At 38.1% G+C, this 72,089-nt stretch overlaps 2 pseudogenes; both read left to right on the top strand.

The window, feature by feature from the left end:
• Nucleotides 1-9,420: 9,420 nt before the first annotated feature.
• On the top strand, nt 9,421-9,966 carry LOC129501859 (ferritin heavy chain-like; annotated as a pseudogene).
• Nucleotides 9,967-29,038: 19,072 nt separating this feature from the next.
• LOC129501748 (importin subunit alpha-1-like) lies at nt 29,039-61,975 on the top strand (annotated as a pseudogene).
• The last annotated feature ends 10,114 nt before the right edge of the window (nt 61,976-72,089 follow it).

Here is a 72,089-nt window from a genome sequence, read left to right as displayed (position 1 = left end):
ACCAACATACAGAATAACACCCAGTGCTCATCCCGTCAAGTGTACCCCTCAGTGCCCATCACCCATTCACCCCCACCCCCCGCCCTCCTCCCCCTCCACCACCCCTAGTTCATTTCCCAGAGTTAGAAGTCTTTATGTTCTGTCTCCCTTTCTGATATTTCTCACACATTTCTTCTCCCTTCCCTTATGTTCCCTTTCACTATTATTCATATTCCCCAAATGAATGAGAACATACACTGTTTGTCCTTCTCCGGTTACTGTGGCCAAGTTCAAAAAGGGTGTTGCCTGAGTTCTCCTCTGGGATTTTGATGGAATCTTGTCTCACATTTAGATCTTTCATCTATTTTGAGTTTATCTTTGTGTATGGTGCAAGAGAGTGGTCCAGTTTCATTCTTCTGCATGTGGATGTCCAATTTTCCCAGCACCATTTATTGAAGAGACTGTCTTTCTTCCAGTGGATCGTCTTTCCTCCTTTATCGTATATTAGTTGACCATAAAGTTCAGGGTCCACTTCTGGGTTCTCTGTTCTGTTCCGTTGATCTATATGTCTGTTTTTGTGCCAGTACCACACTGTCTTGATGAACACAGCTTTGTAGTACAACCTGAAATCTGGCATTGTGATGCCCCCAGATATGGTTTTCTTTTTTAAAATTCCCCTGGCTGTTTGGGGTCTTTTCTGATTCCACACAAATCTTAAAATAATTTGTTCTAAGTCTCTGAAGAAAGTCCATGGTATTTTGATAGGGATTGCATTAAACGTGTAAATTGCCCTGGGTAACATTGACATTTTCACAATATTAATTCTGCCAATCCATGAGCATGGAATATTTTTCCATCTCTTTGTGTCTTCCTCAATTTCTTTCAGAAGTGTTCTATAGTTTTTAGGGTATATTTTGAGAACCATTTGAATGGTAGATGGTTCTCCAACCTTTTATTTTCAGGTTGTAGGTGTCCTTCTGTCTAAAATGAGTCTCTTGTAGACAGCAAATAGATGGGTCCTGCTTTTTTATCCAGTCTGAAACCCTGCGCCTTTTGATGGGGTCATTAAGCCCATTCACGTTCAGAGTTACTATTGACAGATATGAGTTTAGTGTCATCATGATATCTATTTAGTCCTTGTTTTTGTGGATTGTTCCACTGAACTTCTTCTTAAAGGGGATTTTAAGAGTCCCCCTTAAAATTTCTTGCAGAGCTGGTTTGGAGGTCACATATTCTTTCAGTTCCTGCCTGTCTTGGAAGCTCTTTATCTCTCCTTCCATTTTGAATGAGAGCCTTGCTGGATAAAGTATTCTTGGTTGCATGTTCTTCTCATTTAGGACCCTGAATATATCCTGCCAGCCCTTTCTGGCCTGCCAGGTCTCTGTGGAGAGGTCTGCTGTTACCCTAATATTCCTCCCCATGAAAGTCAGGGACTTCTTGTCTCTTGCTGCTTTAAGGATCTTCTCTTTATCTTTGGAATTTGCAAGCTTCACTATTAAATGTCGAGGTGTTGAACGGTTTTTATTGATTTTAGGGGGGGATCTCTCTATTTCCTGGATCTGAATGCCTGTTTCCCTTCCCAGATTGGGAAAGTTTTCAGCTAGGATTTGTTCAAATACATATTCTGGCCCTCTGGCCCTTTCGGCGCCCTCGGGAACCCCAATTAAACGTAGGTTTTTCTTCCTTAGACTGTCATTTATTTGCCTTAATCTGTCTTCATGGTCCCTTAATTGACTGTCTCTTTTTTCCTCAGTTTCCCTCTTTGCCATTAACTTGTCTTCTATGTCATTCACTCGTTCTTCCACCTCGTTAACCCTTGTCGTTAGGACTTCTAGTTTGGATTGCATCTCATTCAACTGATATTTAATTTCTGCCTGATTGGATCTAAATTCTGCAGTCATGAAGTCTCGTGAGTCCTTAATGCTTTTTTCTAGAGCCACCAGTAGCTGTAGAATAGTGCTTCTGAATTGGCTTTCTGACATTGAAGTGTAATCCAGATTTTGTAACTCTGTGGGAGAGAGGGCTGTTTCTGATTCTTTCTTTTGAGGTGAGGTTTTCCTTCTAGTCATTTTGCTCAGTGCAGAGTGGCCAAAAACAAGTTGTATTGGAACACGGGGGAGTATCACTGGTCCGTCCAGCTGGTCTTCTGGGGGAGGGGCCTGCTGTGCTGATTTTCAGGTGTCAGCACTTGGGGGAGCTGCTCTGCCCCTGCCTGCTGCAGGGCTCAGCGGGGGTTGTTTACCCCGTGGGGCCCCAGGAGGAACAGCAGCAGTTGCTATGGCAACTCTGGAAGCCTGGATTTAGCCTCCGCAGGAACTACGGGGCTCGGCCTCTCGGTTCTCTGTCCGCAGGGCCTGGAGGCTCCGGGCGGGGCCGCTGATCTGCTCAGCTCGGGGCAGGAGCGTCCTCGCTGTCCTGGGCCCTCCCGGCCTCTGCCTGTCCCGGGGGAGGCCGGATCCTGGGCTGTGTCCCGGCGCCCTGTGCTCCGGGGCCTGCGCTGGTGGATTCGCGCTCCCGCCCCGCAGCCCCCTCCGCGGAGCCGCCGCCCGAGCCCCTCCGAGCTGCTCCGGTCGGTCCCGCCGTGCGCGCTGCAGCCCTTAGGGAGCTCGGCGCACTCTCCCGGGGCGCAGGTGTCTGTTAGTGTCCCCGGGAGCCCGAGGGCATCCCCGCCCTCCTGGGTCCTGCTCCACCTCCCTGCGGGCCCCTTTCCGCCCGCCCGGGAAGGTTGGTGCAGCTCCTGCTCCTCCGGGACGGGGCTCTCCTGTCCTGGGGACACTCGCCCCGGCCTCAGCCCGGCTCCTCGCGGGGCCCCTCCCCCTCGGAGGCCTTTTGTTCCTTTATTTCTTTTTCCCCGTCTTCCTACCTTGATAGAAGCGCGGACTCTTCTCACTGTAGCGTTCCAGCTGGTCTCTCTTTACATCTCAGGCCGAATTCGTAAATTTTCAGGATGGTTTGAAGGTTATCTAGGTAATTTGGTGGGGACAGGCGATTTGGGGACCCTGCTCTTCCGCCATCTTGCCCCTCCCCCCAGAAGTCACTCTTGTGGGACTCAAAACTAAGAAAAGATTGAAATTGGTTTTTAAAAATTATTATTATTTTTTTAGTTTAGCTACTTGAAGAGAAGACTTACCCTAAGTGATGGTCTTTATGTTATTGAAACATTGGGAATAAGTAGTTCCATTTAAGGAAACCTTTAAAACTGCACCAGGACATACTCATACATACACAAAAACAAACGCACTTAATAAAAAGAAACAAACCAAAACCTCAAAGCTAATAGAGCAGTTCATAACTAGGCTATCTATCCACAGGATTGTGCTAATTTACCATTTTGTCTATGTCCAGGAAGAAATGAGTTACAGTTTAAAAACATGCTAGTATTTTACCAATAATCAAGGAAAACTATTCTTGACCAGTAGATATATGCTTCAGGTTCCTTGACAAGAATGATTCTTGCAGCAAAATATCAACATTTCAGATTCTAGATTACCAATAAGTATTCAGTAACTGTAGATAGCATAGAAACAATATATTATAAATTCTCAATGAACTGGAAAAATTGAAATTTTGCTCCTGTAAAGCTAAAGACCAAATGCAGACCAATGGTTATTAAAGTATTTTCTTTCCTATTGTTGCAGGATTGCAGGGCTCTTGTCTCACAGAGTCAAAGAATGAATCTTGCAGACACAAAAGGATGAAGTGGAGTGGAAGTTTATTAAGTGAAGGTGAGAGCAGAAAGGAAAGGAAAAAACTCTCTAGAGTGAGATGGGTCCCAAATGGGTTGTCACTGAGGACTCTCAATGGCACTCGTGTATTGAGAACTGAACAGGAAACTTGGGGCTTTGAGACTCATGCCATCTTGATTTGTTCCCTTATCTCTTATTTCCCTCTGTCTCAGAGTCTCTACCTTCCAGGAATAGTTTCAGAGCCCAGTCAGGGGAGTCAGGGGCCTCCTCTCTCTCATGTCTACACCTTACCCCCTTCCCTACTCACAGGACATGACCTGTGGGCAGAAAGAGTCATCCTGTATTGTGAGGAGTGACTGACTGTATACTTTTTAATGAGTTGGGGTGAGGGATAGTGCAAGTTTCCAAGGAATCAGGAAAGAAGGCTTTCAGGACATCGAGGGGCCAGCTGCTGCCAAGATAAGGTTACTTTTCAACATGAAGGCACTAAGGCAGCCCTGAGTTCCTTGAGGAAGGTCACGCTCTGCATGTTTCAGTGACCTCTCAGTGTGTTGCCAGATGTAAGATTTTAATTTAAGCTACATTTCTTTTGCCTTTGTTTACCACATCACTGTGAGCAGAAGTGATATTCAAAATATCCAGCATAAAACAAAACAAAACAAAACAAAACAAAATATCCCCCATATGGATGTATAGACCATTAGGAATGAAGTCACGATTCATTCAGAGTCCTAGGCAGTAATGACCAACACAGCCTGGACTGGGAAGATCTCAACAATTCATGAGCATTGACATCAAGCTGGCCTTTCTTAACATCTGATCTTTTTAAAGCACAGTGATCTTTTTTCAGCATATGTAAGATTGACAAACTCCAAAACTGCAAGTTCTGACTCCAATAAGTAGCTACCACAGAGGTATGCACCCTATTGTCTTGAATATTCCTAGTTTATGTCAAACAAAATAAAACTTTAAGGAATAATAACCTGTGAAAATGGACAGTGACTAGAAACTGTAAAATTAAAATAAGATAATAAATTCCTTGTGAGAAAGGGTTATATACCAATAATTTTATTACTTTTTTCCTCTTTTGAATTCTGTTATGAAATTTGATAATTGAATTTTAGGACATTTACTTTGGGGACGTTACTGTTAGTTCATAAATTTTTAAACTACCAAATCTCTACTGAATGTTATTATGCACCAGGTTTTCTCTTTTTCTCTTTCTGCTTCTATATGCCATGTAACTCACACAACACTACATTATGAATAAAACTGAATTTTGAAAACAAAGGAAATAGGGTATAGTACTTTACATAGTATATACTATATACTACACTAATACTTTTATTGTGAAAATTCTATTTCATATTGTTATACTTCCAAATTGCTCTTTTATGCTTCTGGAATGTAATTTTACTAAAAATCTATAGCTAAATATGACTGGATATGGAAAAGTTATTTTGTTACCTTGGAGGAGGGAGGGTCTTTCTAAGTATGATTCATTATTTAGACTCCTAAAAGATTTTGAAAATTAACTGCATAAAAATAAATATGTATGGCATAACACCATTGGCAGAACCAAAAGCTAAATGTTGGAATGAAAGAAAGAAAAACATTTGTAATTCATATTATAGAATATGAATTTCCTTAATATATACAGAACTCATAGAAATAGATAAGACAAAAAAATCTAGTAAAAATGGGAAAAAAATTAAAGACAGCGTTTATAGGAAAATAAATGCAGGTAGCTTTTAAGAATATGAAAATATGGTCAACTTTGTCTACTCATAATAAGAGAAATACAAATTAAACCAGAATGATAGCATTTCCCACTTATTAGATTGTTACAAATCTTTTTTTTAATATTTTATTTATTCATGGGAGACACAGAGGGAGAGGCAGAGACACAGGCAGAGGGAGAAGCAGGCTCCAAGCAGGGAGCCCGACGTGGGACTCGACCCTGGGTCTCCAGGATGAGGTCCTGGGCTGAAGGTGGCGTTAAACCGCTGAGCTACCAGGGCTGCCCAGATTGTTACAAATCTTAAAAAAAAAAAAAAAAATACAGATCTGAAAGTTTGATGGCACAGTGTGTACATTGATGTAGGGCAACTTGGAGATTGTATCTAAATTGCAAACATAATCATTTGACCCAGGGATTGTACATCTAGCACTATAAATTTCACATATATTGGCACACTTTAAAAAAGATATACAAAATTATTCATCACATTGTGTTTGGAAAAGCAAGATTGGGAGTAGCTTAAATGTCCATCACCAAAACACTGGTTAAATTAATTATGGTAACTCATATAATACAACGTATAAATCTTCAACAGAGGACGCTCAAGTCTTTTAAGTGTTGAAAAGGTCTTGAAGGTAAGGTCCAGAGTATTGTGTATTGTATGCTATTTTTTGTATAAAAAGGTAGACCTTTGAGTATATGTTTGTATTTTCTTTTTTTTAATTTTTATTTATTTATGATAGTCAGAGAGAGAGAGAGAGAGAGAGAGAGAGGCAGAGACATAGGCAGAAGGAGAAGCAGGCTCCATGCACCGGGAGCCTGATGTGGGATTCGATCCCGGGTCTCCAGGATCGCGCCCTGGGCCAAAGGCAGGCGCTAAACCACTGCGCCACCCAGGGATCCCCTGTATTTTCTTATTTACACATAAAGAAGATCTGAAAGTATAAACATTCAACTATTTACAGGGGTGGTTAATTGGGTTGCTGAGGGCAAGGTAGAGAGGGAAATTTTTCACTGTTTATTATGTATAACATAATTTTAAAAATATATGTATATAATCCAAAAGTTAATCCAAGGTTTTCTTGATTTCTAAATTAATCTTACTGCAAGATATATTCTTTACCTGAATCATCTAGAGTCTGTGCAATCAAATAGGACAGGAGTAATAGTGTAAATATCCAGTGAGAAGTACCAAGATAACTATGGAAACGCCCATGGAAAATATCACTATTTATCAATTCTACTTCTCAGACTCATTTCCTGAGTTTAGCAGGAAGAACCTTTGATTTAAAAATCTACAGGCTTAAAAAATTGAGCTGCATCTCCCATGTTGACAAAGAAGCTAGAAGTTGCCAGGGGAGTGTAAATGATGGTCATGTCCATGATACTAGAAAGTCACAATTATATTTTACTTTGACATTTCACAGGAAACTAGGGTTAGAACTCTGTCCTCAAGCCTTCAGGTCTGAATTTTTTCGCTTGCCACATTTACTATTAAATTTAGGTACAATACAATTGAAAAGAATTTGAAATAACCCTAGAAACAGCAAAATTGCTTCCTTTTTATAACAGAACATATATTAAAAAAATGGGCCAGAAAATCAGCTTTTGTTACCTTCAGAAGTCTAATAACACATTTTGGAGTGATGTAGTGACACCGAATACACACTTTCTCTTCCTGGTGCCTTTGTCTCATCTAGAAAGTTGTCCAGTAGAAACTCTGATAAAACAAGTCCACTCTCAAACAGATGGTTTTGAACTGCTCTCTTGTCTTGAAACTGGCAATTATTTTGTCCCTGTGTGCTTGACGCTTGGATGGGAATGATTTTTTTTTTTTTTTTTTTACAACTATCAAGGACAACATGAATGGAGGCCTTCATTTACTGGAAATAGCAAGAGTGGAAAGCTCTGTTGCACACATTGCAATGTTGCCATATAAAGCAGTGTTTCTTTTTATCAGCAAGTGGTTTATAAATGCCCACAGCCCCCAAAAACAAACAGCCTGGTTTACAACAACATATTTGGTGGTGTTTTCAGTTAGTAATATTCTGTGCCCTGCTTAAAGTATTATGCTCCTGCTTTAAGCAACTGTTTAATTAAAACCTCAATAATGGGGAATACCTGGGTGGCTCAGTGGTTTAGTCCCTGCATTCTTTGTAAAAAGAGTGGCTAATATTTTGAAAAGTACAGTCTTTTGATCTTTTTCAGAGTACTTTTCTTCAACTTTTTTTCAAAGGGAAGCTGTCACTATTGATTATTTTGTCGTTTTCAACAAATCTAGATGTTTTAGTATGGTAAATTACCATTTTATCCCATTCCAATATAGAATATAAATGTATTCAATGAAATAGAAAAGCCAAAAGTTCTTCCTACAAGTCAAGACACTGTAACGTACAAGTATATAATTCAAAAATTCAGTTTTGTACACCCTATGAGATCATATAATTTGATCTATTCAGTAACACTCTTGCTTCTGTAGAGCTTAATTTTAAAGTTTTTCTGTTTGTAAATTTTGTAGTTAATAATTGTATCAGTAAACCTTAAAAACTGAGGAATTTTTGGTACTCCATTTTGAAACACTTAATATTTAAGTTTTCTGAATGCATTAGAAAAAAGACTCAAACAAAATATGGAGGACTAATTCATTAAAAAGTTAAATACCACTGTAGAGCATTTAAGTTGATTTACAAAATAATTATTCAAAGACCTAAACTTCTCTAACATTTGACTGATGACATACAGTGAAGAGAAAAAGCACATACCACTATGATAAATTTACATACATGTGTAATATATGTGTAATGTATATCAGCTATCAGCTCCCTTACAAAATATTATAGTTCTGTTACTCTAACTATATATATATATACAAATATTTGGAAGCTATAATAAGTACACATTCTCTTCACATTTGGAAAATACTGGATGTTGTTTGGAATTGTGAATTATGTATGCACCACAACTAAATTCAAGTACATTTAAATTTCATTTTTAAACTTATTTTAGTAAAAACATTGTTCTACCATGATCTTTTGTTCTACCAAAATTTGCACTTCTAATTGTAAAATAAATTACTGTTATCTTCAATACCGAGTTTTAATTGAGTTTGTGACATTTACAGTAATATCAAATGTCACATTAACTTTCTTTTTTTAAGTTTTTATTTAAATTTCGATTAGTTAACAGACTGCAGTATTAGTTTCAGGTGTACAGTACAGTGCTTTAACACTTCCATACATCATGCAGCGCTCATCACAAATGTGCTCCTTAATCCTTATCACCAATCAACCCATCCCCCACCCAATTCCCTTCTCAAATGTCACATTAACTTTCTAGAACTTTACTTAGACTCCAAGAACTGGAAAGAAAAATGATCCTGGGGTCCCGGGATCAAGTCCCGCATCGGGATCCCTGCATGGAGCCTGCTTCTCCCTCTGCCTGTGTCTCTGCCTCTCTCCCTGTGTGTCTTTCATGAATAAATAAATAAAATCTTAAAAAAGCACCTCAATAATGATCTCTAAAGCCTTAATAGCGACAGTCTCCGGGGAGAGTTCCTGCGGTTTCCCGCTCGTTTCCTCCACCCGGCCGCCGCTCAGGGCTAGCCCTCTGCCATCTCCGCGCAGCGCTCCCGGGCCGCTCCTCAGCCGCCGCTCCATGGCCGCCGCCGCCCCGCTCCTCGGCCGCCGCCGCCGGGCTCCTCGGGCCGCTGCTCCAAGGCCGCCGCTCCTCGGCCGCCGCTGCCGGGCTCCTCGGGCCCTGCTCCAAGGCCGCTGCTGCCCGGCTCCTTAGGCCGCCGCTCCAAGGCTGCCGCCGCCCCGCTCCTCGGCCGTCGCCGGGCTCTTCAAGCTGCTGCTCCTCGGCCGCCGCCGCCTGGCTCCTCAGGCGCCTCTCCAAGGCCGCCGCCGCCCGGCTCCTCGGCCGCCGCTGCCGGGATCCTCGGGCCCTGCTCCAAGGCCGCCGCTCCTCGGCCGCCGCCGGGCTCCTCAGCTGCCGCCGCCCGGCTCCTCGGCCGCCGCCATGACGACCGCGTCCCCCTGGCAGGCGCGCCCCAACTACCACCAGGACCCAGAGGCCGCCGTCAACCGCCAGATCAGCCTGGAGCTCTACGCGACCTACGTCTACTTGTCCATGTCTTACTACTTTGATCACGACGACGTGGCTTTGAAGAACTTTGCCAGATATTTTCTTCACCAGTCTCACGAGGAGAGGGAACATGCTGAGAAACTGATGAAGCTGCAGAACCAACGAGGCGGTCGAATGTTCCTTCAGGATATTAAGAAACCGGCCCGTGACACCTGGGAGACGGGCCGAATGCAATGGAGTGTGCGTTACACCCGGAAAAGAGCGTGAATCAGTCGCTACTGGAACTGCACAAACTGATAAAAATGCCCCCCACTGTGTGACTTCGTGGAGACTCATTACCTGAGCGAGCAGGTGAAATCCATCAAAGAATTGGGTGGGCACATAACCAACCTGCGCGAGGTGGGGGCCCCCCGAATCTAGCCTGGCGGGGATCTCTTTGACAAGCACACCTTGGGAAACGGTGAAAGTGAGAGCTAAGCCTTAGGCTGTCTTCCCATAGCCACGAGGGTGACTTCCCAGATCACCGAGGCAGGGCATGCATGTTGGCGTTACCTTTACCCCAACTATAAGGGTAAGTTGTACCAAAACATCTACTTCTTTCATTTGTACCATTCCTTCAAATAAAGTAATCTGGTACCCCCCAAAAACAAACAAACAAACAAACAAACAAACAAACAAAGCTTTAATAGCAAAGCATTACATTGGATAGCAAGGTAATGAATTTTTAATGAATTAATTAAGTATGGCCTCTTTCTGCCCAATAAATAAAAATATGTGAAATCTTGCCTGATATGATCAATCTTGCCTTCTGAAAATCTTGTGTAAACACTAACCTAAAAACATGTTTTATGAACCATACTTAATTATGTATTCAACAACATAGAACCCTCAGGGCCCAGTCCATGGTAGAAGCTGGTAAATCCTACTTGTGCTTTCTTCTCTTCTGGCAGGAGCACATTAGCACTTGGCAGACACACCTCGTCAGGTATGATAAGAAGCCAAGAGACTTGGCAAAGAAAACAGAGTGCCTAAATGGAGCAAGTGACTTTACTTCAGCTTCTGTAGGTTCTTTCCTTTTATTTAGTTTTATTTGTTTAAGTAATCTCAACACTCAACGTGGGGCTTGAACTCATGATCAAGAGTTCAGGCTCTTCCTACTGAGCCAATAAGGCTCCTCGCTTCTGGAATTTTTGTGGCAGATTTGCTACATTAGCCAAGTCTAAAAGGCTAGAAAGAGTAATATTTTAAGAAACAGCAAAGCCTTTAGTGCCCATGGCTCTTGAAGCCACTGTGGGATAGCTACATAATGCCAAGATGAGTAACTATTTTACCTGGTTCTTCAATTTGATCATCTTATTCAACGAATTGTGAAATTTCACTGACTCATATTTTAATTTCTCTCCTCTGCAAGAGGGTATTGCTATGTGAAGAAGGATGCATTTTACTATTAAATCACTGTGTATAGTCCTAACAGGTTATTTAACTACTTTCTGCTTAAGGAAGACCTGTGTTCTGCAGTGAAAAGCTGGAATCAAAGCATTTTATATTTGAATCTTATTCCCCCACATATTACCTGTGAACAAAGACAGATTGTGAACAACCTGTGAGCAAAGACAGATTGTGAATCTTCATTTTTCATTTATAAAATGGGCTACCCACCTCATCATGTTATGAGGATGAAATGAGATATGTGTAAACTGTCAGCTCATTGATTTTGGCATGTTAAATACTTAAGGAAGCAGGGTGTTATTATTCTGAAGTATTCCAGACATTAGTTTTAGTCAAAATTTCCAGTCGTTGGCTATTCTTTGCCAATGCTTTAGCTCTATACTATAGCAAGAAGACCATCTGGTGAGTATTATGTGCTAGTTCTGAAAGGTGAAGGAGTGGTGCTTTTAAAATAAAAATTATAGGTGCAGGAGAAAAGACCCATCTTATATATGATTGATCTTGATAGAATTGACATAACAAAGGGGCACTTATCTCTAGCTTATCTAAATAGACAAATTCAATTTCCAGACCATTCCAAGGTCAAGTTCAGAAAGTCAGCAGTGGGAGGTTGAGATTGGAAGCTACATGTGAACATCAAGAATAAATCAAGTGCGCTCACCTTTCTGAAAACAGGGAGAGAAAGTACAAGAGGCCTTTGTTAGTCAGACAGGAAAATCATAGCCTGAAAATGCTGACAATGACATTTCAAAAGTCTCGATTCCTTAGTAATAGGCAAGAACATGTGAAGAAGGAGAAAAAAAAAATCCCTGAAGTTATAAAAAGAAAACAAAAGGATCAAATATCTATTAGATGTGAGAACTTTATCTTGCAAGGTTACTTCAGTTCACATTTCCTAAACGGGGACACCTCTGCAGAGGGAACACGAGGCCCCACTTGTGAGGCACTGTGCTGGTAATTTGTGACTCTGACAAATGCCATCTGATTGACGGCCCCGCCCATCCCACTTAAGGCACATACAGAAGACAGAGTCCTCTAAATCCAAGTTCATTTGTAAAATACCCCTCATGCCCTCCAAGTCCCTTCCCACTCTGGTTCTCTAAGAGGCTAGAGACTCAGGGAGACAAACCCAGTGATGAGAAATTGAGGGGACCAGCAAGCATCCCAGGTATATCCCAGACACAGAAGCAAAGAGGTTCTTTAGCCTCAAGTAGAGGCAAGATGCCCTCCATCCCTACCCCCGCCTTCCCCTTGAGCAACCAATTCCTTCATCTATTCTCTTTTCCACCTATCACCATCTATCAGTGAGACTTCTGGAGGCTTTACTAACTGAGCTTTTTGCCTAAGAAATTCCTCCTGTTTCTCCAGCCTCCCTTTCTCCCAACCTCACTCCTTCCATCTGGAATCTGAACCACAAATAATCTGTCTGTCAGTGTGAAATTGGGATTCAAATTGTGAATTGCCACCTAAGTTCTAACTATGATTTCCCAAGTTATAAACATAAACTCTGCTGTTCCAGTCATAATAAACCAAACTGCCATGAAGGAAGCACTGGTCTATATTCTTAGATTTTAAGAAAGAAAATCAGGTAAGTGAACATGTAGTTACCATGGGAGAAATCAGTGTCTCCTTGTTACAGCTGCCTTGTATGGGTCATTGTGGTTTCCCATTTTTGTTTACTGCTGATTAGAAAGGTAGGATTAGAGAAATCTCCAGGATGAGCAAAGGAACAGGCTGCTTCCCGCATCCACTCTCCCCATCCACGCAAGAACACTGGGTCAAGGTACAGAAGAACATGGCAGTTGGCCCAGAAATGACTGGGAACAGGGCGGCAACAACCTTAGAGTCACAAAGGCTATAGAGAGGAAGTGGAGTTGAGAGGTATGTGGGGAAAGGGCACAGGAATGAACATGGGTCTCACAATGAGTGGAAAAGAAGGGCGATTGTCTCAAGGTAGATCTTTTCCTTTTGTTGAATTAAAAATCACAATGAAAAGCTTGGAGGATTTATAGACTTTGTTTAAGGAGCATATCTTTTTTTTCTTCAATAAAACAACATCTTAAAAGATGAATAGGACTGCAAATGAATTTTTTTTTAAATCCAGAAGGATACATTAAAAAGCAGGAAATCGTGTAAACATAAGTTCTTTTTTTCTAGTCATTGAAAATGTTTCAGCAAGCATGAATAAAGTGACCTTTAAGCTACCATAATACAGCCCAAACAGATCATTTCAGCAAAGGAGGGAGTCTAAGTATCTTAGAAGTAGATACAGTTGTATCCATTTAAACTACAAATTACTGTATGAATTGAGATGCAGCATGCCCAAAAAGTGCCATGGGATTCTACAACAAAGCTTGAGCTTGGATGGTTCTAGCTGTATATTTCCATGATTTTGAGAGAGTTCTTGAGCCTCTCTGGGCCTCGGATCCTCATCAATTAAAGGATGAGTCTGGCTTAGATTGTGTCAAGGTCTGTTCTGCTCTCTAATTACTACACTATCCAGACTTATAGAGAGAATATTGTAAAAACACAATCAGCCAAAAGTCTGGGCATTTTTTCCTATCCCTTATACTTCATTAAGGGGTTCATTGTCCTCCTTCTTAATGATTAATTGCAAAACTCCTTAGCGAATTTATTACTTCGTAGGCTTTGGATGCAGTTAGACCTGGGCTAGGTTTCATCTCTGTCACTCATGGGCAATGTGACAATGAACAAAGGACTGTGCCTTTCTGAATCTTTTTCTTCATCAGTTAAGTGTAGTACTTGTCTCATAGGTTTGATAAAAATAAAATGGCATCAATATCATAAAGAGTTTAGTACAGCACCTGACACCTAGGGAGCATACAACAAGTGTTAGAAACTGTATGGTGGGGATCCCTGGGTGGCGCAGCGGTTTGGCACCTGCCTTTGGCCCAGGGCGCGATCCTGGAGACCCGGGATCGAGTCCCACGTCGGGCTCCCGGTGCATGGAGCCTGCTTCTCCCTCTGCCTGTGTCTCTGCCTCTCTCTCTCTGTGTGTGTGTGACTATGTGACTATCATAAATTAAAAAAAAATTTAAAGAAACTGTATGGTGCATCTATAATATGCAAAGTGTAGGAGAGAGTCAGCATAACATTACTGGTGAGTACATGGGCTCTGGACTGTGAAGCCAGATTTCTTAGGTTTGAATTCTCCTCTGTCGTTTCTTATGTGGACTTCAGCAGATTACTTAAATTCTCAATTTTCTCACTTGTAAATTGGGGATCATGATAGCAGTATTTACCAATTGGGTTGTTGTGAGGTATAAATGAATTAATATGAACACTCTTAGAACAGTGTCTAACTCAGGGGAGATGTTATTAACTAAAATACTCAGATTGCCTTTTGATTAAAGGCTGATGCCCAGAATATAGGTAAATACTTTTTTTTAAGATTTTATTTATTTATTCATGAGAGACAGAGAGAGAGAGAGAGAGAGAGAGGCAGAGACACAGGCAGAGGGAGAAGCAGGCTCCATGCAGGGAGCCTGATGCCAGACTCGATCCCGGGACTCCAGGATCATGCTCTGGGCCAAAGGCAGGTGCTAAACCGCTGAGCCACCCAGGGATCCCCAGTTAAACACTTTTTTTAAAGTTAGCAGTTTAAAGTGTAATTAATGGATTTACTCTGGGCATCTCCTGTTTAAAATCTTTCAGATAAGTATTTGTCTTTTTCCCTCTTGCATCTCTTCAGAGATGCTCTTGATTTTCCATTGACCTGAAAACACACTTGACTCACACAAGCCAACAGAGCTCTAAACGTCATTATCTGATCCTGTTTTATGGTTGAGTTAGAACAGTAAGTCAGCTCTATTTAGTACAAGGTAAAACATTGAGGGAAAAACATTAAATTCAAGTATCACTGATGAGTGAAATAATTTTAACAGCTGTGATTTCAGGAGATGGAGATTCATAACATGGATTAAAAAGCCAAAAGTCTTTTTGATAAACTTATTTGAATGCACTCATCTAAAGTTATAGAAAATAGGGATGCTTGGGTGGCTCACCAGTTGAGTGTCTGCCTTGGGCTCAGGGTGTGATTCCAGTCCAGGGATCGAGTCCCACATTGGGCTCCCTGCAAGAAGCCTGCTTCTCTCTTTGCCTCTCTCTTTGTGTCTCTCATGAATACATAAAATATTTTAAAAAACTAAAGTTGTAGAAAATAATGTCAGTCTTGAGCAAAATAGTTTACAGTTAATGGGCTGTTATGAGGCATTATTTCTCAAATTACAGAAATATCCTAAAAACTTCTGCTTTGTGCCCCAGAAAGCGACTTTACTCTGATGGTAATAAATGTGTGAAAATTCAACTTGCTAATGTATACTCTCCATATGTTTTCAGAAGGGAAAAATGTTAATCATAGTTAATTACTTTGATCTCGAAGGTCCCTTTCATCTGTATGATTCCAACTCAGATTTGTTGAACACCCACACTGTGTAAGGCCCTTTACCCAACGTTGGCTTTTATACCAAATGTTGGAACAGGCCCCAGAATCTCCTCAGAGCTCTTCTTTCACTCAAGAGTGCATACTTTTTCCAATCACAGTAGTGTTCTCCAAGTAACCCATTGCATCTTCAAAGACAGATGACTATTATGAAGTTGCTACTGAAATAAAAATTTATTGCAATACTTCCTTCAGGGGATCCCTGGGTGGCTCAGCAGTTTAGCGCCTACCTTTGGCCTGGGGCATGATCCTGGAGTCCAGGGATAGAGTCCTGCATCGGGCTCCCTCTGCCTGTGTCTCTGCCTCTCTCTCTCTCTCTCTTTCTTTGTCTCTCATGAATAAATAATAAAATCTTAAAAAAAAGAAACTTAATTAAAAAAAAAGAAAGAAATACTTCCTGCCAATCCTTTTAACATTCACCAATCTTGGAAAAATCTTATTTGCTATATCTTGTATCCACTTTATCATCAACCATCTAAAAATTAAGAGGGTCTTGACATCATGTAAACTACCAAATACAGGAAGTAGCTTGATGATTATTTTCAGAAATATGAAAAGCATCATGCTTGGTACTCAGTAGTTGTTCACTGAATAGTATTTGAATAAGTAAGGAGTAAATTAAAGTTTTGTAGATCTAAAGAATATATTTAGATGTAATAAAAGAAAAAATTACTGGAGTAAGTCAAAGTGCCGTTCAAGATACTACAGGAGGAACATTCATAGATAACAGTTGCCAGGAAAGAAACTCTTCAAACTTAGCACATTTTAATGAAAAGACTGTAATTAATGTACCTAATTCTGCATAAGTAGACAGAGGGTGTCAAAAGTTAAAGTAGTTGCTTTTGCTTTATGGATAAAATAAATGGGAGATTTTCATATTAATTTTGTATCTTTCACATATAAATCTTTGGATTCAATATTTTTTAAAAGAAACATACATCTGTTTTATCCTTACAGAAAAACTTAATCTTTTACTCATATGAAATGCCCATGATGCTGTACTTTCTGGGATTCAAGGTGCATTGACTGTATTTGAATGGTGCTCAATGGAGGATAAAATTCTCAGAATACTTCAAGAACCTTTTCTTTTCTATTGATCAGCTATCTGAATGAAAAAGATAAACACGAAAATAGAAATTCCAGTATTGTTCTCCTAGGCTCTCACAGCAGTCCTGTGTCTATAATGCTGTTCTGAGGACACAGTGTGGCCTAGGGGAAAGAATAGGAGCTTTGGCAGCAGACATAATGCCTGGAATTCTTGCCAAGCCATTTTCTTTTTCTTTTTTTTTTTTTCCAAGCCATTTTCAAGCAGGCCTTAGACATGTTACTTAACCATCTTGGGCCTGCATTTCTGTATTTGTGAAATGAGAATAGTTTTTATGTCATTTGGTACACACATTGCCTAAAATATGGACATATACTTTTTAATTGAAGTATAGTGTACACACAATGTTAGCTTGATGTCAGGTGTACAACGCAGTGACTTGACAAATTTATACATTTTGCTATGCTCACCACAATTGTAGCTACCATCTGTCACCATACAATGTTATTAAAATGCCATTGATTCTATTTCCTAAGGCATATAGACTTTTAAAATTTTTTATTTTAAAGTAATTTAGACTTTTAGAGAAGTTGCAAAGTAGTACAAAATGTTATTATGTAAGTAGGTTTTTAACAAGTTTAATTTCCTTCTTTTCACATGCCATGTAAATCTGGTCTATGTGTTCTTATTTCAGAAACAAAGGAAGAGCTTCAAATCTTTCCTTCCCTTTTGTTTGGCCTCCTGGTAATCGAATATTTACATATTTTTTCCATAGACTTTATTTTTTAGAGCAGTTTTAGGCTGACAACAAAACAGAATAGAAAGTACAGGGGGCATTCCCATTAGACCCTCTGTTCCCACACATGCACAGCCTCCTCGACTATTGACTTCCCTTCCCCCCCAAGAATGGCCCATTTGTTACAATTGATGAATCTATATTGACACATCATTATCACCCAGAGTCCATATTGTATAACAGCGCTCACGCTTAGTGTTATACATTCTGTGGGTTTTCACATGTATTCACCATTATAGTATCATGCAGACTAGTTTCACTGCTATAAAAATCCTCTGTGTTATTTATCCTACCCCCTCTCTACTCCTTAGCAACCACTGATCTTTTTACTGTCTCCATAGTTTTGCCTTTTCAGAATACCATACAGATATAATCACACAGTAGGCAGCCTTTTCAGATTGGCTTTTTTCACTTACTAAGACACATTTACGTTTTCTCCATTTATTTTTTATGGGTTTTCATTTCTCTTTAGCCCTGAAAATTATCCCCTTGTATGGATATACAATAGTTATTTATCCACCCACCTACTAAAGGACATCTTGGTTGCTTCCAATTTTTAGCAATTTGGAATAAAGCTGGTATAAACATCCAAGTGCAAGCTTTTTAAAGATAAATATTTTCAACTCATCTGGGTAAATACCAAAGAGAATGCTTGCTGGATCATATGGTAAGAGAATGTCTTGTTTTGTAAGAATCTGCCAACTTTCTTCCAAAGTGACTGTACCATTTTGCATTTCCATAAGCAATGAGTGAGGATTTTGGTTGCTCTATACCCTTACTAGCATTTGGGATTGTCAGTATTTTGGATTTTCAACACTAATAGGTGGGTAGTGGGGTCTCACTGTTGTTTCAAACACATATTGTTTAAGTGCTTGAACTCTGGGAGGTTAAAGTCTTTCTCTAGGAGGCACTTGTATAAGTCAATGAATCAAAATGATAAATTAAGAGGAGATTGAAGTTTCACTTTATGTTACTCAACAGAATCACTTGAATACCAGCTACTGCTGGCCAAGTAAACTGGGTCTACAGTGAAGATTAACAGCTATTTCCTTCCACTAAAACTTCAGCCTAATGTTTTAGAGTTAAGCTTAGCTACTTAATATCAGAAGGACTAGTTGCTTTCTATTAAGAACAATGTCAAGGGGGTGTATGTTTTACTCTGTAGGGCCAGTGATGTATACTTAGTGAATAATGGTGGCATAATTGCCTATCCATCCAGAAGAAAGTAAAATTGGATTTATATCTCCTACTATGTACAAAAGTAAACACTAAATCAACTAAAAAATGAAGAAAATAAAGATCTTATAACTTATAAGATAATAATTATAATTACATGCATAATCCAGAGGTTGAAAAGAATTTTAAATTTAAAATAAGAAAGTCAAACATATTTGACTATATAATAATAATTAAGAATTTTTTATGGCGAGGATATGGAAACTGTTGAGGAAATATATTTGTAATTTACATGACAGGTAAAAGTTTTTTTCTGTAACATACTATGAACTTTTATATATTGATAAGAAAAAGATTAAAAAATTGAATGGACAAAGGATATATAAAACAATTCATTGAAGAACAAATCCAAATGACCAATAAACATATGTAAAGGTAATAAACCTCATTTGTCACAGGGAAATCATAATTATAGTCACAATGTGGGAAGAAAGGCAAATAGTAAGCCTGAGCTTACTGAAAACCTAATCCTTTCTCTATTACAGTCTTTAGTGAATACCCTGGTGATACCAGGACAGTAGTGGATGATGTTGATTTGGGAAATGCTGAAATATTTCCTCAAGGGGCATTTACAGTACTCAAAACATATACACTTGAACAACATGGATTTGAACTATGTGGGTTCACTTATATGCAGATTTTTTTCAATAATATATTGTAACATCTTTTGGAAATATGTGACAATTTGAAAAAAACTTGTAGAATTTACATAACCTAGGAATATCAAAAAATTAAGGAAAAGATTTCATAAATTCATAAAATATATATAGATACCAGTCTATTTAATTATTTACTACCTTAAAATACATACAAATCTATTATAGGCATTAAAATTTACCAAAACTTATACACACAAATACTTACAGACTGTACATGGTGTCTTTCATGGTCAAGAGAATTGTAAACAAATGTAAAGATGCAATGTTAAATCACAACTTCATAAAATTAACTGTAGGGCATACTATACTATTACAATAATTTCATGGCCACCTCTCTTTGCTATGGTGGTGAGCTCAAGTGTTGGAAGTATCTGCTTAAAATGCATGTGATGTTAATTATCTCTATACGATTAGCTCCTCACCAGCAAGCTGCATTTCAGAGTAAAAAGCGATCTCTCACAGTTCCTGCGTATTTTGCACCATGTTTAGTACAATATCATAAGCCTTGAATAACACCATGGGACCCATATGAAGTGCCATTAGTGATGCTTGAAGTGCTCCCAAGAAGTGAAGAAAAGTCATGACATCAGAAGAAACAGTTAGGTTGCTTGATTTTTACTGTAGGTTGAAGTCTGCCGCTGTGGTTACCTGCCATTTCAAGATAAATGGATGCAGTATAAGGGCCATTGTAAAAACAGAAAATTTGTGAAGCTTTTACTGTATCCATATCAATAGACATGAATACCTCACACTTTTTGTGAAATATCTTTTTATCTTGTCTTGAAAATGCAGCTCTTATGTGAGTGCAGGATTGGTATAAGAAAGGCATACCTATAGACTCTAACATAATCTGAGAAAAAAATGAAGTCATTATATGACAATTAAAGCAAAAGGAAGGTAAAGGATCTAAAGCTGGAGAATTTAATGTCAGCAAAGTATAACTTGATAATTTTAGAAAGAAGTTTGGCTTACAAATGTTAACAAGGGAAGGAGCTTCTGCCAAACAAGAGGCAGCAGATGAGTTTCCAGACTCATTTAGAAAATCACTGAGGAGAAAGAACAGCTTTTGCTGGACCCCAAAGATCTTGGATCATTGTGTTTTCATTTTCATTTGTTCTATGTATTTTTTTTGTTTCCTCTTTGATTTCTCAGTTGATCCATTCATTGTTTAGTAGCATGTTATTTAATCTTCATGTATTTGTGCTCTTTCCAGATTTTTAATGACTGATTTCGAGTTTCACAGCATGTGGTTGGAAAGATACATGGACCAGAACAGACTTTTCTAACATAATAGGTCCTGCTCCCACGTTCTTCTATAGATTCAGCCTCCTCAATACACTCTAGCTGAAGCCCATCAAAGCAGTTTCACAATCCCGGCAGTGTGCAAGTAGCCCCCACAGGAGCCAGCACCACTTCAAAGGGATGATTGCCCAAGGGAGAGGGAAAGATAACTACTCACCAGTTAGGCAGCAGCCTCAGCAATGGGCTGGGGGGCAGATAGCTGGTCTGACTGCAGATCTCCCCAACCAATGAAAGCTCAGGATACAAAACAGGGAAAGCTACTGGCAGTTCAATGCTACTGCATCTGACTCAACTGAAGCCCAAGATAGCCTCAGAGTGGCCCAGTAATGGTCATAAACAACACAGAGACCAAACCCTGCCCACATAAGGCAAAGAGAGCCATGGCAGATGGCTGGACTGAAGACAAACACAGCTCAATCACAACAGCAGGGTACACACAACCCACATAGGAGATGTTCTCAAGAGCCAGGTTCTGGTGAACAGGGAACAATTCACTGCAGGGCACTATAGGACCTCTTCTTCATAAGGCCACTAATTTCAAGAGCAGAAGAAGACATAGCTGGCTTTCCTAAGGCATAGAAACAGATACAGAGAGTTAGACGAAATGAGGAGACAGAGGAATATGTCCTAAATGAAAGAGAAGGACAAAAATCACAAGAGCCCTAAACGAAGTGGATATAAATAATATGCCTGATAGAGGAATTAAAGTAATTGTCATAACAAAACTCACTAGACCTGAGAAAAGAGTGCAAGACCTCAGTGAGGCCCTCAACAAAGAGATAGAACACATAAAAAAGGACCAATCAGAGATGAAAACTCAATGAAATTAAAAATACACTGGATGGAATAAATGGCAGTCTAGAAGAAGCAGAAGAAAGAATCATTGACCTCAAGGACAGAGTAATGGAAAACAATCAAGCTGAACAGGTGAAAGAAAAATATAATAAAAATAAAATAGACTTAGGGAATTCAGCAATACCATCAAGTGCAATGATATTCACATTACACAGATCCCAGGAGAAGAAGAGAGAAACTAGGGCAGAAAATTTATTTGGAGAAATAATAGCTGAAAACTTCCCAAATCTGGGGAAGTAAACAGAAATCCAGATCCAGAAGGCACAGAGTCCCCAGCAGAATCAACCCAAGGAGGCCCATACCAAGACACATAGTTATTAAAATGGCAAAAAGTGGTCTTAAAGAGAGAATTTTAAAAGCAGCCAGAGAAAAGAAGACAGTTTACAAACAAGGGGGAACCTCATAGTGCTTTCAGCTGATTTTTCAGCAGAAATTTGCAGGCCAGAGAAAGTGGCATGATATAGTTAAAGAGTCAAAAGAAAAAATTTTGCAATGAAGACTACTCTATCCAGCAAGGCTCTCATTCAGAATGGAAGGAGAGATAAGGAGTTTCCCAAACACAAGTTAAAGGAATTCATCACTAAACCAACCAGCCTTACAATAAATGTCAAAGGGTACTTTTTGAATGGAAAGGAAAGACCATAAGTAAGAGTAAGAAAAGTAGGAAGCACAAAAGCAGTAAAATTAAGTATATCTATAAAAATCAGTCAAGGGACTTGCAAAAATAAAAAGATGTAAGTATGTAACCATATACTTAAAACATGGTGAGAAAAGGTGGGAAGAATGTGTTCAAACTTAAGTTGGCCATTGGCTTTGATTTTTTTATTATTAGTTAAAAATTGTGAACATTTATCAAAATTATTGGTATGGAATCTGTATTGCTTTTTACAGGAGAATCCCAAAAGAAGTTCTGTACTTCCTGAATGTTTTGGATTACTTTTCAAAATGTTCTAAAACCTCAAACCTATATAGTAGCAATTTCAGTTAAGATTGGGCTAGAGTGATGATGAAACTGTGAATGGTTGGATGCCACAATGTAAGGCACCCCAGTAGATAACAGCTTTGGTTGTGGTTCAATACATAGTTCATATGCTAAGTCCAGCAGCCAGCAAGAGATTTTAAAATTTTCATCAAGATTGTATAGATAGTGAAATTTGAAAAATATCTACATAATCTAATTGAGTGAACATTATGATGGTACCTACTCAACTTTATGTCTTCTTTAAACCCGTCCATATTCTTAAAAGATTACACAATACAAAGTCAGAAAATTCTTATCTAGTTTTCCATCTCTACATTAAAACAAAAATATATACTATATCATGTGATGGAAAAATGAAATTTGATTTTAGGGTGATGTAATTTTATGCCAATGTTCTTTTCTTTTGGAGGAAGTGAAGAAATTAATATTTCCTAAATTCTTACTTTGCATGGACTTTCTCTGCCTTAAGAGAGTAAATCGTGTTTGAAAACCCCTTCATAGGACAGAATGTTACAAGGTGAAACCTTAATTATGATTAAAATATATAATGCAAATTAAAAAATGCATTTCTGAATCCCCAAACCAAAACTATTTGTACTAAAAACATTCATACCACTAAAATGGGAAGAGCTTACAGGGGAAGGTAAGGCTGCCTTGAGAATCACAACTGCTATTAATGCTGGAGGATTCTGGGAAGAGATTTTTTTTTTTTTTTTTTTTTTTTTTTTTGCCAGAGCCCAGGGTAGCAGCCTCAGCAGCTGGAACCTGGAGGAGATCTTACTGGGATGGTAATTTCCCTTTCTCTCCTCCTCTCATCTTTCAATTTTCTCTCAGTGCCTCTCAGAATCTGAAATACCCAGAATCCAGTTGGAAAGGGAATCTGGGAAATAGTTTGCAGGGATTAGCTCCCTGTGATACAAAGCAGAGCTAGGGGGAGAAGGTAATATATTTGAGAGCAAATACGTGAATGACCTGCACTGTCATATAACAAAGCAGCTTCCCAGTCGAAACACATAAAGTACAATATTTTGTTTCTGTGAGTTTGATTTTTCTAAAGATTCCGCATGTAGATGATGCCATGCAGTATTGTCTTTTTATCTGGCTTATTTTACTTAGCAGAATGCCCTCAAGGTCTATTCACGTCACAAATCACAAATGGTAGAACTCCCTTCATTTTTGTAGTTGAATAGTATCCCATTGTGTTTACACACACACACACACACACACACACACACACACACACACACACCACAGCTCTGTTATCCATTCATCCATTGATGGACGTTTAGGTTGTTGTCCTACCTTTACTTTTGTGGATGATTCTGCAATGAACATGAAGGTGCAGATATCTCTTCAATATCCAATTAGCATTTCCTTTGGATAGCTACAGAGAAGTGGGATTGCAGGATCATGTGGTAAAGTGGAGGAAACAGGAACAGGTTGGTAAAAGGGTACCAACTTTCAGCTATGAGATGAATAAAGTCTGAGGAGCTAATGTAAAACATTAGCTGATATATGGTTGATAACACTGTATTATATAATTGAAATTTGCTAAGAAGGTAGAACTTGAATGTTTTCACCCCTACTGCTTCTCAAAAAATCTCAAATATGTGAGGTGATTGGATATATCAATTAACTAGATGGAGGGGAAGGGAGGGGAGGGGATCCTTTCACAATATGTATGCATATCAAATTATCACAGTGTACACTTTAAATATCTTACAATCTTACTCAGCAGTTTTATCTCAATAAGGCTAAAAAATACAAAATAATTGTTATAAATGAAAACAAAAAATGCTTATTAAACCAAAGTAGAAGTATTCAGTGCTTCAAAAAATACAATTCTCATTGCCCAATTGAGTGTTTTCAGGATTTTACTGCATTACATATTGAGTTAATTACTTTACATCTGCTAATTCCTTTAATCTTCAACAAGGATTTTGGCACCAGTATTCAAATAAAATAGAAATAGCAAAGATCAGAGAGATTAAGTAATTTTCCCAAAATTATTTAATTAATTAAACAAAAGAACTGAGGTTTGAACCAAACTCTGCCAGACTCTCATACCACTTCTACCACATCATGATAGAAACATAATTATATAACCACTAAACAAATGAAATATGTCAATCAACATAAATATATATACATATACATATATATATATATATATATATATATATATAGAGAGAGAGAGAGAGAGAGAGAGAGAGAGAGAGAATTTGAGCTATATCACCTAAAAAATTGTAACTCATTTAATCTAAACTAGTAAAACCAATGTAAATTTGATATATGGTCCCAGGTTTGTTTTTTTACTAAACCAGTATTTCTCAGTATGTTCTCATTTGGAAAGCTTGTTACACATTTAGATTTCAGGGGCTCACTGAGCAAGATTCTCCGGGAGCAGTGCCTGGGAATCTTCATTTGAAATAATGTCCATCATGGATTCTTAAGCACATTAAAGTTTGATAATCCCCATACTGATTCTGTATTTGGTCTACTAACTCTTTTACCAAGAGTTATTTTTAAATAACTTTCCTTATGGACACCTGGGTGACTCAGTCAGTTAAACATCTGCCTTTGGCTTAGGTCATGATTCTAGGGTCCTGGGATAGAGTTCTGCATTGGGCTCCTTGCTCAGTGGGGAACCTGCTTCTCCCTGTCCCTTTGCCTGCCATTCCCCCGGCTTGTGCTCTCTCTCTGTCAAATAAAATAAAATCTTTAGAAAAAATAATTTTCCTTAAAAAAGGAATAACTCAAAGCAATAAAAAAAAAGACTAGAAATAGCAAGTGTTGGTGAGGATGTGGAGAAAAGGAAACAATCATGCACTGTTGGTGGGAATGTAAATTGGTGCAGCCACTATGGAAGACAATGTGGGTGTCCCTCAAAAATTTAAAAATATAACTACCTTATGATCCAGCAATTCCACTTCTGGGTATTTATCCAAAGAAAATGAAAATACTAACTCAAAAATATGTACACCCCCCCCACACACACACACTTCACTACAGCATTATTTACAATATCCAAGATAGGGAAACCACCTTAGTGTCCATTAGTACATGAATGTCTAATGAAGATAAGGTTTATGTAGACAACGGAATATTATTCAGCCTTAAAAAAGAATGAAATCTTGCCATTGGTAATGACATAGATAAACCTCTAAGAGCCCATAAGTGAAATAAATGAGACAGAGCAAGACAAATACCATACGATTACTCTAATAATGTGAAGTTTTTTTTAAAAAAACAATTAAGCAAGCTCATATACACAAAGAAGAGAGGTGGGACAGAGGCATGGGGTGTGGAAGTAAAGGATGAAGGGGGGTCAAAAGGATAGATAGATAGATAGATAGATAGATAGATAGATAGATAGATAACAAAATCACCAAAGGGAACAGCAAAACGAAAAACCCACAAAATCAATCTATTACATTTTGTTTAGAACATTAATTCAAAGATAATCAAGCCTATTCAGGTTGGTAGTATCTTTAAAGAGCAATATGTGATCTATAATTTAGATCTGTCTTCTGAGAAATATGGTCAAATTACAAACATCCCAGGCTAAGTAGTAACTCTAAAATTTGATAATTCAAATATGCTATAAAGAAAGAAACTACAAGATACAGTATTTTAATGAATAACTTAAATTCTTCTTTAAACACTGATTAACCATTTCATAAAATTATTTTTGCTATCAGCAGCAATGGATACCTAGTTCTATTCACATTAAAATTAATTTGGTTATCTAAGTCAAATTTGCTCTTACTTGAATCTGATAATCTGATTCTATTTAATACATGAACAATTGGGACTTTGACATCAAATACATACATTTCATTTTATCCTTTTGATATTGCTTCCCCCAGTCTTCTAATTTCCGAGGAATCTCAACAGGCAATAAGGTAATTTTATGATACAGAATCGTATAAGACTTATGATACACCTTGGGCAGTCAATATATTATAAAATATGTATATCATCTAATCCAAATCACAAAGTATTCACTCATTCAATCACTCAGGAAATATTTATTGAACACCTAGTCTGCAAGGAGTGTCCCAGACTCTTGGGATGCATTGGGGAAAGGATAAAAATCACTGCCTTATTGGAGCTTGCCTTCTAACAGATGGAGACAAAAACCAGAAAGTGTAATAAAGAACCAAATTATATAGTACGTTAGAAGTAGCAAGTGCTATTGGAGAAAAGAAAAAGTAAAGCAGAATAAAAAGAAAAGGACTTAGAGTGAATTCTCCCAATCTAGGTATTCAACACAAAACTCCAAAAATTCTTTCCCAAAGGGTAGATTATTACTAATTCTTTTCTTGGCATAAATTTAGACTTTAGTCCAAGAGAAGTCTTGAAAACTAGTAAACTCTTATTAACATTTTGTACTTGGTTTCCATCTGTGAGAATGCTAAAAGCAAGATTAAAATTAAAAAGGTGCTATAGAAGTTGCTAGGCACTTTGGTATAAGTGCTGTATGGTATCAGCGGGAACCAATTTGATCTTCTGGATGTGTTTGAAACATTTGATGTGTTTGACACAGCAACTCTTGGAACATGTACCAAGAACTTTTTGAGAAATCTGTGGGAAATGTCTTGCAAATGATCTACATTAAGATATTCAGACTTTGCTGACCAATCAGTGGCAGCCACTGAAATGACGAATCTTTTCCACTATCACCTGGAACTCTAGAGGTTTCCATGGAGCCATGGGAGAAGGAATTTTTCTGCACAGACTGGAACCCAATTTTTTTTTAAAGATTTTATTTATTTACTTATGAGAGACACACACAGAGAGAGGCAGAGACACAGGCAGAGAAAGAAGCAGGCTCCATGCAAAGAGCTCAATGTGGGACTCGATCCTGGGATTCCAGGATCACGCCCCAGGCAGAAGGCAGATGCTCAACCACTGAGCCACCCAGGTGTCCCTAGAACCCAATTTATGAAAAGGAGCAATAGCCAACGAACAGCATAAGCTTGTATAATTTACTGGTGTTCTCCCAAGAGAGTACAAAAGAGTAGAAAATTCAAGGATCAAGTATCTACTTTTCTTTTCAATCTTTACCTTTTTCTAAAAAAAAATTTTATTTTATTTGTTTTTTAAGTCAACTCTAACCCCCAACGTGGGACTCGAACTCATGAACCTAAGATCAAGACTTGTATACTTTACTGACTGAGCCAGCCAAGCATCCCTTTATCTTTTTTTAATATATAAAATTATCAAGTTTTGTTTTATTCCTGTCAAAAGATGAGTACTTTTATTAATCAAAAAGGGAATGAAATAAAGAGCTACTACTACTATAGAACGATTCCATATATTTTTCTCTATGAACAAACAAAATCCCCACTTCACTACATAGTGCACAGATAAATCTAGCTTTGAACTCAATTCTGCTTCCATTCTGACCAGTCTTTGAGGTGACTATTGGAAAATGATTCCTTTTTGTACTCCCTTTAGCAGTTAGCTAAAATGAATTTACAGACCATCTTTTGATGCATAGTTGATAGATTTAAAGGTGCTCAAATTCCAAGAAGTGCTGTGTTATATAAGCTGTATATTGTCAGGTTGTTCTTTGACAAAAATTTTTTGGGTACTCTCTTTTTGGGAATCATATTGAGGTCATTTTAGGAAAAATAAAGTCATGTTAAGAAAGTATTGTTTGTTACTGAATCGGTGTTTTTTGAGTATCTTTTATGAACCAGGCATGTTGTTAGATACAAAGATTTATTCCAAGAATTATATAATGTTTCTGTAAAAGAGGCTTTATTTTTGGTAGTTAATGACATGGGCTCTAGGCTCCAGCGGATCTGTTTTAATTCAGGCTTCATCATTTCCTAGTTACCTGTCCTTGAGCAGGATACTTAAACTGTTTAAACCTCAGTTTGGTCATTTGTAAAGTGAAAATAAAAATTGTATGATCTCACAGGGTTATTGTGAGGGCTAATGTGATAACATATGTGACATAAAGGTACTAAGTTATATTTCATTTCTTTATTGCATAGAAATCAACAAGAGTGGGACTGTTACTGTTTTATTTACTTTATTTCCTTTTCCTCTCCCCTCCTTCCTTCTTCTTCCTCTCCAAAGTGGCTTGAATTAAACTCCCCCATTTCTGTGGAGACGTGGAAAGGATATAAAGACAATTTCCTTTTATGGTGATGGGGCTCAGAACACGCTACTCCCAAATATGGCACCTTGGCATACTGAATACTTTAGCCTGAAAGGAGTCGGAAATATGGCAGAAGGTCACTCTGATCTCCCTCAACCTTTCCCCCCTGAAACAGGTCATAAAACCATCATGTGAGGTGCCCTCCCTATACCCAGAGGAAAGTAGATCCTTATCTCCAAAGACAAAGGGATGCCAAGAAAAATCTGAACAAACAGGCCTTGCTAAGTGTCCCCCCAGTTTGCACACGTAAGCAATTGTATTCCTCCACAACTATGCACTCTTCATCAAACCTAGCAGAAAACACTTAGGTCTAACTGTTCCTTTGGGACTTAATTTCCCTATGAAAAAGGTTCCCTGTCAGGTAAAACTTAGACAAGTAAATGTATGTGCTTTTCTCTGGTTAATCTGTCTTGGGCAGTTTTATTTTTAGACCCACGCAGGGAACCTAACAGATTTGAGGAAAATTTTGTTGGCTTTTTTGTATGTGTGTAAACTTGAACTCACCATGGGAAATACATTAGGAAGGGAAAGCAGGAGTAGCAAGGAGAGAGTTCCCCGCCTCTCGCCCCCTCCCCACAGGGTGAGAGGATGGGGCTAGAGATCTTGGAGACCCAAGAGGAGCAGAAATCTGAGCCTGGATCTGGGGTGGTGGCTGTGGCTGGAGGTGGCAGGAGCTTGGTATGTACTCCCAGGGGAGGGGGCTCCTCAGAGGCTGGACCCACACCCCAGACTCCCGGCCATGGAACTTCCCCACAATCAGGCTTGGCAAAGACATGCTAGGGCTGCCTGTTTTCACAAGACCAAAGGGTTTGAGCAGTTTCGTTTATAATAGCAGCAATAAAAATGAGCCAAGGAACCGAGAAACTGTTCCCTGTTTTTTAGAAATCACATAAACTGTACCTATTTTTGGGTGACCCTACCACAAGGTATAAGAAGTATACTTCAGTAATGACTGAGATTGAATTTCCTAATCAGATTGGCAGGATTGGGTTCATATGTAATCTTATTTAAAGACAATAGATATATAACTGTTTTTTTTAATATGCCAAGTTCACGTATGTAGAACATTTAGCACAATGCCTGGCAAAGAGTAAAGCACTTAATCAATGACACCTAATATTATGGCATCTTTAATTTCTGTAGAAAAATATTTTTGTTACCTTAATCTTTTTAAAGTATCAGCTGTTTGGAAAAGTTGTGAAACTCTCTGTGTAGCATTAACCATCAATATCTGAGTAGTTCATGTGCTTCCACGTATTGTACTATGGACATAACGTCCAGGTTGCAGCATAGCAAGAATGTAAAAAAAAAAAAGTCATGTTCTGTTTAAATAGGATGTTTTAAGTACTTTAAGGATATGGAATGGGAATTCTCAAATATCTGAAGTTATCACCCCACTGTCAGCTAAGAGTCCAATTCACGTGCTGATGTTGACGAGTCAGAGCTCTTCTGAAGATTTCAGGGCAAGGCGATGAAGAAGAGATCTCTGTGTCTCTGCTTTTTCTGTCCATGTAATTGAACTTTGAATTGTACATGAATTGTAACTGAGCATTGAAGCTCCATGCTGGAACAGATGCTACTGTGTAGGGGGAATAGAATAAATCTCCAAGGCTTCTAACCAAGTCCAATCTAAGTCAGCTGCAGGAAAGCTCACTTAACTTGCAGATCTTTGTGTTTGCTTCCGACAAGCTCTTCCCTTCCGAGGCTTGAATTGTCAGCATTCATCTCTTACCTTCGTCAAGGGAATGGTACTTTGACAGGTATCCAAGAAACATGGAAACACAGAAGTGAAATCGAGTGACTCTGGCACTGCTGATAAGGAACCACCGATAGTCCAAATGTCAGAATTCTCAAAAAGAAAAATTTAAGAACTCTATTTCCATTGTTGTTCCAATTACTATCTTTAAACACTTTTGTCTCTATTGGACCTAATTAAAGTAAGAAATGTCATTTTGTCAAGGGTTTCAAAGTTGGTAATTGCTCTGAAAGGAACACTTGGAAAACTTTATGTTAACTACACTTTTTTATTTCTTCTGTAGAATGAGCCTTAATTTAAGATGGTCCATCATGGGCAAATCTGACCTGAACAAAAGAGGTGAGAAAAATGGAGGCACAGAGAAACAGGTAACTTGCTCAGGGTCGTGCGGTTTGACGCTGGCAAAGCACACGTGTGGATGGAACAGTATTTCTCAAGAGCTCTGCACTCAATCACTATGCTATGCACCCGTTTGTTACTCGTATTTCACTTCCCTGGGTTGCTTATTTGTGCCCTTTGCTCATTGTTCTCACATTCTCATATCCTCAGAAATATATAAAGTTCTTGGAATGTTAAGCTTTTGCCAAATACTTGTTGCAAACATTTTCTCCGGTTTGTTTTCTCTCTTTTACATTGTTTGTATTTTGAGAGTTTTAGGAGCATTTTGTTATTTAATTTTTTTCTTTTTTTTAAATAAGGATTTTATTGATTTGAGAGAAAGAGAGAGAGAGAGAGCGAGGGCAGAGGGCAAGGGAGACAGGGGGAGCCCCACAGGGACTCCATCCCAGGACCCTGAGATCACAACTTGAGCTAAAGGTAGAGGCTTAACTGAGCCACCCAGGCGCCCCCCCAAAATTTTTTAAAGTTAGCATCAGCTTTCGACACATTTTGAAAGCATTTTAACTACTCTTAGATTATAAAACTAATGTTTGCTTTTTGCTTCTATAAGCTTCTTTCTTTCTGCTTTAATTTTCTAATCTCTCTGTACATCATTTTGGTAAAAGGCAAAACTCCAGCTGAATTTTTTTCCCCAAATGGCTATGCAGTTATCCAAAAATAAGTATTGGTTAATAAATCTTTTAACATCGATTTAAGCTACAACTTGTATTGTATATTTAATCTTCCTATATAATTGGGTCTCTTTCAATACTTTCTCTCCAACTAAACCTGTACCAATACTGTGTTATTTTATGATTTCGTTTTTTAAAAAATATTTTTATTTATTCATGAGAGAGAGAGAGAGAGAGAGAGAGAGAGACAGAGACCCAGGCAGAGGGAGAAGCAGGCTCCATGCAGGGAGCCTGACATGGGACTCGATCCGGGGTCTCCAGGATCAGGCCTCGGGCTGAAGGCGCGCTAAACCCCTGCGCCACCCAGGCTGCCCTATGATTTCATTTTTATATACTGTAATATCCAGTATGAAAAGCCTTTACTTCATTATTCTTTTTCATAAATAAGCTGCCCTTTCTGCAAGTTTATTATTTCAAGGGAATTCAAGAATAATGTTATCAATAATCTCCCACTACTCCCCAAATTACACTGGAATTTTTATAGAGATTGTATCCATTCATAAATTAACTTAGTGAAATTGAAATATTCAAATTATTAATTTTTGACATCTAAGACAATGGTCTTTTGATAATTTTAAATCATGTAAGTATTACATGTTTCTTATTCAATTTATTAATAGATTTTTCTTGTGTAGTTGTGAATGATTTCTTTGTATTTTCTAACTTGTACAAAATCAAGCCTTTTATTTTCATTCTTTATATATTTGTATTTTAGCTCTGTTACTGAACTCCTTTTTTATTCTCAATAATTCTTCAATAGCTTTTCTTATCTTTTCAGGTATACCACTATATACCTTCAATACTGGTACTTTGCTGCCTATATATATTTATGGATTCTTTAAAAAAATAATTTTATTAATATTTCTAAGCCTGCCATAAATGAGCAGCCCTGTCTCTATCCTGACTTTAATCAAATTCTATTAAGGTAGCATTTTTTAACTTTTCCCTTTTTTATTTTTTAAAGATTTATTTATTTGAGAGAGAGCGAGAGAGAATATGTGTGTGCATGATAAATAGCTTTGAATATAACTATTTGGGGGATAATTCCCTGAGGTAAGCACTTTGATGGGGTTCTAAAGCAAAGCATCTGCTAAGTCTTCAAACTAGAGAACAAGAAACAGACTGAAAACTGCGAGAATTATGTTTTATAAAGAGAAGTAAAATAGAGCATAGTATTAGCTTGAAGAAATAAAAATTTTGTGGATATATTCCAAACTTCTTGACTGTTATGTTAAGTTTATTCATTTATTTATTTATTCAATTTTATTTAGGAGAGAGAGGATGAACAGAGTGGGGGGCAGAGGAGGAGAGAGAGAAGACTCCTTGCTAAGCAGGAAGCCCAAGGTGGGGCTTGATCCCAGGACTATGGAGATCATGACCTGAATCAAAGACATGCCTAGCCACCTGAGACATTCAGGTGCTCCTGTTACATTAAGTTTAAACCAGTCATTCTATCAGGTAGATTGTCAGTTACCAAGGCATAATAAAGATTAAGTGTGCTAGCACTTTCCAAGACCCGCTTGTGGTTGCCCTTCTTTGATGGCCCATTTAAAATCAAAATCCAGTTAGGTTATCTCATTTAGATTAGGTGCAGTACGGTTGTCAGATTACTTGATGTGTTATCCCAGTCAGGCTGCTATTATAAAAAAGACTGTGTGGCTTATAAACAATAGAAACCTCTTTTTCATGGATCTAGAGGCTGGAAGTCTGTTATCAGGGTGCCTCGATGGTCAGGTTCTATGTCTGGTGAGAGTCTTCTTCCTGGTTCATAAATGGCCTTCTTTCCCCTGTCACCTCACATGGTGGAAGGGGCTAGGGAGCTCTGTGGGGCCCATTCTTCAAGGGCATTAATTCCAATCTCCTAGCAACCTCCCCAAGACTCCACCTTTGGGAGGGAGTACCATTACCTTGAAGATTAGCATTTCAACATTTGAATTTTGGAAGACATAAGCATTCAGACCATTGTATTCAGTTACAGTTATTTTCTCTTGGGGGTGAGAAGCGCTGAGAGGGTGAAGAAGTGGAATAGTCAAGGAATACTTAATGCTCTATTCTCAGGGAAATTGACAATTTCCAGATAAATGGGTGCATTTCTGGATTTTTGGATTAATAGTTATCCCTTCATTTACTTATAGGACCCGGAAGAAAAATAAAAAATAAAATGAAAATAATCAGGTAACTTGTAAAGTAATAAAGGAATAAATAAATAAATAAATAAATAAATAAATAAATAAAGCCTTCCTAAGTTAACTTCAGTTAACTTAGTTTACTAAAAATTTTGATAAGCCAGTGTTTTTAGGCCAAAGAACAGAGTTTTATGGCATTTTGACTAATGTTCATGCATTTAAAGAAGTTGGTGGTGAAGAACTCATAGTCAGCATTTCAGTGAATTAGGAGATGTGGCTTCCTCTTAGCATGATGGGAGGGTGGTGTTATAGTCTCTTGGGGTGACAGTACCAATGCAACTTTAGTTGGTGGGATGAAAAACGAATCTGAAGAGGAGGCAAAAAGTCAGAAAAGAGAGAGGAAGGAGTAGAATTGTGAAGAAAGCTCTCCATAATGTTATAATGATAAATAGGACTTCTAAACTCATTGTTGTAAAATATATGAGAATATTTTAGAGATCACTTGGAAATTGTTACGGGCTTAATTGTATCCCCTCCAAAATTCAAATGTTGAAATCTTAATCCCCAGTACCTCAGACTGTGACTGAATTTGGAAATAGGGTATTTAAAGAGGTATTTAAGTTACAATAAGGTCATTCAGAGGGGCCCTAATCCAATATAGCTGGTGTCCATCTAACAAGAGGGGACTCAGACACAGCCATGCACAGAGGGACCATGTGAAGAGAGAGACAAAAGATGGCCCTCAACAAGCCATGAGAGAGGCTTCAGAAGAAACAAACCTTAGCCAACCCACTGAACTCAAACTCCCAGGACTTCAGGACTGTGAGCAATACACTTCTGTTGTTTAAGCCACCCAGTGTGTGGTACTTTTACGGCAGCCTTAGCAAACTAAAGACGTAAAGTACATACCCATGTGAGATAAAAGTGAAAAAAATGTAACAACCTAAAAAAAAAAAAAAGACGTGATATGAAACCACCTTTGATTCCACATTCCTTTTTCTTCCAATGAAACTTCATTTTTGGTTGATTGTTGTAGATCTTGAGCTGGTCAAGCACTGAATAAAGTAATGGGTAGGGAGGGGACAATCACACCATCGTGATGGTGTTTGTACAAGCCCTCTTGGGGCCCAAGATGACTGTGGCTCCACCTAATTGAGTCCAACCAGTCTTCCCTGAGTGGACAGAGGATGCTGAGGATGTAGTACCTTGAAGAAAGAAACCCAATCCTAGGAAGATCTATAGGAGACTCGGAGGTGTATCAGCATGGTGGCTTGCATGTTGGTTCAAATGATAGAGTTCCCTTTGATGGAACTCAGTACACACTACCTCAAAGTACGGCACCTTGCATATGAAACATTTTAAGCTGAAGGAATTTGAGAATATTGCAGAAACAGGAAGGTCACTCTGACCTGAATCAGATCATAAAACCCTCAGGTGAGAGGTGCTCTCCCTATACTTGGAGGAAAGGAGCTTCCTTATGTCTGAAGACAAAGGGATGCCAAGAGAAATCTGAAGAGGCTTTGCTAAGTTTCTCCCAGTTTAAGATATTTACTTCATATTCCTTATTCTATCATATTTCTCCATGACTATTTGCTTTTCATCAAACCTAGCATAATAAAACAGATCTGTTTCTTTGTGTCTTCATTTCCTTATGAAGGCTCCTGCACACGTAAAACTTACATTAAATAAATTTGTATGCTTTTTTCCTGTTTATCTGTCTTTGACAGTTTGATTTACAGACCTAGCCAGAGACTCTAAGAAGGTTGAGGAAAAGTTTTCCCCCCACCACACCTTCACATCTCAGTAGAGCTTTTTAACTTCAAACTCCTCTCAGAGAAACAGCTTCTTCATCCTCCCTTATCAAGAAGCAGTGCCACACACAAATGAGCAGTAAGAGCACGAGCTTCATCCATATTCCTTCCTCTTTTCCAAAGACATCATCCAAAGTAAATGGATTGAGGTAAGAGGGTGTGTTTTGTTATATTGCTTTAGGAAATGAAGTCAGAGTGGTATCCTTAGAAAAATGTTTTTCTTCTGAGCCTGCTATGCATCTTCTTAAATCTTCTTCTATCAAGAGTGAAGTTTGTCTTCGTAAAAACAGGATTCTTGCAATATGGCTAAGCTGGTGTGACCTTCAATGATCTGCCAAGTAGATGTCTACCTCATCAGACAAGTTTGTTGGCCTGAAGGTAAATATGTTACAGTATTTTTTGCTTCTGCTGAAAAGCAAATACAAACTGAGTGACTACATATGAAAAAAGAATAAAAGGAGAATTGACAAGACAGCTGCTTGACCAAGCTTTCTGTGCTACTATCTACCTTTTCTGCGTTTTATATGCAGAAATCTGGGTTTTTATAGCTTCCAATAGCATTAATAAAATATAAGTTCTTGATGCATGTTTGCTTATAATAAAATGTTAATACACATATTTGCTTTGAGCACATTGGAGTAAGGCCCTCCTTTTATTTAGGCTTTGCTAACACTTTTTCAAACAGTAGTCCCCCTTTTAACAAACTTACCAGGCAGCTCAGCAGGATCACCAGGAATTGTCAGCCTGTGGCACCCCTTCTTGGTTCACATATTTTTTTGTTTCTATTTTTTGTGCTTCCTAACACAAACTTTGATTATAGTAACCCAAATTGGGATTAAGGTTCTAACTATAGGCCGGCTTATAATAGATACTGAAATAGTATTGGTGCATTAAAATTTCCCTGAACATACAATGACATGTAGAAAATGATATTCATCAGATTTTTCCTAGGAAGAGTTCTGTATGCAATTGGAAAAAATACTTTGATATTGATATTGCACCCTCTGGAAGCAGTGCACACTTGTATTTGCCAGGCTGCCTTTCAAAAGGGTGGCCCTGATGGAATCCAGGATTTGCTTTTGCTGAGTGTGGTATTTAGTGTGGGGCCAGAGTGGAATTGCTGGAGATAATAAGAAAAAGGCCACCTGCTTTCCATGAAGCTTTTAGTGTCACTTCTGTATGACTGTCAGTGAATATAAAAAATATATATATTGCCCAATAGAAATATGGAGAAAGGATATCAAGTTGGCAGATCACAGCACCAGGAACCCAAACAGCAAATAAGCATGTTGAAAAGATGCTCAACTGCACCTGTCATCAGAGAAATACCAATTAAAACCACAGAGATACTGTTTTGTATTCGTTGTATCATATAAGTTAAAGCTGATCATATTAGGATAGACAGAAGTTCATTATGTTATTCTCTATAAATTTTGATTCATTTGTGAAATATTTCAGTATAAACAGATTTGAAAAAACATGATTTGAGGGGCTTCCCATGATGCCCATGTGTCTCTGTCTGGCTTTGTGTTAACCACTTGGTTCATTTGGCCTTGTATCACATTAGTTGCAGGAAACACTCTCACCAAATGTTCTCACTGAAATTCCTTTGAGGTACTAGCATTTTAGGTTCCAGATTTTTTTTTTAGAAGATCTTATTTATTTGCTTCAGAGAGAGAGAGAGAGAGAGAGAGCACAAGAGTGGGCAGGGGCAGAGGGAGAGGGAGAAGCAGACTCCCTGCCAGGCAGGGAGCCCGATGTGGAGCTCCATCCCAGGACCCTGGGATCATGATCTGAGCAGAAGGCTGATGCTTACCTGACTGAGCCACTCAGGTGCCCCGGTTCTAGGCATTTTGTGAGGAGATGGGGTCTTAAGGCTAAAGGTAAAGGTGCTAAAACAGAAGGAAGTTCCCAATAGGAGACTAAATGTTTTATTTTCTGTGTAATTTCAAAAAGATAAAGTTAGAGATTTTATATTAGATTGCATATCTTCATGATTCTTAAGAATAAGGCCAGGATTGTTAAGCAGGTGCTTTGGGCTTAAGTGAGAAATTAAATGAAAATATGTTAACAACCCCATAGGAGATTATTGCCTAGTCAACACAATATGTTCACCAAATCATTTTGTTCTCCTTAAGTGTACATGGGAGACTGTAGCTACACCCTTCTTCCTAACTGCTTGTGAGCATGTGACTGAGTTCTGGCTGCAACAAAGTAAGTGGAGGTGATTTCTGCCTCTTCTAGACCTGGCTATGACCATCTTGGGACTTTTTTTTTTTTTTAAGATTTTATTTATTTATTCACGAGAGTCAAAGAGAAAGAGAGTCAGAGACACAGGCAGAGGGAGAAGCAGGTTCTACGCTTGGAGCCCTATGTGGGACTCGATCCTGGGACTCCAGGATCAGGCCCTGGGCTGAAGGCGGCACTAAACCGCTGAGCCACCCGGGCTGCCCTTACGACATCTTCTACCCTATTTCTCCCTGTCCGTGTGTCTGGAAAGAAGGACTCTGAGATGGCAAAACAAACACATGAAAGAAGTCTGGATTGCCGGGTCATCACTTGGAGTAGAGCCACCCAGGAAAGCAAGGAAAGTAAGGGAATGTCTGCATTGGGACTGAGTGTGTAGGTAGGAAGCACATCTTTCTTGTGTTAAGCTCCTGCGATTTTGGGGCTGTCACAGAAATTAGCCTATTTTGACTTACCTAGTAATTTCCTATAATAAAATATAGTTCTGGGGCACCTGGGTGGCTCAGTGCCTGAGCTTCTGCCTTTGGCTCAGGTCTAATACCGGGGTCCTTGGATTGAGTCCCACACTGGGCTCCCCACAGGGAACCTGCTTCTCCCTACGTCTCTGCCTGTGTCTCTCATGAATAAATAAATAAAATCTTCTTTAAAATAATAATAATAAGATAAACTTACTTAAATGTGGCAGGACAGGTATTGCTAACAGCATTATTTTATACTTAGCTAGACTCTTAAAATAAAGGACTTTGAAATGGCTGAATCTGTTTTCTTCCTGCCACAGTCACTTTAGGGAAGAGACAATGCCAGGAGTTTGATGTGCTTTATGAAGAAGTGATAAAAAAGCTGGAGAGGAAACTAGATTTTTTTAATAGTATTTATATTTACACAGAATTAAGCAGTGGAAACAACCAAAAGTATGTAACACGATGTATATAAATCTTTCTAAAGTATACATTCTTTAGAATATACAGGGGATTTTATTTATAAGGAAATAGAACCTGCATGAAGCTGTCATTTTTTTTTTTTTTTGGCTAAATTTTCTGGCATAAGAGGGGATTTAGTCATTCACTGTGACCTCTCTTTCTTCATTCCATTTCTATAGAGAAATTCTGAAAGAGGACTGGAAGGAGGACCAGATCTAAACTATCTTAGAAGAAACTCTATTTTTGAACTCTACTGTATATATCTCAAGATTTGGTATTAGTATAAATTTCCTATTTCCTTTGATGCGTCTTGTGCAAATGATTTCCTGGGGCACCCGAGGGTCTGCACCTGCTCTTTCTAGTGGTGGTAGCTCACCCAAAACATTTCTGACTGATCTGACTTAGATTTTATCAGTATTTAGCTGGGATTGTAGTTGTGACCAAGAGTTGGGATTCTAGTTATGTTTTATATGGATGGGTTTTTACTTTTCAAGAGAGGATGACAAGATTTGAGATGTAGTGAATTTTTTAGGATAGTTCTGAGCAAATCACACCAAAGTTTAGATACTGACTGGAGCATAGGTCACTGGAGACCAGAAAGGAATAACTGTGTGTGAGGATGGATAATAGTATCCCCTACATGGCGAAGCTATGACTCACATCTGGAACTGCCTCCTCAGCATCTACCCATGGATCCTAACAGTTCTCTCAAAATTGACAAGTTTAAGCATGGAATTTGGTTCTCTTTCCCACATACTGGTACATAGCCACTTCATCTACTTCAACATCATCCCTGACCCTTCTCCTTTCTCTATTTTCATCCAATCTGTCAGGCTATTCTGTGGTCCTTCTTTCAAAATATATCCTAAAACAAAGGATATATTTCTTAGCCATCCCTTCCACTATTTCTTTCCTGGATTATTTTAATAGCTTAAAGACTGTTCTGCTTGTTTCTGCCTTTGCCCATGTCACTTGAATAAAGCCAGTGCTTCCAGGTTTTACCTCATCCATGACCTTCTCTTCTCCTAAGCCTTTTCTACCTAATCACTGATCTCTCATCTTAGGACTCACTTTGTTTCAGACATGCTAACTTCCTTGTTCTTTCTGGAACATACTAGACATGACCTATAAACCTCAGGGCCTTGCATTTGCTGTTCCCTCCATTTGGAACACTCTTCCCTCATTTATCCATGTGGATTAAATGTTACTCAAATGTCACTTCATCAGTGAGGACTTCCCTGACCACCGTAAATCTACCAGTCCTTTCTTTAGCACCCCATCCTCTGGACCACATACTTCCAACCACCCTGCCAATGGGTGCTTCCTAGCTCCTATTTGTTTTATTTTCCTCTGTAACACTTATTCCCATCTGATATTCTTATGTGTTTTTTTTTCTTTTGTTTCTTTTCTTTTCCTCTTCTTTTTTTTGTTACCATCCTAATCATTAAGTGTACAGTTCAGTAGTGCTAAATATATTCATATTATTGTACAATAGACACAGCAAGAAAAAAGATTCTTTAGAACTCCTTTGTCTTGCAAAACTAAAAATATCCGCATTAAACATTAACTTGCCCTCCCCCAGCCCATGGCTACCACATTTCTACTTACTGTTTTTATGATTTTGACTACTTTAGATACTTTGTATGAGTGAAATGATACAGTATTATTATTAGTAATTGGATAATTATGCTTAGCAGTAATATCTTTGAGGTGCATTTGTGTTGTCACATGTGATAGGACTTCCTTTTTTAAAGCTGCATAATATCCCATTGTGTGTATATACAAACACACATATATACATTTGCTTTATTCATTCATCCATGAATTGACATTTGAATTGCTTCCTGTTGTGAATAATGCTGCAATAGATGTGGATGTGTAAATACCTCTTTGGGATCTAGCTTTGAATTCTAGATATATATTCACAGAATTGGGATTTGACTCTTTTCTTTTTAAAAGATATCCCACTAGAATGTAAGCCCCAGCAGGACAGGCATACTCTTTTATTTACCACTATATCCCCGGTGCCTGACACAAATAGGCACTGAAAACACAGCCATTGAAAGTCAGATGAATATTATCTTTTTTTTAATGTGCTGTCTGCCTCTACTAGACTGCAAACCCCCCAAGGGAAGAAGCAGTGTTTTGTTCACTGCAACAGCCTCAGTGCTTAGAACGGCTCTAGGTTTGTGGTAGGTTGTCAATAAATATTTTTAAGTGAATTAATTAAGGTCTTGAAATGGGCAGATAGATGGCAGAGAAGCAAATCTAAATTGCCAAAAAAATATGAAAAAATAGTTATCCTCCTTAGTAATAAAAATACAAATTTCAATGGCATCATTTTGACTTACCAAATTAGCACTTTTTCAAGAATGTTTTTTAAACTTCAAACTTTCAAGAACAGTACAATGAGCACTCATATACTCTTCAGCTGGACTTGCCTTTGTTAAAAGTATGCCAAATTTGCTTTTTTTCTTTCTCTTTCCATGTGTGTGTTATAGACAAGCAAACAAACAAAATTTACTGTACCATTTGAGAGTTTGATGTAGACATGATGATACTTCACCCTTAAACACTTTGGTCTGTATCTTATAAGAAAAAAGAAATTTTACATAATCACTATTCAAAACCACACTCAGATAATTTATCATTAATGCAATGCTACTATGTAGCATATGGCCCATATTCATACTTCACTACTTGTCCCAACCATGTTCTTTATCAGTATCTTTTTCAAACTGAAGATCTAATCAAGAATTATGCATTGCATTTACCTGTCATATTTCCCCAGTATCTTTTCATCTAAAGCATCTTCCTAGCCCCTTTCTTCCTCTTTCCTGACAATGACATTTTTAAAAGTCCAGGCTGATTGCTTTGCATGATGTCTCTCAATTCGGATTTGACTGAATGCTTCTTTATCATGATACTCAGGTTGATCAATGTCTTAGTCTGTTCAGGTTACTATAACAAAAATGCCATAGCAACAATATTTTCTTATAGTTTCTCATAAATCTGGAGGCTCTAAATTCAAGATTAAGGTGCTGGCAGATTCAAATCCAGCAAGGAACTGCTTCCTGATTTATATACAGCTGTCCTCTCATTGTGTCCTTACATGGCAGAAGGGATGAAGGAACACTCTAAAGCCTCTTTTATAAGGTGCCCAATCTCATTCATCAGGGCTCAGTCCTCATGATGTACTCATCTCCCAAAGGCCCCACTTCCAAGTACCATCACATTGTGATTAGGATTTCAACATATGAATTTGGAGGGTCACATCCAGTCAATTGCAACAGTTTTTACAGAAATACTATCTACTTGGTATTGCATCTTCAGTATATTTTATTAGGGGCACATAATGTCAGTTTGTTCCAAACTAAAAAACAATAACTCCAGGCTTAGCAAGAGTGCAGTTTATAGGGATTCATATGCTACTGTGCATATAGCTCACTGATGATGCCCATTTTACCAATTTTTAAAAAAATTACATGAATTTTAGATAGCATATTTAGTAAGTAGATCTTTTCTTTCGAAAGAAGTAAGGTCAGTTGTTTCTGCTTTCCACTTGGTGGCAGGAAATTGAAAAATTTGCCAAGCAGACACTGCAAATGTTAGCTAAGATAATTTTAAATCTGAGATTCTGAGCACTGTAACAGTTCCTGTCATTATTGTCCTTGGACAAGTCACTTAGTTGTTGGTCACCTTTTTCATTTTCAAAATGATGGAAAGCCATGCTTGCTGCTTATCTAATTTCTCTCACAAAGGTTCTGGTGGTCTGGGCCAAGCAAAAGCATTAAATGGGGCACCAATTTTGTAATTTAAATGAAAGACACACAGAGAGGCAACCCTCCAATATTATGCAGACTGTTTTCATAATTAGCTTAACAGTATTCCTTGGAAACTGCAATTTCAATATATTGTACATTTACTAAAAAAGTAAGCAACAGATGAAACTGGGACAAGCATATCATCAAGAGAAAATAAAACACTTATCTCCAAAATCTCTCCTACAACTAAACATTTACCATCTTAAATACAATCTTGTAATTAAAATGAAGCCCCTTTTTATTAAGAAAAATTGATGGGTCTTTTATACAAGAGTAGTTTATGAGATGAATATATCAAAGTCTATCAGAGTAGATATTCTCATAGTCCCAAGTGTCAAGGCTTTGTGGAGGGATGAGGGTGGGAGTGGTGGCATTGCAATTATTACACTGGAATCTGTAGGAAACAGATGCAATGTAGTTGAACAAAATTAACTATGTTTTAGCCAGTTATCTTCTGAGATAAGGTCTATACATTTTTTAAAAATGCACCTAGCTTACCTAACTATTCATTGCCTTGACTAGAATTTGATTCTTGATGGAGGATACTACTTTCTATGCAGCAACTTGTTTTTCCAAATCTCATGTTCCAAAGGGTCATGAGTGGGGCTGGCACTTTTCTGGCTGTCCATTGCTTCCAGACATTGGCAATTCTACCTTTGTGAAGCTTAGGCATCTAGCTAGGACCATCAAGATCCCTTTTCTCTCAATGACCTGACAAGCTAGGTTTCTCAGGAAGCAGATTTGGAGATGCAGATTAGCATAGAGGTTTATGGGGATTGTTTTTGGTGTGACCACTGGGTAGAGGGAGAAGCTGGGTTCTGATACAGTCTCAATAAAGACCTCCCCAACCCCACAGGGAACTCTGATAAGAGAGTGGCCTTTAGGGTTGTTCCAACTTGTGGCAAGGGAGCTGGGCTTCTATATAACCATTAACTGTCACCAGATGTGAGATTCCCCAAGAGAACAACACAGCCTTGGGAGGGCTGACTCTCTCTCTCTAGCCAAAAACATTCCAAAGAAAGTCTACAGCTGATGGTTATCTCTCTGCAGCTAGAGGAATCTGAGTAGCACACTACAGCTTCTCTTACAGCTATCCATCCAACCATTTAGCTCTTAGTTATTCAAATATTATTCTCTTAATAACCCCAAAATGTTCCAGGGTACTTTTTCATTGAGTGAACATGCTTCACCTTAGAAATCTTTATGTCCTCATTCTTACTACTGTGACTGAGTTAATATATGTTTGTTACACAATTTTCTCTTTTTTGGGAGTAAGAAAGTTACCTTCCCTTGCATTACATTGAAACTGAGTCCTTGTCAACAGAAATATGAATGGATATAATGTGTTACCTCCCATCTGAGACAATTAAAGGTGGGTGTGGATTTTGTATGGTTTCTTGTTTTTCTATAGATTGGATATAAAGATCCCCAAGTTGGCAAGGTACAAGATAGAAGCATTCTAGGTCCATGGGTCACTTTTGGAAAAGACCCTTGAGAGACAGTTTTCTCTACCATATTGGACTGTAATGACAGTAACTGAAACACTGCTCCGCCACTTAAACAAAATAAAATAAGACAAAACAAATGACAAAAAACATCAACAAAAGTCCAGACTCTTAATTTTTGCTTTTCTTCCCACCAGGTTATCAGCCCTTCTTAGCCATGTGCTTTCCCAAGCCAGTTTGCAACTAATAGTTGATCATTAGAAACAAGCTTTCATCTACACTTTTATTTGATTTGTGCACTCTTCTCTTGCTGTGCCTTCTCAGCAAAACCTTAGCTTTGGAGAAATTCTATTCATTTTTCCACTCTTCTAGCAGAATGGCTGAGTACTGCTGGAGACAATCACACTATTTGTCTGACTAATACCACCAAAAAATAATATTTTCCATTCTCAACTAGGCTTTTAGCATTTCCTGGATCAAACTCTACTTGGTCACTTCAACAACCTTTCCCAAATTCACCAGTTTCCATATGCCCTCTACTCAGTCCCTATCTCAAATAGTGGAGACTGACATACCTTTCTTTTTCTTTCTTTCTTTCTTTCTTTCTTTCTTTCTTTCTTTCTTTCTTTCTTTCTTTCTTCTTCTTCTTCTTCTTCTTCTTCTTCTTCTTCTTCTTCTTCTTCTTCTTCTCCTCCTCCTCCTCCTCCTCCTCCTCCTCCTCCTCCTCCTCTTTCTCCTCCTCCTTCTTTTTTTTTGTAGACTCACAACCCTGAGATCAAGACCTAAGCTGAGATCAAGAGTCAGACACTTAATTGACTGAGTCACCTAGGTACCCCTAGAAACCTTATTTCTTTAAAAGAAAAAAAATCTCTAGATCGATCTCCCCTGAACTTCCTTTAACTATAAAATGTTGGCTAGTACTCAAGATGGACACGAGATAGAAGGGAAGATATTTTCCCCCCACGTTTTTCTCCTTTTACTTTTCTAAGCTAAATTACAAATTAAGCCTGCCTTTAAGTCCTCAGTTCCAGTTTATCCTGAAGTTCTGCAAGGATTCTGGAGGCTTGTGAAGGGCCTGGAACATGGGGAAAAGACATCTGGGCTCTATTTCTTTTGGAGCTGATGGTGACACTTCAGGGTACAAACCTGTGAGCCTACCTAAAGAATGAATGCCTATTTTCCATTTGTTCTCCCAGAAGTGAGATACTGCCATGCCTGGTATCCAACATTGCTATATGATCCACATCTAGTTTCCCTCTGACTTTTGGCAAGACAACGATGCCCTACTCTTGCCATTTTTATTCAACTTGGTATTGGAAGTCTTAGCCAGAGCAATTAGGAAAAAAAAAGTAAGAAAAGGCATCTAAATCACAAAGGAAGAAATAAAATAGTCATTATTTGCAGATGACATGATATTATATATAGAATATTCTAACAACTCCATTCAAAAAATGTTCAAATGAATGAATTCAGTAAATTTGCAGGATACAGGATCAATATACCTGAGGTAAATGTCTATTTCTCTCTTCTCTCCATGCCTACAGCATCCCTCCCTCCTGCAGACAGTCTCATAGGTCTATTTACCTCCTGAACATTCTCCAGCCTTCCAAACTGCTTTGATGTGGCCTCTTCTCTACATTTAGCTGTGGAGAGTCTGTTCTGCTGTCAGTCTTTGGGTCATTTTATGGGTTATTTACTCTGATTGACTGTCTGATGTAAGTTATCTAATTGTATCTGTGGGTTAAGGTGAGCTGAAGATCCCATCCTTAAAGAGACAGCATAAAAACCATCTCTGCAGAGATACAGCATAGAAGCAGCAGTTTGAAAAATGCCTGGGGTATATGAGGAAGGAGATTTATTTAGTAATCTCAGATGAAAGATCTAAATATGAGACAAGAATCTATCAAAATCCTAGAGGAGAACACAGGCAACATCATTTTTTAACTCGGCCACAGAAACTTCTTGCAAGATACATCTATGAAGGCAGGGAAACAAAAGCAAAAATGAACTATTGTGACTTAATCAAGATAAAAAGCTTCTGCACAGCAAAAGAAACAGTCAACAAAACTAAAAGACAACCTTGGGAGAATGAGAGAAGATATTTGCAAATGACCTATCAGATAAAGGGCTAATATCCAAGATATATAAAGAACTTATTAAACTCAATAACAAAGAAACAAACAATCCACTCATGAAATGGGCAAAAGACATGAACAGAAATTTTACCAAAGAAGACATACACATGGCTAACAAGCACATGAAAAAATGCTCTGCATCACTTGCCATCAGGGAAATACAAATCTAAACCACAATGAGATCCCACCTCACATCAGTGAGAATGGTGAAAATTAACAAGACAGGAAACAACAAATGTTGGAGAGGATGTAGAGAAAGGCGAACCCTCTTGCACTGTTGGTGGGAATGTGAACTGGTACAGCCACTCTGGAAAACTGTGTGGAGGTTCCTCAAAGAGTTAAAAATAGAGCTACCCTACGACCCAGCAATTGCACTACTGGGGATTTACCCCAAAGATACAGATGCAGTGAAAGACCGAGACACCTGCTCCCCAATGTTTCTAGCAGCAATGTCCACAATAGCCAAACTGTGGAAGGAGCCTCAATGTCCATCAAAATATGAATGGATAAAGAAGATGTGGTATTTATACAATGGAATATTAGCCATTAGAAATGACGAATACCCACCATTTGCTTCAGCGTGGATGGAACTGGAGGATATTATGCTGAGTGAAGTAAGTCAATCAGGGAAGGACAATCATTATATGGTTTCACTCATATGGGGAATATAAGAAATAGTGAAAGGGAAAATAGGAGAAAGGAGAGAAAATGAGTGGGAAATATCAGAGAGGGTGACAGAACATGAGAGACTCCTAACTCTGGGAAATGAACAAGGAAGGGGTAGTCGAAAGGGAGGTGGGCAAGGGAGTGCGGTGACTGACAGGCACTGGGGGGGGGACATTTGACAGGAGGAGCACTGGGTGTTATACTATATGTTGGCAAATAAAACTTCAATAGAAATATTAAAAAATTATTTAGTAATCTCAAGCATGTGCTGAAAGGGCAGGAATTTTTGGGAGAATTATCTAGGAACAAAAGAACTGGCATACACCATTTCTCTCCCCCACTCCCATCCTATATACATGAATACCTAAAACACCAACACTTGCTAACACCACTAGCTTGCTAACAGTGTGTCCCACTCCTACACACTTCTTCAGATCTATTCCCTCTAAACTGGTGGCCTGGCAGAAGTTTTCCCACACACCTGCTGCTCCCTTCTCACAGTGGATCATCATAGACTGTGCTGGCACTGCATGACCCACTCCTACACATTCCTATTGACTTGCCCCTCGAATCCTGTGGTGGGAGTCTTCTAAAGTGTCTCTAGGTACTCTCACACAGCAGACCTTGCTAATGCCACATTGCCAGCCCTGTGTTATCCTGTGGACCTGTCCCCTCTAAAATGCCCTTAGCCAGAGCCCATTCAAAGTGGTGCCAAGCCTGAGAGTAGAGCCCCAACAGGGGCCAGTACCACTCCAAAGTAACTCCTGCTCTGTAGACAGGGAATATAACCACACATAATCAATTTGACTACAGGCCCAGGAGTAGGCTAGGGGCTGAATATGGTTTGCCTGAAGGCCCCACTCACCAATGACAGCATAGGGAGAATGCCCTGTAGTTCCATGTTACCATATCCATGACAAATGCCTGGTTTGACTCAAATCAAGCTCAGATGGTCCCAGACTGGCCAACTAACAACAGAGGAACCAATCCCTGCCCCCATAAAGAAAGAGAGCCATTGCAGATGACTGGACTAAAGGAAAAAACAGCTTAGCCATAACAGTAATTTGCACACAATGCATATAGGAGGCACCACTAAAGCACCAGGCTCTGGTGAACAGGGGATATTATACTATAGAATGCTACAGGAACTCTTCTTTATAAGGCCACTACTTCCAAGAGCAGAACATGTAGTTGACTTTCCTGACACAGAGAAAGAAACCCAGAAATTTAAACAAAATGAGGTGACAGAGGAGTATATTCCAAATGAAAGAACAGGACAAAACCAAAGCAAGAGAGCTAAACAAAATGGAATAAGTAATATGCATAATGGAGAATTTACAGTAATGGTCATAATGGCACTCACTGGACTTGAGAAAAGAGTAGAAGACATCAATGAGACCCTTAACAAAGAGATAGAAAACAAAAAACAATGAATCAGGGCTTAACATAATAAATGGAATTAAAAATACACTAGATGGAAAAAATAGTAGACTAGAGGAAGCAGAAGAGTGAAACAATGATCTGGAAAACAGAGTAATAAAGTTGAACAGGAGAGAGGAAAAGATAAAAAATGAAAATAGACTTAGGGAACTCAGTGACATCATCAAGTACAATAACATTCACATTATAGGGATCCCAGAAGCTGAAGAGAGAAAAAATGGGGCAGATAATTTATTTGAAAAGATAATAGCTGAAAAATTCTCAAACCTGGGGAAGGAAACAGAAATACAGATACTGGAGGCACAGAGTCCCCAGCAGAATCAACCCAGAGGTTGGCATCAAGACATATAGGAACTAAAATGGCAAAAAGTCATCTTAAAAAGAGAATTTTAAAGGCAGCAAGAGAAAAGAAAAAAAGTTATGTACAAGGGAGACCCCATAGAGCTATCAGCTGATTTTTCAGCAGAAACGTTGCAGGCCAGAAGAGAGTGGCAATATAGTTATATTGCCAAAAGAAAAAAATCTGCAACTAATACTGTTCTATCTAGCAAGGCTATCATTCAGAAAAGAAAGAGAAATAAAGAGTTTACCAGACAAACACAAGTTAAAGGAATTCAGTCACTAAACCAACCCCACAAGAAATGTTAAAGGGGGCTCTGGTAGAAAGGAAAGACCATAAGTAAGAGTAAGAAAAGTAGGAAGTACAAAAGCAGTAAAATTAAGTATATATAAAATTCAGTCAAAGGAGTCACACACACACAAAAAAAGGATATAAAGTATGACACTGGGGCACCTGGGTGGCTTAGTGAAGTATCTGCCTTTGGCTCAGGTCATGATCCCAGAGCCCTGGGAGCAAGTCCCGCATCAGGCTCCTTGCATGGAGCCTGCTTCTCCCTCTGCCTGTGTCTTCCTTTCTATGTGTCTCTAATGAATGAATGAATAAATCAATCAACCAATCAATAAAAATAAGGATGACACCGTGTACGCAAAACATGGGGGAGAGAAGAGTAAAGAATGGATTCAAATTTTGTGATCATCAACTTAATATAGACTGTTGTGTGCATAAGCTATTATATAATAGGGGCAACTGAGTGGCTCAGTCAGTTAAGCATCTGCCTTCAGCTCAGGTCACAATCCCAGGGTCCTGATCGAGCCCCAGGTCAGGCTCCCTGCTTCTCCCTCTCCTTCCATGTTCTCTCTCTCTCTCTCTCAAATAAATAAATAAATAAATAAATAAATAAATAAATAAATAAATAAATCTTAAAAAATGATGTTGTATATAAACTGAATGGTAACCACAAATCAACCAGTTAATAGATGTGCAAAAAAATAAAGAGAAAGGAATCCAAGTATATCACTAAAGAAAGCCAACAAACCATGAAAGAAAGGAATAAGAGAAAAAAGGGACAGAGAAGAGCTATAAAACCAACCATGAAACAAGTAACAAAATGGCAATGAATACACACCTATCAATAATTACTTTGAATATAAGCTGACTAAAGGCTTTAATTAGAAGACATAGGGTAACAGAATGGATAAAAAAGTGAGACCCATCTATATGTTGCCTAGAAGAGACCCATTTCAGACTTAAAGAACATGAAGATTGAAAGTGAAGGGATCGAAAGGCATTTATTATGCAAATGGAAGTGAAAAGAAAGCTAGGGTAGCAATACTTAGGTCAGACAAAATAGACTTTAAAACAAAGACTGTCCCAAGAGATAAAGAGAGATGCTATATAATCATAGGGGAACAATCCAACAAGAAGATATTGTAAATATCAAACAATTGTAAATATTTATGCACCCAACATTGGAGTACCCAAATATGTAAAGCAGCTAATAACAAACATAAAGGAAATAATTGATAGTGATACAATAATAATAGGGGGGCAGCCCCAGTGATGCAGCGGTTTAGCGCCGCCTGCAGCCCATGGTGTGATCCTGGAGACCTGGGATCGAGTCCCACGTCAGGTTCCCTGCATAGAGCCTGCTTCTCCCTCTACCTGTGTCTCTGCCTCTCTCTGTGTCTCCCATGAATAAATAAATAAAATCTTTAAAAAACCAATAATAATAGGAAACTTTAATATCTCACTTAGTTCAATAGATAGATTATCCAAACAGAATTTCCTTGTTGAATGGATTTGTATGGCATAATGGACCAGATGCATCTAACAGATATATATAGAATATTTCAACCTAAAAAAGCAGAACACACATTCCTTTTAAGTGCACATGGGGCATTCTCCAGAATAGATCACATATGAAGTGACAAAACAAGCTTCAACAAATTAAAAAAAATTAAAATCATATCATGCATCTTTTCTGGCCACAATGTGTTGAATATATAAACTGATCACAGGAAATATTCTGGAAAGAAAACAAATATATGGAGACTAAATGACATACTACTAAACAATTAATTAGTCAATCAAGAAATCAAAGAATAAATTTTAAAAATACATAGAGACAAATGAAAATGAAAACACAATGGTCCAAAATCTTTTTTTTAAAGATTTTTATTTATTTATTTATTCATAGAGACACAGAGAGAGAGAGAGAGAGAGAGAGAGAGAGGCAGAGATACAGGCAAAGGGAGAAGCAGGCTCCATGCAGAGAGCCTGACGTGGGACTCGATCCAGGGTTTCCAGGATCACGCCCTGGGCTGCAGGAAGCACTAAACCGCTGCACCACCGGGGTTGCCCCAATTGTCCAAAATCTTTGGGATGCAGCAAAAGCTGTTCTAAGAGGGAATTTTATAGCAATACTGGCCTACTTCAAGAAGTGAGAAAAATCTCAAATAAACAGTCTAACTTCACACCTAAAAAATGTAGAAAAAAAACAACAAATAAAACCCCAAACCACTAGAAGGCAGACTATATTAAAGATTAGAGCAAAAATAAACAAAATTGAACCTTAAAAAATAATAAAACAGATCAATGAAATCAGAAACTGGTTCTTTGGAAAAAACAAAATTGATAAACCTTTAGCCAGATCCATCAAAAGAAAAAGAAAGAGAAAGAGAGAGAGAGAGAGAGAGAGAGAGAGAACTCAAATAAGCAAAATTAGAAATAAAAGAGGAAAAATAACAAATAATACTATAGAAATACAAGTAATAATAAGAGAATATTATGAAATGATATGCCAACAATTGGACAACCTAGAAGAAATGCATAAATTACAAGAAACATATAACCTCTCAAAACGGAATTAGGAAAAAATAAAAACTTGAACAGACTAATTACCAGCAATGAAATTGAATCAGTGATCAAAAAACTCCCAACAAACAAGAGTCCAGGTCTAAATGTCTTCAAAGGTGAATTTTTTTTCCATAGGTGAATTCTATCAAACATTTAAAGAACTGAGATTCCTGGGTGGCTCAACAGTTGAGTGTCCCTGCATGGAGCCTGCTTCTCCCTCTGCCTGTGTCTCTGCCTCTATCTTTCTGTGTCTCTCATGAATAAATAATATCTTAAAAAAAAACATTTAAAGAAGAGTTAATACCTACTTTTCTCAAGATATCCTAAAAAATAAAAGAGGAAAGAAAACTTCCAAATTCATTCTATGAAGCCAGTATTACCCTGATACCAAAACCAGATAAAGACACCACAAAAAAAGGGGAACTACAGACCAATATCTCTGATGAACATAGATGAAAAAATCCTCCACAAAATATTAGCAAACCAATCCAACAATACATTTAAAAAATAATTCACCATGATAAAGTGGGATTTATTCATGGGATGCAAGGATGATTCAATATTCACAAATCAATTAATATGATACATCACATCTACAAGAAAAGGATAAAAACCATACAATCCTTTCAATAGATACAGAAAAAGCATATGATGAAGTACAACATCCATTTGTGTTGAAAAAAAATCTCAATAAAGTAGGTTTAGATGAAACATACCTCAACATAATAAAGGCCATGTATGAAAATCCACAATGAATATCATACTCAACAATGAACAACCGAGAGCTTTTCCCAAGGTCAGGAACAAGACAAGGGTGTTCAATCTTACCACTTTTATTCATCATTGTATTGAAAATCCTAGCCTCAGCAATCAGACAACCAAAAGAAATAAAAGACATTCTAATTGGTAAGGAAGTAGTAAAACTTTCACTATTTGCACATGACAGGAGACTATCTATTGTAAACCCTAAAGATTCCACCAAAAAACTACTAAAATTGATAAATGAATTCAGTAAGGTCATAGAATAAAAAATCAGTATATAGAAATCTGTCACATTTCTATATATTAATAATGAAGTAGCAGAAAGAAATTAAGAAAACAATCCCATCTACAATTGCACCAAAAATAATAAAATACCTAGGAATAAACTTAACCAAGGAGATGAAAAACCTATACACAGATAATTATAAGCCAGCAATGAAAGAAATTGAAGACAACAAACACATAGTAAGATACTCTATGCTCATGCACTGGAAGAACAGATATTGTTAAAATATCCATACCATTCAAAGCAATTTATAGATTATTGCAATCACTATCAAAGTACCAACAACATTTTTTACAGAACTAGAGCAAATAATACTAAAATTTGTATGGAACCATCAGAGACCCTGAATAGCCAAAACAATCTTGAAAAGGAACAAAACTAGATGTATCACAATCTTGGATTTCAAGATATACTACAAAACTGTAGTAATCAGAACAGTATGGTACTGGCACAAAAGCAGACACACAGATCAATAGAACAAAATAGAGAGCCCAGAAATAAACCCACAGTTATATGGTCAATTAATTTTCAACAACAAAGGAGGCAGGAAGATGCAGTGGGAAAAGACAGTTTCTCTAACAAATGGTGTTGGGAAAACTGAACAGCCATATGCAAAAGAATGAAACTGGACTACTTTCTTATACCATTCACAAAGATAAACTCAAAATGGATTAAAGATCTAAATATGAGATCTGAAACCGTATAAATCCTAGAAGAGAACACAGGCAATAATTTCTCTGACATTGGCCATAGCAACATTTCTCTATATATGTCTCCTGAGGCAAAGAAAACAAAAGCAAAAATAAACTATTGCGACTACATCAAAATAAAAAGTTTCTGCACAGCAAAGGAAACAACCAATAATTCTAACAGACAACCTAGTGAGTGGGAGAAGATATTTATAAATGATATACCTGATAAAAGGTTAGTATCCAAAATATATAAAGAACTTACACAACTCAACACAAAAAACCCACAAATAATCCAATTAAAAATGAGCAGAAGACATGAACAGTCATTTCTCTAAAAAAGACATACAAATGGCCAACAGACATATGAAAAGATGTTCAACGTCACTCACCATCAGAGAAATCAAAATCAAAACCACAATGAGATATCACCTTATACCTGTCAGACTGAAACCAACAATACAAGAAACGACAGGTGTAGGCAAGGATGTGGAGATAAATGAAACTTGTGCACTGTTGGCAGGCATGCAAACTGGTGTAGCCACCGTGGAGAACAGTATGGAGGTTCCTCAAAAAATTAAAAATAGAACTACCCTATGATCCAGCAGTTCTACTTCTGGGTATTTATCTGAAGAAAACACAACAGTACTTCAAAAAGATATAGGCACTCCTATGTTTATTGTAGCAATGTTTATAATAGCCAAGACACAGAAGCAGTCCAAGTGTTCATCAGAAGATGAGTGGATAGGGGCACCTGGGTGGCTCAGTGGTTGAGCATCTGCCTGTAGGCTCAGGTCGTGATCCTGGGGTCTTGGGATTGAGTCCCATATCAGGCTCCCCATGGGGGGCCTGCTTCTTCCTCTGCCCATGTCTCTGCCTCTCTCTGTGCATCTCTCATGAGTAAATAAATAAAATCTAAAAAAAGATGAATGGATAAAGAAGTGGTATATATACATACAATGGAATATTAGCCATAAAAAAGAATGAAATCTTGCTATTTGCAATGACACAGATGGATCTAGAGGGTACAATGCTAAATGAAATATGTCACTCAAAGAAAGACAAATACCATATAATTTTGCTCAGATGTGGAATTTAAGAAACAAGCAAGTAAAGAAAAAAAAGAGACAAACCAAAAAACAGACTCTTAACTATAGAGAACACACTGATGGTTACCACAGGAGGTGAATGGGGGATACGTGAAATAGGTGAAAGGAATTAAAAACACACTTAATCATGATAAGCACTGAGTAATGTATAGAATTGTTAAATCATCACATTGTACACCTGAAACTACCATAATACTGTATGTTAACTATACTGAAATTAAAAAAATAAAAAAGAATGACTTGCATTTTGGATTTTTTCCCTCCTGCCTTGCCTAGAATTTAATATTCGGCTTGACCAATAAGTATAGCAATTTTTTTTAAAAAAGACAACCTATTGAATGAAAGAAAATACTTGTAAATCATATATCTGAGAAGGGGCCATATATCCAAAATATGTAGGTAAAGAACTCCTACAACTCAATAGCAAAGAAACCAAACAATTCAATTAACAAATGGGCTGAGGATCTGAATAAACATTTTCCCAAAGAAGACATATAGGTGGCTAATAGGTACATAAAAATGTGCTTGACAGTACTGATCATGAGGGAAATGCAAATCAAAACCACAGTGAGGTAATCTCATACCTGTTAGAATGGCTTTATTTAAAAAAATAAGAAATAACAAATGTTGGCAGGAATGTTGCATAGGGAGCCTCTGCACACCACTGGAAGGATGTTAATTGGTGAAGCCACTACTGAAAATAGTACAGAGATTCCCCCCAAAATTAAAAATAGGACCACCATACAATCAACCATTCCACTTCTGGATATTCATCTGAAGAAAACAAAATCACTACTTTGAAAAGATATAGGTATTCCCATGTTCACTCCTACATTATTTACAGTAGCCAAGATATAGAAGCAACCAAAGTGTCCATTGATGAATGAATGAGTAAAGAAAAAGTGGTACATATATATAATATACAGCCATAAAAAAGAAAGAATCTTTTCCATTTGTACAATATGGATAGTCCTTGAGGGCGTTATGCTAAATGAAATAAATCAGACAGAGAAAGACAAATACCATGTGCTCTCACTTGTATGTGGAATCATCCCCTCATCCTGCAACCCACCAAAGAAAATTGAACTCAGATACAGAGAACAGATTGGTCTTGCTGGAGGCAGGGGTAGGGTGAGGCAGAATGGTCAAGGGGATCAAAAGGTACAAATTTTTAGTTGTAAAATAAATAAGTCACTGGGATGTAACCTACAACATGGTGTAGTTAATAAGACTGTAGAGCATACTTGAAAGTTGCTAAGAGAGTAGATCTTAAAAGTTCCCTTCACAAGAAAAAAAAAAGTATCTCTGTGTGGTGATGGATATAAACCAGACTTATTGTGGTGATCACTTTACAAATACAAATATTGAATCATTATGTTGTGTATCTAAAACTACTATAATGTTACATGTTAACTATACTCCCCTCCCCCCAAAAGAAAGACAGTTAATATGCTGTCAGGTTTGAGCTGCTCCACTTTAGGACCTCTTTGTTATCACCATTTAGCCCATACTCTAATACACCCCATTCTTTTATATGAATTATTTTTAAAATTATTATAAAATCTTTACTTTTAAGTATTAGAAAAATACACCATTCATTACTCTTTGGTACAAATTTGTCATGAGACTACACTTTTGTATTCCATTATGATTTACCATTATTGCGTTGCTTCCTTAACAAGGATATATCAGATTTTAAATTATGAGGTGCTTATTTCAGAAACAAAATACATTATGTTTAAAAGGGGGGAAAAACAGCAAAAAGAGCCATCTCTTTGAAAGGAGAAAAATCTAGTAAGAACAAAACATAAATCTATAACTTAGTTGTATGTTTTGCTGCTCTTAGTGCATCTCCATCCATCCTGCTTTCCTTTCTCTGGGGTTTAGGTAATGTAGTAACCCTGAATTTTATCTTATTTTTTTCTCCTGTGAAAAATTAGGAATGAATTTTCTTTTTGCAGCATCTGGAATATTTCTCTCCTTTACTCATTCTAGAAACACTCCTAGTCTCACCCTATCTAAAAATTGCCCTCCAACTGCATGTCCTTCTGAGCATTGCCCACTTCTCTTGGGCAGAGACATCCTCAAAGAGTCAGTATTCACTTGCTTACATTTATACCCAGCCCTTACTATGAGCTGTCTTCTGACCATGATTGATCGAAAGGGCAGTTGCTAAGCTCAGTTGTGACTTCTAGTTGCCAATGCCAGTGAAAACATTTTAATTCTGATTTGCCTAGACTACTTCACTGCACTGGAAATTGTTGATGACACTTTTTCTGGGAATTGCCTAAACTGTTTCTATTTATACCCATAATCTTTCTTTGACTCCTTTGTTGACTCGTCTTCCTCTGGGGACCCCTAACATTTGATGAATCCCAGGAATTGGCCAAGAATCACAGCTTTTCTTGTTGTATTCACTTTTCCTTGGTGATTTTATCCATTCTCATATTTTTTTTGAATAGGAAAAGATAGTTTAAAAATTTGTATCGAATGGCTTTTAAATTCAAATATCCAAACCTGAGGTCTCTGCAAAGAGGGTCTTAGACTTTCATTTCCAGTGGTCTCCTGGGGGATTTGTGCTAGGTGGGGAATAAACTTACTCTCAGAAACCCATATGCGAATGCATATGGCAAATTCCTAGTGCCTTATGATGTTAGTGCTATATTATTTTAAAATGCTACCTCATAGGTTCTGTGAAAGTATATACGTGCTGAATATTTTAGAGATATTCACAAAACTTTCATCTAAGTTTAATGAGCCCTGTAAACTGTGATCTTTGGGATGGTATTCTCAGTTTAATTTCTAAAGCGGCCCATGGACCTCAGTCCAGATTCTTTGACACCATATATTAAAAAAATAATAATAATTAGCCAAACCCTATCTCTGGAATGTTATTACTCTTGTCTCAAGTGAAGCTTTGTGTGAAAAGTATTTTTGGAGCAACAAAAAAGGAAAAGAGCGGAGACTTCATCATTTTTAAAGAACAGGTTGCATGACTCTGTGGTGCTGGTTTGCTAATTAGTGATAGGTTGTATCCTCCATGGAAGACTAAATAATCTGTAATATGACCTCGTTGCTCGCCCCATCAAGTTATAGGAGCTGGTTTCTTCACCCCTTTGAATATGGATAGGCCCTGTGGCAGCACCAGTGGTAAGAGTATGGCAGAAATGGCTGCATACCAGTTATGAGTATAGACCTCAGTTGCCCTGCTTTTAGACTCCATGCTGTGGGAAGCCCACACTACATAAAAAGGATACACACAGGTGTTCTGGCCCTGGCTGAGCTCCCAACCAAAGCCAGCATCAAAACCAGCCATATGAAGAGCCATCTTAGATGTTCAATCCATCTTTCTCCAGAACCCTGTGAAACATGACTCCTGGAAGCCTTGAAGAAAAAAACCACCCAGCTGAGATCACGAATACCTCAGAAAAGTGAGGGATTAATAGTAAGTTTGTTTTTTTCTGCTAAGTTTTAGAGCCATTATAAGAATTGATAGCCTAATATTAATGCCTGTATTTACAGAAGAATTTGGTCTGAGACTTGCTTTCTTTGTGACCTGGTATTGAAGTAGTGGGGAGACTTCACCCTTATCCACCTACCTCCAAATATTGTTGGCTATTGAGATCCAACAAAAAGATCCTAAGTGTTGTATGTGACCAAATGGACTTTGGGGGATAAAGCATTTTCACCAGTGCTAGCGAGCAAGGATCAAGGCTCAGAACCTAGACATCAGTCCTCGCCATGTGGTTGTGAATTGGAGAATTATAGCTTCAAATGTTACCATAAGTTGCTGGGTACTGACACAGCTGGGAGTAAAAATGTCACTAAGCCCAGAGATCTAGAATTCTTTTGTCCTAGTGGACAAAGTGTCCATTTACATGGTTAAGACTCTGCATTTGTGTTGCATCTTCTTGAGGTAAAAAGGAGACAATGAGGAACTATATCAGCCATTTTCATCCTCATTTTTGCATTGCTTATTTGCTGCTTTGAGAGCAAGCCAAAGCCAAAGCAACCTTGAATGTGTCTAAGTCAATATTCTCATCCATCCTTAGAACTGGACCAGGTGTGTTGGTAGACTGTCTCCACCTGAACACTCCACAGGCATCTCAAATGCATTGTATTCCAAACTAAGCATATCATATTTCCTTCTAACTCCACTGCCATTACTACCTTCTCTGTCTCAGTAGGTATTACTCTCCATCCACCCGTTCCCCAGATTTCTCCTTCAACCTCTCTTTGCTACATCCAAACAGTATACAAGGACAGCTAATATGACTTCCTTAACAGTTTTTAGGAATCTCTTCCTAATGTTTCCAGATTGTGGCCTAATCATGTCTCATTTGGATCTTCTGATTCATCTCCATGCCTCTAGTCCTAGTTAAAACTCCCCCTCTACTTTGATAGCTGAGAAAGCTATCTATGTTGTAAATCTGACCATGTTCTATCTGTGCCCCACATCTGCTATCCTGACAGCAGCACAGGGCCTCCTTGCTCTCCTCTCTGGCCTCGTTTCCCACCACTGCACCCAGAACACTGAAAGCATGCTTGCAACGCTGCACTCTCACAAACCTGAAACGTGTATCTTAGGCGTCTTTCTTGCCTCGGTGCCTTTGGCCTAAGTTCTCTGCCTGACATATCTTCTCTCCATGCCCCTCCTCACCTTCTTTGTTTTCAGCCTGGTTAATTTCTGCTTATCTTTAAAACTGTAGAACTTGAAAAAGTCCTCATGCCTAGGCAATACCCCAGACCAATTACAACAGAATTTATGTGATGGCTCCCAGGAGTGAGTATTTTTTAGTTTCCCAGGTGATTTCTGTGGCAGCTGAGGCTGAGAACACTGCTTTAGAGTCATGATGCTCCTGTTCTCCCCAGATTGAAATGCTCTTTTATGATCCCATAATGTTCTGTAATATCTCTATTATTGCACATTTGCACAATGCATTATAATGAGCCATTTACACGTTTGTCTTCCTAGAGGTTATGAGATCCTCTAGGGTAGGGACTGTGGTTTTTTTTTTTTTTTCAAATTGGTATTTTCAGCATTTAGCTTAATGGCTGGTAGGTGCTAAACAATCAATCACTTTTATGAATGAATGGATGAACGAGAAACAACGAATATTAACACTTTTGTTTGTTAAAAAGGGAAAATCTCATCCTATTTTATTCCAACACTACCCATTTTTTTTTTTTTTTGTTAAGTCCCAAAGCACATAGGCATGAGTAGGGTTAGAATACATAGGTTGCTGTATGATCTGGGATGAAGGTCTTAACAAACCAGAGGGAGCACGGCAGATTTTGAGTAGGGTCCCCTCAAAGATGTCCTGAAAGGCCCAAAAATGTGACATAAGCTAGTGAGTGGGCAGTGGGAGGTAAGGTGCTTCAAAGACAAGACAAAAGGTAAATAGTAAGGTTTACTCAGTAACTTTGTAGGAAAAAAAACTGCTTTTCTCCTACTTACTGTAGTTTGATGAGAAACTTCAGTGGGTTGGGCTAGATATAGTAGAACATAAATGTGTACTTTTGAGAATTGAAAACACTGTAAAGAAGACAATAACAATTTAGAGCAGAATACTGAATAAAATCAGAATAACAAACTTATCTGTAGAAACATTCTGAAACCGTTTCAATTCACTAGCCCATTTCTGATCATCTCCATTTCAAGTTGCTGTGAACTTGAACAAGAAAGTTCCTGATACCAAGAAACTTAGTCTAGTAATCATAGTAATGGAACAATAACATAAAGATATTTTGAGCATCTGCTATGTGATAGGCTTTGTTTAAAGATCTTCAGGCATATATGACATCTGATCCGTAATTAATTATTCTTGCTTTTCTGATGAAGAGAATAAGGCTCAGGGAGATTAAGGCCTTTGCCCAAGTTTGGTAGAACTAGGATTTAAATTTCTCTTTTTTTGTTTTTGTTTTTGTTTTTTGTTTTGTTGTTGCTTTAACCCATTCTGCCTTCCTACTCAGGGACATTAAACATGTTCATCAGTGATAAAAGTTAGAACGTGCTAAGTGCTATAAGGAAACAAAAGACCACGAGAGTACATAGTGTCCAGTTTTGTCTCTCACTACGGACGGCGGGCAGGGTGGGAACCAAAGCAGATATGGGGAAGACACCAGATTCGGGTCCTATGTGAGGAGTAGAATTTTGTTGTTGCTGTTCTAAGTTTAGTAACTCTCAAGTTTTTCTTTTTTCCTTTAGTGGTTTTATTATGAAATATATTTGAATTTACAGAAGAGTTGCAAAGATAGTACAGAGAGCTCCTGGGACCCTTTACCCATTTTCACTGATGTTAACATCTATGTAGCCTTGGCACAATGATCAAAACTAGTACACTGGCACGGCCTTTGGGCTGATCCGTGGTGGACATTTTGGGAGCAGCTGACCCGCAGCCTCCGCTCCCGCACCGCCTTGCGTGGAAGCCTGAGCCGGCCGTGCAGCTTTCTCCCTTTGCGCATAACCAGGTCCACCAACGAGGATGCTAGTTCACCAGCTGTCCGCCTTAACGGATTCAAGAACAAGGGGAAAGACAGTACAGAAATGAGGCGGCGCTGAATAGAAGTTAATGTGGAGCTGAGGAAAGCTAAGAAGGATGACCAGATGCTGAAAAGAAGAAATGTAAGCTCATTTCCTGATGACGCTACCTCTCCACTGCAGGGAAAAACCTCAACGACCAGGGCGCTATAAATTGGTCTGTTGATGACATTGTCAAAGGCGTAAATAGCAACAATTTGGAAAGCCAGCTCCAGGCTACTCAAGCTGCTAGGAAACTACTTTCTAAGGAAAGACAGACAACATAATCTAGGCTGGTTTGAATCCAAACTTTGTGTCCTTCTTGGGCAGAACTGATTGTAGTCTTCTTGAGTTTCAATCTGCTTGGGCCCTCACTAACATTGCTTCCAGAACATCAGAACAGACCAAGGCTATGGTAGATGGAGGTGCTATCCCAGCATTCATTTCTCTGTTGGCATCTTGCCATGCCCATATCAGTGAACAGGCTGTATGGGCTCTAGGAAACATTCCAGGTGATGGTTCAGTTTTTCAAGACTTGGTTATCAAGTATGGTGCAGTTGACCCACTGTTGGCTCTCCTTGCAGTTCCTGATATGTCATCTTTAGCATGTGGTTACTTACGTAACCTTACTTGGACACTCTCAAACCTTTGTTGCAACAAAAATCCTGCACCCCAGTTAGATGCTGTTGAGCAGATTCTTCCTACCTTAGTTCATCTCCTGTATCATGATGATCCAGAAGTATTAGCAGATACATGCTCGGCAATTTCTTACCTTACTGATGGTCCAAATGAATGGATTGAAATAGTTGTGTAAACAGGATTTGTGCCCCAACTTGTAAAGCTTCTAGGAGCTACTGAATTACCCATTGTGATTCCTGCGCTAAAAGCCATAGGAAATATTGTCACTGGGACAGAAGAACAGACTCAGGTTGTACTAGATGCAGGAGCACTTGCTGTCTTTCCCAGCCTGCTAATGAACCCCAAACCTAATATTCAGAAGGAAGCTACATAGACAAATTCAAACATCATAGCTGGTCGCCATGACCAGATACAGCAAGTTGTGAATCGTGGATTAGTCCCATTCCTCATTAGTGTTCTCTCTAAGGCAGACTTTAAGACACAAAAGGAAGCTTTGTGGGCTGTGACCAACTATACAAGTATGGAACAGTTGAATAGATTGTATACCTCGTTTATTGTGGCATAATAGAACCATTGATGAACCTCTTCACTGCAAAAGATACCAAAATCATTCTGGTTATTCTGGATGCCATTTCAAACATCTTTCAGGCTGCTGAGAAACTAGGTGAAACTGAGAAACTTAGTATAATGACTGAAGAATGTGGAGGTTTGGACAAAATTGAAGCTCTACAAAACCATAAAAAATGTACAAAGCTTCATTAAACTTGATTGAGAAGTATTTCTCTGTAGAAGAAGAGGAAGATCAGAATGTTGTGCCCAAAACTATCTCTGAAGGCTATACATTCCAAGTTCAGGATGGCACTCCTGGGACCTTTAGCTTTTAGATTGTACAGCTGAGACAGAAAGTTGTTCTGTACTCTGTTTGGAAGAAGTTTGTCTTACTGTTTCTCTACTAAGAACTCTTAAAATGTGTTTTGTTATTGTAGCACTTTTTACAATGAAATTATACTTGACCAGTTCCAAACTGTACAAACTGTATGAAGCTCCTCTTCTCAGTGGTTTCTTATTTCTATGTGGAATCTCCTATCTTACAGTGTCCTATAAAAAAGATTAAATTCTACTCTTTTCTTTAAAAAAAACCTCACAAAAACTAGTACATAAATATCAATACAATCCTATTTACTAAACTATATATTTTATTCAGATTTTTCCCCACTAGTGTCCCCTTTCTGGTCCAGGATTGAATTTGATCAGGAGAAGATGGAAGATGAAAATATTCCAGGAAAGAAATCCCTGACCAATGAAAACCAAACAGCCCAGGTTACTTCTTCTAAGATGATCAATAACTTTTATTAAATCTAAATCCCTGTACTAGCAAGTGGGGAATTCTCCATTGCTGTTTTTTTCCCTGTTAGCTCTGTCTGGCTGAACATAAAGCGATAAAAAAGGAGGAAAACAATTTGTGTTATTCCCTTGCTGTACTGCTGTACTTTCCTTTTGCATCACCAGTAATAGAAAATTAGGCTGTGCACATTTCATTGTTAATGCACTCCCAATGACTTTTCTGCCTTCGTCTGACAGCTCTGGCTTCATTACAACATACCACAGATCTGAGAAAAATATGTCGTTCTATGCTGTGTTTCCCCAAATAACTTTTTCATTTTGCATGGTAGAAAGAACCTGCTCTACCCAAAAGGATAAACAAAGCTATTAAGTTCATCATCGGTCTTTTAAAAGACTTTCAAAACAGCCATATTAAAAAAAAACTATAAGCTCCATAGAGCAGTAATACACTAGACATAAATTTAAAAAGTATGTCTTCATTGAAAACAACTATGACACAAACATTCACCTACGTCTTTGGGAAAATATAAATGATAGGAACTCTTAACTTTGCCAAGTTCTATGTGAAGAACCAAAAGAGTACTTTCTCAGAGAAATAGGAAATATGCCTCTAGGTTCACTTCCTTCTTTTTCTTATTGGATTTGATGCATTTCAGCTTCCTTTTACCTACTTTTCTATCTTGCCCTGGAGTTGGATCCTCAGTTCATATAAATGTAAAGGTGAATCAAGGAAGGTTTATTTTTTAAATAAAAGGGTGACTGTCAACTTTGCTTCTTTGACTTTAGAACGTATGACATAGAGGATCCCTGTGTGGCTCAGTGGTTTAGCGCCTGCCTTCGGCCCAGGGCATGATCCTGGAGACCTGGGATCGAGTCCCATGTCGGGCTCCCTGCATGGGGCCTGCTTCTCCCTCTGCCTGTGTCTCTGCCTCTCGCTCTCTCTGTGTCTCTCATGAATAAATAAAATCTTAAAAAAAAAAGCATGACATATTCTGGCATGATCCAATGCAGAGGCAGGGCTGCAAGTTAGGTGTACCCATGTTATCACGGACAATGATTCAAAGGTCACCAGACATCACTATTTCCTGTTGTTAGTGAAATTGCAAACGGGCACATTTTTAGTGACATTACTCATAACCACACTATGGTTGTTTAAATTGGAAGGAATGATAATGAGAGTAATTTGTGGGTAATTAAGCCTCTCTTTTCCACCTGTCAGTTATGCAAACTACAAGGACATGAACAGCATAGTCATGTGTTGCTTCAATTACGAAAAGTTTCATGAGGACGTTGAATAATGTGGGTAGTCTGTTAGAATGTTAAAGAGGAAAAAAGTTGAAATCTGTTATGGCTTTTAAAGAGTTTTATTGAGATATAATTTACATATCATAGAATTCATCCATTTTAAGTGGATACTTAAATGAATATTAGTATGTTTACAGTGTTGTACAATCTTCCAGAATCTAAATTTAGAACATTTCCATTGCCCTAAGAAAAAACTTTGTGCCCATTTAGCCACTCCTTTTTTCCTTACCTCCAACCCTTAGCAGACTACTAGTTTACTTTCTCTATATGTTTGCCTTTCTAGGACATTTCACATAAATAGAGTCATACATATTGATGTTGTGTCTGGTTTCTGTCAGAGAGCATTTTTTAGTTTCATGCACATTGTGGCATATATCAGAGCCTCATTCCTTTTTATTGAATAGTTTCCCATTCTATGGATTTACCACATTTTATCTACTCACCATCTGATGGACATTTGAGCTATTTCCAGTTTTTCATTATTGTGCATCATGTTGTTATGAATATTTGTGCACACCTTCTTTGTGTGTATATATGTTATTTCTCTTGAGAGTGGATTTGCTAAATTAAATGGCAAGTGTAACTTTTTTAGGAAACTGCTAAGCTGTTTTCCAAAGTGGCTACTTCATTTTACATTCTTACCAGCAATGTAAGAGGATTCCAGTTTCTGCACACCTCTGGACACACTTCTTATTGTTTGTTTTTTTGGTATACTTATTCTAGTGGGTGAAAAATGGTATCTCATGATGAGTTTGATATGCACTTCTCTTTTTTTAAAATTTTACTTATTTATTTATGACAGTCACAGAGAGAGAGAGAGAGAGAGAGAGAGGAGAGAGAGAGAGAGAGAGAGAGAGAGGCAGAGACACAAGCAGGCTCCATGCACCGAGAGCCCGACGTGGGACTCGATCCCGAGTCTCCAGGATCGCGCCCTGGGCCAAAGGCAGGCGCCAAACCCCTGCGCCACCCAGGGATCCCGATATGCACTTATCTAATGAGGAATGATGCTGAGCATCCTCTCCTGTTCCTATTGGCTTATCAGTAGTTTGTTGGTGTAGCTTCTTTGGTTTTGTGTCTGTTCAAATCCTTTGTTCATGTTAACATTGGGATATTTACTTGTTCCATCTGCCTATCTCCTCCTAGAGGAAAGTCCTATCTTATATTTTAGGGCTATTACTCCCTTGCATCTAAAAAATTATTTTCAAAATGCATTGTATTAAATTGTTTGATCATGTAATCCTAAACAAACCATTGTTTGGCTTCTTATGTTTTAAAAAATGGATTTATATTGTGTATAGACTTCAGTAGTAGAATCTTGAATGTTCTTATAAGTTCAATTTTCATGTTGGGTAAACAGTGATACCAGAATACTTAACACAAAAAGGTCTTTTCTTTTTTACTTTCTTTCTTCTTTTTTTAAAGTAGGCTCCATGTCCAATGTGGGGCTTGAACTCATGATCCTGAAATCAAGAGTTGCATGCTCTATTGACTGAGCCAGCCAGACACCCCAGAAGTTATTTTTAAGTACAAAAAAAAAAAGAAGAAAGAAAGAAAGAAAGAAAGAAAGAAAGAAAGAAAGAAAGAAAGAAAGAAAAAGAGTATAAATGAGAACATATAGCAAAGGATTCTTGTCTTTTTGGAAGATTGAACAGTTATTATAAGTTACAAAAGTTGCCCTCAGATGCCCCCAGAATTTATGAACATCAACTACTGTACTAATTTGTTATGAGGATCTAGAGCTATTTGTCTCTAAATAGTCCCATCCTCCTGGGAATTTTTCAGTTTGCAAAACTAATTTTTATAGTTTTCTTGTCTCTTTTTTCTCTGAATCTAACAATTGCATCTTTTATTCCTCTCAGTTCTTTCTGCATGCTGTTTCCTATCCAACATAGATTTAAAAAACAGATAATCTAGGATTAGCTTCAATATTTATATTCTGATTAAGAGCTGGGGGGGGGTTCTTTGGAGATGAGTTAACACATTTTAATGCATAGATTATGTGACATATATTTTGGTTGCTGAAGCCTCTTCTTGTTTCTTTGTTCTTAGCTTTTTCTGGGGAGAGATTCCAGAGGGTAGGTTTGAAGTTGGATTTGGTGTTGAATCCTTGCTCTGCCATTTTATCAGCTATGAACCAATGACTCCATTTTCTTTATCCTCTAATGAGGATAGGTATGTGTTTATCACAGTATGACCTAAAATAAGGGTATCTCTCAACACCTAGTATAAGCACTCAGTGGATATTATCTTTTTTTATAAGACTAAAGAAGCTTATCAACAATATCAAGCTCTCAAATTGCTCTTCGGTGACATTGGAGAGTAAGAAAAACAAAAACAGTAGATAATAAAGACTGTGCTTGATAGATATGTAATGCTTGTTAGGACAAAAGAGGGAAGAATTGAGAACAAATATTGGATGGTGGGAGGTGGTAGCGGTAGGAATGGTGATAGGAAAGAAGTAATTCAGGAAAGCCAGATCAAGCAAACTCCTACTTCCTGGTCCAAGTTGCTGGCAGGACTGTACCATCAAGAAGGTCCTGAAAGAGGGCTTAAGCATTATCCAGCTCATAATTCTCAAGTTTTACCACCACCAAGATTTTCTTTTATTATTACTTCTTCTTCTACTGGTTTCACTGAACAAATCTGTTCACCAAGAGATCTGATGTGCCAGGGAATTAACTAATTTGTGTGGTGAACAAAGTCTAGAGAGAAGAATGATTTTTCCCCCCTTTCTCTGTTCCAGAGAATGAAGAGGTAGTGAGGTCGGGCCTCAGAGACTACTGTAAGCATGTGGACTCTCCTCTAGCTCTTTGTTTGGCTAGGGTCCATGACTCCACCTGAGCCTTATACAGAGAAGCCATTCTTCTTCCTTCTGTGCTGAATCTGGCTTAGCCGAAGTGCAATAAAGTCTATAGGGTATATGAGCCTGTCAGCAATTCAAGAAGACATCATCTTGAGCTTGGCAGACATCCCTAGAAGGTGTCTGCAACCAGGGTGGTGGTTTTTGCAATTGCAGACAGATTTGCAGACAGCAGACACCATGTAGTTGACAGGAGGACAAGAATAGGATTTCACTGGTGTGTGGGCATTTGTGGAACTCCCCAGGGATTCTCAGAAGTAACTATGGGAGAGATGATTAAGGAAGTAGCTGAAAATTATACAGATGAAGATGATGTATCAAATAATTTTTGGCTTCAATGATAACAAAGTCATTTAAACTCACAGAGAGGTGAGGTTCCAAGATTTTGAGTTATTTAAATAATAATTCACAAATTAAAACAAAAATAACCACTTGTGTTAATCTAGGAAAAAGTTATTTTAATTTTATATTTTACTAAAAACTATGTAATTAAAATCTTTAGAATTATAATGTTTTAGTTAGCATATGCATTGTCATTCATGCATAGGCCCCTGTAGTTCATATATCTTTTTATTACATTCTAGAATCTCTAAGGATCTTAAATTGGGAATCATCATATAGTTTCCATTCCAACATGGATCAACAGGACAATGATAAAATTAGTATTAGAACTCAGCTCTCTTTTTAACTCAGTGTTGTTGTTTTTTTTCAGTCTCATACTATTTCTTCTAACCCTTTTAAATATCCATAGCCCATAGCTCTGTATTATAAGAAAGTAACTCAGCAAATGTATAAAGCAATTAGTGAATTGTACAGTAGCCAGATATGCTGGTGGCCCTTTTCACTCAGCTCTAAAGATGAAGTATTTTGTTGTTTTGGATGGATCTGGGGGAAGGAGAGAAGGGACAGGCTTGTAGCAGAACGTCACCATGATTAGTAATTAGGGAAAGCAGAAACCCAAGGTTTACTTACCTAGCACTGCTTAAGAGGTCACAGTTCAGCTCTTGGGAGAAGAGAGAACCAGCATGGTGGCAAGTTGGAACAGGGAGAATAGAGACTATAGCAACTAGCTCAGAGAAAATATTTGTGGGTTTAGGTGGCCAAGGGAAAGTGGAGGGGACCTGGCATCTGGGGGGTACTGAGGGTCTCAGAGAGGCTAGTCATCCAGACCTTTCCAGCAGAGGGCAGTCACAGCTTATTTTTTCTCAGGCAGTTCTTGGATTCACTCCTTGGCTTTCGCTACCAAGTCTGAGCTAACTCTGGAGTCTCAGGGCATGGTGGAGGATAGTTTCCTCTCACGCAAGAGTCTTCCCCAATCTGTAGAGAAGGAAAAAGATTTTTATTGGAGTCTCAAATTCCAGAGAGAATCTTGGTGGGAATCTAGCAATATTGTCTTGAGCAGGGCATGGAACTGAGAGTCCATCCATATAGATTTTCTTTTTGCTTCCCTGCTTCAAGCTTGATCAGCTCTCTATTTGGAATGTCTTCACTCAGACTTCAATATGTTTTAAACAAAGGCTGACTGAAGGTATGATTGCTTAACTAAAATTTTCTTGCAATGGAGAAAAATATAGAGATGTCTGAAAGTGGAATTTTTTTTTGAAGGTGGAGGTTTTTAAGTATTTAACAGTTTTTTTTTTAAATGTCTGAGGGAAAAAAATAAAACCCTACTTCATTTGAAGTTGGAGACTTCAAATGCCTAGAAGGCACTTATTTTAAGAACTATTTTGCTTGTGATTCTTGATAATGAAGAGTAGCAGAATGTTATTTCAAAATATGTCACTTTTAGTATATTGATTATTTCTAGTTGATTATTTGCTTGAAAAACAGCAGATACAGGGAAAGGCTCTCTCTGAACTCTCTTTATCTGCCTAAAGACAGATCCTCCAAAAGGGACCCAATTATCTCTTCCCAGGAGCCTCATCACATGAGAGGAGACTAGAAGTCCATACCACTTCCAAACCAGCTGTAACACAAACTATCAGATTTCCTATTCATTCTTCTAAGGGACTATTCATATTATCTAAAAATCATTTACACTCTCCCCTAAAAAGTCTACTTCCCCCTTTTCCTTTTCTTTTTAAGATGACATGCAAGCCTGAATTTTAAGTCACCACACAGAGTTACTATTTTCTCCTGGGTTTCTCCCACATATGTATGAGATATACATGTTAATAACTTTTTTTTCTTGTTGATCTATTATCAAAGAGGTCTCAGCTAAGAACTCAGAAAAGTAGAGAAGGAATGTTACTTTTCCTGCTCTACAATAATTTACTTAAGTCCACAGTCTACAACTCTATTAACTTTGTATTTAAAAATAAGAAACGGAATGTTAAGCTACTCTTACCTGCAACTAGGTTTTAGATCATCATACAGCATAAAATATTTCAATTCATTGCTGTTTCTTTCTCTTATTTGAATTTAGGATTCAGTGTGTACTTTAGCCAAATTATTCGAACCCTTTTTCTGATTACAAAGGGAAATTAATTCAAGAGACTCACCTCCCAGTAAACTTTCAAGTTTATCATGAAGTCTTAACTATTGCATTTTTAATTGGGTACATTTAAATGTTATTCATTTCTTGCCATGCTTTCAGGATGGATATAAAGTTACGAGTTAACTGATATTGCAAGAGTAAAGTAACTCTTTGGTTCCAAGTTGTAATATATCTCAAGGGTTCTACACCCAATTCCAATGTGTATATGTGGGGAGCGTTCCCCATACCACCAGGCAACAGGATTCCAGCTCAGTGTTCTGGAATTCAACTCAATTCTGACACTATCTGCAGATAGCATCAGATCCCACAGGTTAAAGGGTTCAGTCTACAAGATTGCCCCCTCTCCCACTCTGCAGGTTAAAGGGTTCAGTCTACAAGATTGCCCCCTCTCCCACTCTGCCTCCAGGTACAAATCACAAGACCAGGTTGTCACCCATGCTTCTGACCAACTGACTATAGATTAAAGGTTCCAAATACCTTGGGTTTGATTAATTTGCTGGAATGGCTCACAGAACTCAGAGAAACATTTTCTTACTACTTCATCAGTTTATCATAAAAAGATATAATTCAAGAACAAACAGATGTTAGAGAAATATAGGGAAAAGTATGGGGAAAGAAGGGAGAGATTTCATTCTCTTTCCAAGTGTATGAATTTCCTTAGAACTTCATGTGTTCACCAACCTGAAAGCTCTCTGAACTGTCCTTTGGGTTTTTATGAAGGCACCATTATTTAAGCATGATTGATTAAATCATTGGCCTTGGACAACTGATCCAAATTCCAGACCCTCCTCCTTCTGGAGAGGTCAGGGGGTGGGACTGAAAATTTCAAACTTCTACTCACATGGTTGGTTGGTTCCCTTGGTAACCAGACCCTGCCTTAACTAGTTGGGTCCAAAATTCCTCACTAACATAAAAGAAACTCTTATAGCTCTCATCACTTAGGAAATTTTGAGGGTTTTAGGAGCTCTGTCTCAGAAATAGGATGAAGACGAAATACAGTTGAGTCTTGCATAACCCTGGGGGTTAGGGATGCCAGTATCCTGCAGTCAAAAATCTGCATATAACTTTTGACTCTCTAGAAAATTAACTACTGATAGCCTACTGTTGGCCAGAAGGTTTATTGATAAGTCAATTAGCATATTTTGCATGTTATATGAAGTAGAGAAATAGGCTAGAAGAAAAAAATGTTATTTAAAAATTCATAAAAGAAAATACATTTACAGTACTGTCCTATATTTATTGAAAAAAAATCATGTATAAATGGATCCAAATAGTTTGAACCCATGTTGTTCAAAGCTGAATTGTATGTATCTCTTATTATAAATCACAAGACCACAATAATTTAATTAGAAACCTGAGTCCACATCTATACCCTAACTCTGACAACTCCTAACATTAACATGGTTTAAAGATGCCCATTGATGGATTCATTTGGCAAAAACAAGTTTATATACCTCCAAATGGATATAAATATACAATTTTAATTTTTTTTTAGAGGAAACATTTTGTCCATTCCTATAAGAAGATGAATAGGGTTATTTTTCCTACTCTTGAGTAGAAGAGAAAGGACATGATATTTCTATGGAGTGGGTCCTCCTTGCCTTGGAGGGAGGGTGTGACAGATTATAGATTATACCCAATCTCATATGCTTTTCTTACAAAGTGATTGACAGCCCCCCCCCCCCATGGGGTTTATGTCCCCGTCCCCTGAAGTTGGGCAAGGCTTATCACCAGAAGGGTGGTGGAATATCTCAGAAGGGATGCTTGTGATTTTTAATGCAAAGTCATAAAAAGAATGCAGTTTCTTCCTCTTCCTCTCTCTCTTTCTCTTTCCTCCTCTCTCTCTCCCTCCTGGAGGAATATAGGTGTTGTGTGCCCAAGTGTAGGGGGTATCAAGACAGAAGTGGTATTGATAGCTAAAAATTCCAACATTTTTTTAAAAAGATTTTATTTATTTATTCATGAGAGACACACAGAGAGAAGACAGAGACACAAGGTAGGACTTGATCCCGCGACCCCAAGATCACACCCTGGGCCAAAGGCAAGCGCTAAATCACTGAACCCACCCAGGGATCCCCAAAACTCCAACATTTTTGAGGAGCCAATTTATACTGTAGGTAGCATGTGGGCTCAAAGGCCTTTGATATTAATCCTATTAATGTTATGAGGGCAAAAACTCTCTGAAATCTATAGATTAGTCAAATAGTGAAAAGAGGAGTTTTTCTCCTCCTTTGTCCTTTTAAATTAAACCGAGAGAATTTTCATTTTGAAGCCTCTCCAATATCCCAAGAGTGGAAATAAAGGCTAAGAAAGAAAACCCAGGCCACCATAACCTTGTCTTTCTCAGTGACTCAAATGTATGAAACTCATGAGATAAGCATCAGAAGATAGACTTGCACAACACTTGACCATTTAGTTCAAGGTTAGAAAACAACTGTGATTTCTCTCAAGACTTGAAAGGACATGTTAGAGAGCTTTCAATTAATGGTATAGTTTTTTATTTATTCCTATTGCTTCTTGAAAACTCATCTTGAGGGTCATCAACAGGCAAGACACAGACAGGAGCCTGTCATCTGCAAAGGCCACTAACATGCACTAGTGTCTTTTACAACATGAGCACAGTCATTAAATTGCTCTTGCCTTAAATCTTCACATACCAAATTTCTGATGGCTATATGTGGACAGAAGGCATAAATGAAGAAGTCCTGTAATTCCTAGGAGACATACTGAGCACCTTGGGTTAATATTATATTAGGGAACCCTAAAGGTGAGCACAATGGAAGTAAACATTCCTGTTTCACACCAATTTTGTGGTGACCCACAGGGCTTCTCCACTCAAGAACACCATGTGATTTATTCTTTCTGTATTAATAAATGTTGAACATTGGTAGGTCATTGTTTTGTAATCCTGCACTGACATCAGGCATTCTTTGTCATGCTTATGTTCCAGAGATCTCAAGCACAATAGGTAAAAGTGAAAGAAAACCATAGG

Source organism: Nyctereutes procyonoides, unplaced genomic scaffold (assembly GCF_905146905.1).
Source record: "Nyctereutes procyonoides isolate TBG_1078 unplaced genomic scaffold, NYPRO_anot_genome, whole genome shotgun sequence".
Taxonomy (NCBI): Eukaryota; Metazoa; Chordata; class Mammalia; order Carnivora; family Canidae; genus Nyctereutes; species Nyctereutes procyonoides.
The sequence above is the reverse complement of the archived record's forward strand: the minus strand, read 5'-3'. Positions and strand labels throughout refer to the sequence as shown.